The following is a 60,948-nucleotide window of genomic DNA, read 5'->3' as shown; positions in this document are numbered from 1 at the left end:
TGCTTCCAAAATTGAACAATTTGGAAAAAATCTAGCTTTAAACACTCGAAAGCAAAGCGACCTTGGGTTATTAATCATCCTCAAAATCTATTTTGCTGAGAGAGCGTCATTGAACTTTTCAATTTCTTTGAAGCCCATTCCACTCACCTCTTTCGCTTCACAAAGCTTTTCCCAACATACCCAATGCACCTTTCTTGAATCACCACTGTAACCCCACCAAAACTTTTGGATAAGGCTTTCAGGCTCCCTAACCAACCCCTTGGGAAGTTTAAAACAACTCATGGTGTAGGTTAGGATAGCTTGAATGACAACCTTGATGAGGACTTCCCTTCCCGCTTGAGACAATAACTTCTCTTTCCACTCCTGCAGTTTCTTCCAAACCCTCTCTTTTAGGAAGATAAAACTTTGTTTTTTGGTTCGGCCTACTAAAGTTGGTAACCCTAGATACTTTTCATATTGCAGGATTGTTGGGACACCTAAGAGCTGCTGGATTTGCTCCTGTAAGGGCAAAGGAGTGTTTGAACTGAAAAATAAGTTCGTTTTTTCTCTATTTATCTTTTGACCAGACCTTCTCTTATACACCTCCAAAATCTCCAATATTTTATTGCATTCAGCCTTTGTAGCTCTACAAAACAGCACACTATCATCTGCAAAGAATAAGTGGGAAACTTTAGGACCATTTCTACAGATAACCACACCTCGAATATGCCCATCCACTTCAGCCTGATGAATCAAGCTCTGTAGCCCCATAGCACACAACAAGAACAAGTATGGAAACAGGGGATCCCCTTGGCAAAGCCCCCTTGTGGGTTTTATATTGCCCACCGGCTGCTCATTGAGAAGAACTGCATAAGAAATAGATTGCACACAAGCCATAATAATTTTGATCAACCTATCCTCAATACCCAGGTGACGCATTATCCTTTCCAAAAAAACCTATTCCACCCTGTCATACGCTTTACTCATATCCAGTTTAAGTGCCATATACCCCAAATTCCCTTGAGTCTTCCTTTTCAAAAAGTGAAGGGTCTCGAAAGCCACTAAAATATTGTCAGTGATCAACCGCCCTGATAAGAATGCACTTTGGGAATCTGGAATCATTTTAGCTAGCAACTTTTTCTACCGGTTAGCCACCACTTTTGCAATTAATTTATAAACAACATTGCATAGACTTATCGGTCGAAATTCTGAAACTTTCTTAAGGCTTTTAACTTTGGGAATCAGAGAGATAAATGTGGAATTAAGGGATTCTGGGACAATACCTGAATTCAAGGCTTGGAGAACAATTGCAATTACATCCTCACCAACAATGTGCCAAAAAGATTTGTAGAAAATGGACGACATACCATCAAGGCCAGGGGCAGTATTTGGAGCCATTTGGTCGAGAGCTTACTTCACTTCAAAAGCTTGAAACTCACCCCCCACACACGGATCCACATCAACATTCACAGGGTACGGGATTCCATTTAAAATTCTATCCAATCCAGACGGGTTTGAGGTGGAAAAGATATTCTTAAAGTACCCCTCTACCACACCACCCAAATCGGCTTCATCCTCTACCCACACCCCATTGTCATCTTCTAATCCTAGAATCAAATTCCTCTTATTCTGTTGATTAGCTCTACAAGGAAAGTAAGCAGTATTACGATCACCTTCTTTAAGCCAAGTTTTTCTAGCCCTTTGCTTCCACATACATTCTTCCCTAGACTGGAGGCTACCAATTTCCTTTCTAAGCATCTGAATACGGCCTGGATTAGTTCTGTAACAGTCCCCTTCTTTAGCTTCCTTCAAGTCAGCCATCTTTCTCTTCAGAGCAGACCAGACATGACTAAATGTAGTTCGATTCCAAACTTTGAGGTTTTCTTGGCAAGCCATTATTTTTCTATTAAACCCCCAAACCAAATCAGATGGCTGTCTAGAATCCCAGGAATCCCAAATTACACCCTCACAAGAATTATCCTTCAACCACATAGCTTCAAAGCGGAAAGGCTTACCTTTTCTGTAGAACCTTTTAAATTCAGAGTCTGAACAAAGCAACAAGGGTTTGTGATCAGAGTGAAAAGCATCCAAGTGATGTATTCGAGCTGAAGGGAACCTCAAAATCCACTCAACTGAAGCCACCCCTTTATCCAACTGAATCCATACATTTTGACCACCCGGCCTTCTATTGCACCAAGTAAATGGGAACCCATTGAAGCCTAAATCCCTTAATTTACAATAGTCCAGAGCATCCCTAAACCCCTGCTTTTGTCTCTACGGTCTAATGAGCCAACCCTGTTTCTATTCAGCAAACAAAATCTCATTGAAATCCCCCATACAAACCCAAGGCAAATTGAACCACTGGCTAAGAAGTCTCAGTAATGACCAGGAGCTTTCCCAGTTGGCAGTTTCAGGGTCTCCGTAAAAACCTGTGAACTGCTAAGCATCATTCGCTCCAAGGTCAATGGTAGCATCAATATGTCTGGCTGAGAAAGTTTGAATATCCACATTCATATCTGCTGGCCAATACAAAGCCAACCCTCCCCCAATATTGTGACGGGGGACTACAAACAAATTACTAAACTGAATCTTACGGCCAATACGTTCTAAAACTACTTTTTCCACCTTTGTTTCCATCAAAAACACCAACTTGGGATCTTTGTTGTGCATCATCGCAACCAGTTCATCTTCTGTTTGTGGGTTCCCAAGCCCACGACAGTTCCAGCTCAAGCAACTCATAATGCCCGGTGGCGTTGGGACCCAACTGCCACCTCACCATTTTCTTTATTCAAATAGCTGCTGCCACTCAAACACTGTTTTTTACCAGCACTCCTATCAAAATCATCCAGCACAGGCCTCTTATTCACATTCATTGGTGAAGGAGACACCCCACACTGACCCACCTCCCTAGTAAGTTTTTTCCATTTTCTTGTGGACCCCACTGAATCAGAGTTAGTGATTTGGTTAGTGCAATCTTGCATGGGCCTCATGTCACCCTTCCTTACCTTAGCACCAAGACCCACGGACCTCTTCAAACCTTCCCCATTTGTCTCACCCACAAAACCATCCAACTTATCATTTAAATTTAACCCCACCGCTATCTCTTCTAATCTGTTGGTTGGCTTATTTGCATGCAAGCCGTGATTCACCTCATGGCTTTGTACCCCAAAGCCCCTTACATTATTCACGTTACTCCCATTTCCACACGTTGGCTTGGAAATCTCAACATAGTCCATAGCCATATTTGCCGCCGAGTGAGCAGATGACTGAGTCTCCTTAAAGTTGTCAGCATTCTCTTTTGATGGACCTTTATTGCTATCCCTCTTCCTCCACCATGGCGATTGGCTGCGTGAAGTACCCGAAACCACCACCACAGTTTTGCGAGTGCCTCTCAACGACTCCGCTCGAAGCCACTCACCATATTGTTGTTCTTCCTTCCTCAAGGACCCTTTACCTCGCAGCCAAACTTCATAGTCCCTCTCTCCATGAGCCACATGGCCACACCAGTAGTAGAAATTGGGTAACCGTTCATACTTCAACCCAACCCAGCCTACCTGTTTCCCTTCCGAACATAATTTAGAGCAACAGAGCAAGGGTTTGGATATGTCAATGTTTATTCTAACCCTCAAAAACTCACTACTAGTGCCGTCGTCTTCCGGGTCGGCAACTTGGATAACCCTACCAATGGTCTTACCTATCAACTCCCCTACTTCAACCTTTAAACTCCTCTCCGGAATATTGTGTATCTGAACCCAAAAGGTAGCGCGAGAGAAATCCAGGAATGGCACCGACTCGATGTCGAAAACACGTTCAAATGCCACAAGATGTTTATCATATGACCATGGTTCAAACTCCAACACTCGTTCAAGATCCAGTACATTCTCAAATTCAAACAACAATATATGCTCTCCAATATCTCTAATCTTAAGTTCACCGGCTGTTCTCCATAAGGGCTTAAACGTGTGAGCAACTGCATCCACATTAAGAACCCTCTTCGTATAAAACCAACCAGCTAAACGATATACACTCTCTTCCTCTTCCTTAGGGACCTTAGCACCCCCCCTCTTCTTCTTCCGTAAGCGAGAAACGTGCCCACATCTCGTCTAAAGAAGCCATGAGAATTACAGCCCTTGAAAACAAAGAAACTGAAAACGAAACAGGTACTGCACCACCGAGTACTCTAACAGAAAACTACACCCACTGAACGGACCGTCTTATCAACCCACAGAAGGTAAAAGGGAACAGATGCCTAAACTAGGTTAGGGACTTAATTCTACAGGCGGCTAAGTAAGAGATAAAACCCTAACCCTAGCGCACCAGAGAAACAAGCATTCCTCGTACCGTACTTGTTTTCGTATGTCTTGGAAGTTGGAATATAAATATGGTGTCAATCCCAGCACCTTTCGGGCCAGGTAATAACCAAAGGATTTTTTCCAGGCCCATTGGGCTTGGGCTCTATAAGAGTCCTTCAGAGTCCACATCGGGTTATCCCCATTATAGAGAAGTTTAAGAAAACCCATTTGGATCCCGATTCCAAAACTCCAAACGCACTTCAAAAATAACAGTGACTCTCTGACTAGGGTTGCTCTTCTCTCTGAATTTTTACTGCAATGAAGCTCGCTGGACTGAAATCCGTCGAGAACTCCCACGACGAGTCGGTATGGGCGGCCACGTGGGTCCCAGCCACCGAGACCCGACCCGCTTTGTTGATGACCGGGTCACTGGACGAGACCGTTAAGCTATGGGGCTCCGACGAGCTGGTCCTGGAGCGAACCAACACCGGGCACAGCCTGGGAGTGGCCAGCGTGGCAGCTCACCCCTCGGGACTCATCGGCGCGTCGGCCTCACTCGACAGCTTCGTGCGTGTCTTCGATGTCGACACCAACGCCACCATCGCCACTCTCGAATCTCCTCCCTCTGAAGTCTGGCAATTGCGCTTCAATCCTGAGGTTATTTTACCATTTTAACCTTTCATTCTTTTTTACTTTTTTACTTTTTTTTTTTAATGTTTGTTTGGTTGCTGAGAAAATTAGAGGAACGGTTAAAAGTAGCAAGTTCTTAATTTTAGTTTTTGGTAATTAGGAAAACGAAAAATTTAGAATCACAACTTGTTATGCTGTTAAAAAGGTTGTGACTCTTGATGTTGCGGTTGTTATGCTCAAAGGCGATATAATTGAGCTCAAGCTTGGTTCATAGGAAAGAATTCATGTATTTTGATGTACTCATTGCATACCATGTTTTCAAAATCCTCGCATCAATTAGCTAAGTACATGAAACTCTTCTACTTGTTACAATGATGTTTTGCTAATGGGTTTCAGTTATGATGTCGTGCTCATTGGAGTTCATGAACTAAATTTCAATCAGTTTGTCTGATATGGGGGAGTATAGCTTTTGTTGCTAACCTCAAGTAGTTCATGAGAGAGGCTTGAATGGTTGATTGGTGTCGTGTAGTTTGATGTCGTTCGTGCTTATTAGGTGCAATGGCTTTTCACTTACGTCTTGTGTTTGCTAAAACCTGTGAGGAATACATTTGCTTGTGCACCTTTTTAAATCTGCTTGTTGAGAGCCGCGGATTTTCCTTTTAGAGTTCTCCTTGACTGCTTCAACATGTTGAGGTACCATCTCCTGTGCCAGCTTCTTAAAATACCATTCTTTAACTAATGAAAATTTTTAAATTTGCCTAAAGAAATGAAATGAGCAGCCTAAACATTATATTTTGGAAGCGTTGGGCTCCATAATTGGCAATTTTAGAAGTTTAGTGTGACTGCAAGAGTTTCAATTCTCTTTAGTGCTTTTTAGTGGTGCTTGTTGTGTGATTAAGGTGTACCCACTTGTGGACAGTGGAATGTGTCTGTAAGTTGTCCTTTATATAGAAAAGCAACAAATTTTTAGTATGTTTATGTTTGTATTCTAGTTTGTCTTTTTGTGTTCTTGAGTGTATGTTCTTAAGATAACACATGCCAAAATAATTCTTTCTGTTTTCCCCCCCTTCAAAAAGAAATTTTTATCGAAGGATAACATAAATACTTATTTCCCCACCCCTCCCCCAACCCCCTCCTTTAAAAAGAACCTTTTATCAAAGGATACACAAATACTTAACAATGGTACAAGAATAATGAGCATTGATGGTTGTGTCATCTAGACACAAGAGACTTGTCTAGACTAGCCACTGGCACTTGTTTACTTGCACCACGCAGTTTTAGCACATAAGGGTTACACACTGGTTGATGCCATTCTTTCTTGTCTACAAATGTTGATGCTTTTTGTGCAGATAGCATATGCAAATTGTGCTTTAGATATGCATCCGTGTATTACAGGATGAAACAAGTGTGCCTCTTTTCCTTTCAAATAACACCTTAGAACCTATGTAAACTAGAAATCCATCCCCATCTATTTGAACATTGGCTCAAACTTATTCTGACTGTGGCTCCATTTCAGGGTTCTACTCTGGCAGTCGCTGGTGGGGGTAGTGCATCAATCACCCTTTGGGACACTGCCACATGGGGTCAGGTTGCCACTCTACCTATTCCTCGTCCAGAAGGTCCCAAGCCCTCTGATAAAAGCGGCAGCAAGAAGTTTGTCCTGTCTGTTGCCTGGAGTCCTGATGGGAGACGACTTGCTTGTGGCTCAATGGATGGCACCATCTCTGTTTTTGATGTAGCTCGTGCCAAATTTTTACACCACTTGGAAGGCCACTTCATGCCTGTGAGGTCTCTTGTGTACTCCCCTATTGAACCACGCCTACTCTTTTCCGCCTCAGATGATGCACATGTGCACATGTATGATTCTGAAAAGAAATCCCTGGTTGGAGCCATGTCAGGTCATGCTAGTTGGGTATTGAGCTTGGATGTAAGCCCAGACGGGCAAGCTCTTGCAACAGGTTCAAGTGATAGAACTGTGAGGCTCTGGGATCTTAACATGAGGGCAGCTGTGCAGACAATGAGCAATCATACAGACCAGGTCTGGGGAGTGGCATTTCGACCACCAGGAGGGACTGGTGTGCGGTCTGGTCGGCTTGCTAGTGTATCAGATGACAAGAGCATATCACTGTACGATTATTCCTGAAGTAGCAAGCCAAGTGTAGGGCGTTGACTTTGATTTGCGTTTGTTGTAAGATGTTACTAACTTCTTGTGCTATTGTTTATCACATTGATTTCAAGAAAATATTTGGTTTACTTCCTATTTGATATTCTGATTGAATTCACGTGTTGGGTATAGCCTAGTGTAGCCTGCTTGATTGCGCCTTCAGCCGATGATCAAAACATGGACCTTTTTGTAAAGGCCGGTGATCAAAACAAGGACTTTTTTGTTGGGTAGCCTAGAGTGGGTAAAATCACGTCAAATAATAATAATAAGAACAGAGAGATTGGCAAATAATATTGATAAGAAAAGAAAGATTGGTTAATATATTGTAGTTGAATTCAAATTCATAGGCTTAAGTTATAATAATGATAAAAAAAAAATTGGTTAATATAACATCGTTGAATTCAAACTCATAAGCTTAAGTTTTTAGATTAAGTTATATAGCTAAATGTTAAATTAAAAAAAAAAAAGAAAAAAAGAAAAAAAAGAGAGGTGTTACATTTACAATATTTTCATAATACTTTTACAATAAATCATAGATGGTAAGTTGTTATTAATTCTAATTTGAATCAACTATTGAAATTACTTTTTTACCCACCAATAACAACTAATAACAATTTATCACTTAAAATTTGTTGTAGAAATGTTACCGACATGGTATTTTTATAATAAAAAAAAATCAAAATTTTTTGTTGTTGTTTTTGATCAATAAACTTATATATGAATTAACTTAAAGGGTCCTGTTAATAAGTACTATTAAAATATTTGTTAATGGATCATTTTAGAAAAGTTTTAATAAATTTTTCATGAAAAAGTTGTCAAGAAAATCAATTGCCTTTTCCTTTTCCCTTAAAAAAAGCTTTTAAAAATATTTTTAAAATCAATGTATTTAGGGTATCTATTAACATTTCCTAAACTTAAATTAAACAACCAACTTTCTACTTTTTTTTTTTTTTTTTTTTTTTTTGAGAAATACCAACTTTCTACTTTGGCTGTATCAACATATGTACATTCATCAATTTAAAAGCAACTCAGTTGGAGACAACGTAGAAGCACTTGATTAGTCAAGGGCTTTTCACCTTAGCCTAAAGAACGACCAAATGATGATCTCTGTTAAATTTAGGGTGTAACGATAGTGTTTACACACTGTGTGCATTCATACACCGCTCAAAATGAACTAAACACGTGACTTTAAGCCATGATTTCAAGTTTAAAATTATGACTTAAAGTCTCGAGTTCATTCATTTTGGTCTTTGTGTGTAATAGAATTTTCCCTCGGAAGGGAGTTCCATTGAAATTCAGTACTTTCTAAAATAATTTCTTCCTTCAACCCTCTTTTACAACTTCCTCCCATGATGTCTTCTCTTTGTACTTCTTTTGAATTTTGATTTTTGATCATTGTAAACACTGAGCAGACTCTCTCTCTCTCTCTCTCATAGCCAACTACAAGAATGTATACACATGCATTATGATCATAGTTGCTATGGTCCCAAAGCGGAAAGTCAGGCAAAAGGAAAATGAATAGGGTCAAGATTCGTAGTTTTGTTGTGTTAGCTCTTCCACCCTTTTTTTTTTTTTTTTCCACACAAATTTTTTCGTAAAGAAAATTAACTTGTTAAGCATAACAAAAAGATTAATAAATGTAAAATAAAAACAATAATTAACATCCCTGGGATACCTTGAAAACAAAAAATAACTGTACACAACAGAAATAAGCATGTTCCATGGCCTGATTTTGCTGATCATCATCATCCCCACTACTTATTTAGCAAAAGCATGCAAAACTGTAGTGGAGAAAAATAACTTTGAGTTAACATATCTTCGAAGTCAGACTCACAGTACGGAATTTATTTGGACAAATATTCTCGGGATTTCACAAGTCAAAATTTAGGTATAAACCTTTTCCAAAAATAGAAACAAGAAAAACTTTGCCTGCTTCTTTACTGCAAAAGTTGCTGCTTTCCTCTGCAATTCAGGCCATATTTGTTTCACCTGAAACGTTTTCTGCATTTTTTTTTTTTTTTTTGGTGTTAGAGCAAAAACGCAAGTAAAAACAAAAACCTGGTAGCAAAAAAAGTTGCTGCGTTCTTTTACAGTGCATGTCTAAATCCAAAATTTGAAATCCAAGACTACAAAACTGAACAGAACTTCCTTTGTTCATAGATTATATTGTATAGTAACTGGTGATTGATAGGAATTTTTTTCAGGATATTCACACATTAAGTTACAAGAATTTTGGTATGAATTTAATATTAAAAAAAAAAAGCATTTTCCCTCTCATATGTCAAAAGAAAGAACAAAGGAAAATCATAAATCAAGGCATTCCTAAGCCTCAGCTGATAAAAATGCTTTCCATTTCTAAGTTCTGCCACGTCCTCATGTTCCATTCTAAGACACACTTTAACTACATGAAACGACACCACCACAACGGACAATAAAGTAAACCACGCCATACATATGGGAAAATGTTGGAGGAACTTCTAAAGGCAATGATGAAATGACACCACCACCTTAAGCATCACATTGTAGACCACCCCATGCATGTGGACGATTCTCAATGCAAAAGCACGGTCAAGAACACAAAGATTTTTCATAATAATTGATGTCACAATTTTATAATTAGAGCAATATTATTTTAAGACAAGTCCATTACCGATACAGCTTTTATTAGTATAAATCATAACATCCCACCTTAACAATTACGAAAATAAAATTATAAAATATACTGTGTCTCCAGAATTATAGGCACAGATCTTGTTAACTTTAGTAGTGTCTCAAAATCATAGATGTCAACTTATATACAGTTTTTTTTTTCAAAATATCAATTTCTAAATACAGTTATCCACTTTATCCTTTTGAAGCCAAATAAATCAATAAATGTAAGCTATCATAGAATTTTAGCACACAAAATTTTTAGCCAATCGTAGTATGATAGAATTTGATCCATAAACAGAGCAATTCTACTAACTCCAAAAAATGCATACGTGCCTCATGATTAAACACAAAACAAACACAAGTGCTAAAAAAAAAAAAAAAAACACTTACACTGCTCGCTCACTCTCATACTTTGGGACCTTTCTTCAAATACTGCTGCAGCAAGTCCATAACCGCTCCAAAATCATCCTTCACTTGCACGGGCGGGTTCGCGAACCGGCATTGCATACCGTCGATGGCCTTAGAATGGTAATCGACCTTCGATTGCGTAAACTTCAAGCCATGAGCAGTGCTAACCACCACAGTCCTATCACTAGCCCCAATCACGCCACTCTTCCTCAGCTTAATCAGAGCCGTCAATGCCACACCAGTATGAGGGCAGATGAACATGCCGGTCGAATCGGCCTGAGCCATCGCGTCCATCAGCTCCTCCTCCGTCGCCTCCTCCACGATCCCGTCCGAATTCTGGAGCGCGTACACTGCTCTCTCGATCGAAACCGGGTCTCCGATCTGTATCGCACTTGCAAACGTTGAATTCGCGGTTACAGGCTTGAAATTCTTCCACCCTGACTTGTAGTACAAGTAGAGAGGATTGGCGTTCGCCGATTGGGCGCACACGAGGCGAGGAATTCGATCGACGAGCCCTAATTCCTCGCACATTTTGAAGCCTTTGTAGAAAGCGTAGATATTACCGAGATTGCCACCCGGTACGATCACCCAATCGGGAACTTCCCAATCGAATTGCTGCAAAATCTCGATCGCCGCGGTTTTTTGACCCTCGAGTCGCAAGCTGTTCAGCGAGTTGGCCAGGTAAATCGGCAGCTCCGACGTGACCTCTCGGATCAGTTTCATACAGCCGTCGAAATCGGTGTCGATGCTGAGGACGAAGGCGCCGTTGGCGATCGGCTGAACCAATTGCGCGATGGAGATTTTGTTCGCCGGGAGGAAGACTATGGAGGGAATTCCCGCGGAGGCGCAGTACGCCGATAAAGCTGCCGACGTGTCGCCGGTGGAAGCGCAGCCGACTCCGACGACCGGTCGATTGAGTTTGCGGAGGCGGTTGACTTGGCTGACCAAGACGGTCATGCCTAAGTCTTTGAAGCTACCGGTGTGGCTGATTCCACAGTGCTTAACCCAAAGTTCGTTCATGTTCAAGAACTCTTTGCCGAAACGCTCGGCCCAGAAGAGGTTGGAGTTGCCTTCGAAGGCCGAAACGATGTCGTCCGGGTCGATCTCCGGTAGTACCCACTCCTTCTTGCTCCACACGCCGGAGCCGTACGGCCACGTGGTTTTCCCCACGCGCGAGTCAAACAGCGACCTCCAGTACGCGCCGTCGTACCTCTTCAGCGCGTCCATGTCGTGCTGGACGTCGAGGAGCCCGCCGGAGTTACTCCGGTACACGATCTCGTCGAGCGAGTACGACTCGGCCGAGTACTTCCCCGCGCCGAACGGGACGTACTTGGCGCTGAACTCAGAGGGGGATCCGCCGTCGATGAGTCGGTGCCGCCGCGCCTCCTCCCTGATGTTCTCGTCGGCGGGGCGGCGCTTTTTCAAAGCCGTCGGCGGAGCCGAGTTGTTGTCGTTGGTGGCGCTGGATACAATAAGTAGTGAAGGGCGGTGTTTGGGTACGGGGTTCTGGTAAACCAGTTTGGGTTTAGGAGTGAGAGAAGAGTAAAACAGTGAAGTAGCCGAAGCCATTTTCTGAGAGGGAGAGAGAGAGAGAGTGAATGGAGAGAAGTAGAGAGTGGCGGCGTGTGGATGGTATTGAGAGTGTTAGATCTCACAAAGGGCTAGATAGTGGGCCCCGGCTTTATACAACTGTCGCTAAATAGTAGGCACGTGTTTTATTTATTTTATTTTTAATTTTAATTTTTTGGGTATGGGGGATCTTCCAATGGGGATACAGAGATTCTGTCTGAATTTTGGAAGTATCCGATTTTTTAAATATTTATTATCGTAAATAACGGAACTGATAGTATCTGATTGTGAACCTGAATCACATTTCAGGGTGAATTCTATTTATTTTCTAAATCTAGAAATTCTATAGGCTGATTATTGATACATGTATATTTATGTCCTTAAATTCGTACAGCCATTTTCACTCGCTAAAATGGGTAACACTAAAAGCAATTTGTGGAAGGTACTAACGGTAACTAGCTGCACCAAATTTTGTTAATTTCGATTATCTTGATTCATGGAAGTTTAAGAGAAAATTTAAACAGTTTCTCGTAGTGAAATTAACAATTTCAACATAATTCTTTTGTTGAGACGGAAAATTCTCAACCTATTACAAACTGACACATTATATTACTAAGTTCACAAAGTATGATCAATTATAAAAAGCTACGTATTGCTACTAGGTTTTACTATTATTGTTCATAAACCAACAGAAATTTGTCAAGTATTGTTGAAATAAAGACACAAAAAGCATGCAAAAACCAATCATACATCGATGTGTGTAAGCAATAACATAAGCAGCCCAGTGCGTGTAAGTAATGACATTAGCAATCCAATCGGGTGTTGACATGTGTCATCTTGAAAATCAAGACATTTCGGCCAATCAAAAGATGCCACGTATCTTGGAGAAAAATTCTTAAAGCTCCTCCAATCAGACTATGACACATGTTACCAATCAAATTTCACCACGTGTCACTTACCACCCCCAAACTCCTATAAATAGAAGACTTCCTAAGGCATTTCAACACACCAACACATCTTGGAATACACATCAAGACATCTTGGGAGAGATCTTGGAAGACACCAAGACATCTAGAGCACATGCAGCATCAAAGAAGATTTAGAAATATAGAAGCTTTGTTGGAATCAAGCTCTAAAGTCTCTAAGAACTTCAACCTCGAACACAAAAAACATTCAAAACAAAATCGTCCAAACTACCTGCCTATCTTAAAGTTTGCTAAAATCAAGCTCAAAAACCTCCAAAAACTTCAAGAAACCAGAAATTGGTGAAACTCTATGAATTCAAGCCTCCAAAGCCTCAAAGAATTTCCGCCATAAACCTTTGTTGAGGAAAATTTTTTTACACCACATGACTTCATTTCATTGGCAACCTGCACCATGTCAACATTGTTGAGGGGAAAATTTTTGATGTTCCCAAATAGAATATGGGGTAGTCAAGCCGAAACTCAACGATGGGCCCTTGAAATAAAGCCCAAAGGCTATCGGTGTGGTGTAAGTCCACCCAAGCAAGAGATAGAGGCTGCACCCTAACAAGAAGACAACAATAAAGCCCAATAAACATGTTAGTATTGTTAGTTTGTTATATTACTAGTCTTTTTATGGCGTCATAGTTTAAATCAGTTCTCTAGCGGTATAATATTATCTCCAGCGGTAGGGGTGAAATTATACTTAGAGTCCAGCAGTCAATGATTAAATAAATTTTGGAAAATGTTCACTCCTGGGGGTCCTTGTGTGTCTTGGTAAAATGAATTTATAGTACTTTCAACCATCATTACATCAATTGTGAGGGAAAAATTCAATTGTTACAAATACATTATATTCTTCATCATAATAATAAACAATGATTAAAGGCTCCATAGTTACAAATAAAAGAGGAAAAATAGGATCGAATGAAGGAAGAGAAAGATCCCCAGCTCAGTGCAGCAAGTATTAAACTAAAATTTTGGTTAGTGTATAATTATAAGGCATGAATGAGGTGAATGTGGGCTATTTTTGAGTGAGTGAGATGGGATTAACATTGAGATTGAAGCTTTTTGTGAGTAATGGGCCATTTGTGTCTAGTTGGAGGACATTTTTGAGCTATGGTTGTGTAGAGGGGTGAGAAAAATATTTGAGATTAGATGAGTGTAAGCTAAAGATGATGAGTGGTGAGCTTAAGGAAAGCTAAATCATGAGCAAAGTAGTAAGTAAACCAAAGGTTTCAGAGAGAGTGGTTGTCCTGGTCAGTTATGGGACGTTTATGGAGTAGGAAGGTGTAAGCAAGGTAGTGAATGCTGGTGTTATGGTGACTATAGGCAGAGAAAGGTTGTGAGTGAGCTTAAGAGAGCTTAAGGAGCTTAAAGAAAGCTTAATAGGGGTTAAAATTGGGTTTTTGATATTGCCAATGAGAATTGGGTTTTTTTGCGATGTTTTATATCATAACTCAATTTAGATAATAAGATATAAAACATTTGTGATTAACATAATAATAGAACAAAAAAAATATTTGGGAAAACCCAATAACTTATTAGTGGTGTTTGAAGATAAATAGGTGGTACTCAAATAAAATTAGGTGTAAAAAAAAAAAACCCTAACAAACATTATCATGGATTTTGGAAAAACCTCTTTTAAAGCCCAAAAGAGCCTATATTTACACAAAAAAACGTCAAAACCCGTGTTCAAGCTCATGGCACATCATCTCATTTTTGGCTCATGATCTAAGCTCATGAGTCTTATTAGGGGAATTTTGGGAGTCGTGGTTTGGATGACCAAGAAGTATGTTCAGTAAAGCTCTAGTGGTTCAAAGTTGATAAAGGAAATCATGTTGCTTAGCGTGTCTTTCTCAATTCCCTGAACTCTGACGGGTCAGTATGTAATAGGTAATATTTGGGTAAACCTCTCATATCACATAATACTTAAAATGATAAAACTCTCCATACTCTTTATATAAAAATTAATGTTTATCATATAATATAAGTTTTAAAATATAATTATATCATATCATTATTTTCATATAAATCAATTCCAAGCACATGGCTAAATATATATTAATATCTCATATCTAGCATTAAAATGCTCTCCTTACTTTCCAAGATTTGGTTAAAATACAAAAAGACCATGATTACATTTCTAAAACTTCATCAAATATATTTTCCAAGAAAGAAAACTTAGTCGAAAACACCAAAAACAGCTCCAGCGGAAGTTGCAAACAGCTTCTGCAGAAACTGAAACAGTTCCAACACATTCTGCAGTAGCTCTAGCTATGGTACCAGAAAAATCTCATAAAACTTATCTCATCATCTTTAGTCAAATCATGAATTTAATGCTAAATACTTTCCTCCAAGCAAATGATGTCATTCGGATGACATCATCCAACTGTAATAGCTATGATTGACAGTTGTTACAGCTATAACTTCAGCCATTAAGTCTCAAACTTTCTTCTTCTGGCCAAAAAAACAAAAGACCACTTAGTTTGTCAAAGTTTTTTCCTGATTTGCTAAGCTTCCTTTCAACTAGTTCTGATTTAGTTACATAGCTTGGCTCTATAAAAAGAGGACTAAGCCACACACCAAGGGGGCCCTCTTTGATCTCTCTGATCCAACCCTCTCTCTCTAATCTATCCTCTTTGACCCCTCTCTTTGATCTCCCTCTCTGATCCATCTCACCCTCTTATGCAGAAACTTTACTCATTTTTGCTGCAAAATACACATTTTTACACCTCTCCATCTCCCTTATAAAAATATCTCTTCTTAGAACACAGCATTACACACTAGCCCTCTTTCATCTTCAATATTCTGAAACTCCATTCATTTTGCTACCATATCTCTTAAAGATCTCCATATCTTTCTTCATCCCTTTTACAAAATCTCTTTTCATAGATAACAACACAACACACATGTTACAACATACCATTATCCATTATCCATCTTTTCCACACTCCATTATTCTGAAACTTCATCATTTTTGCTGTCCAAAATACATCTCCATCTCATTCTTTATTTTTCATACAAAATCTTCATTCTTAGAAAGCAACATAACCAATGTCATAATGCAAAAAATAATCCCGGCAGCAGCCTTTACTACATTTAACATTCATTTATCTATCTCATACTTCAATTTATTTTACAAAACACATTCCTCACAAAATACCCATACATACTTCTCATATATCTCTAAGCTCCATGTCTTACAAAGTATACATATACAAGATCCATGTACAACAAAATATCTACATATAATTCCCATACATATTACAAATACCATATCTCACAATATATACATATTTCTTTCCATCTCCACATATCTTAAAACAACTCAAACACTCTTCCAAGAACTTATTAACAGAAGCCGTTTTCTTATGAAAGGCAAAAACTTATAAAATCAAAAGTCCTTCTTATGGAAGGCAATATCACTCATATTTGACTAAAAACTAAAAGAGTATTACATGAGGAAAATCATTTAAGTGTATGATGAAAGGGGATAAACTTAACCAACCTATGCACACAGCTGGACATACTCTCTCTCCCTCCAATTGCACTAATTTTTCCCCTTCAATCATGAAGTTGCCATGGAAGGACTCATGATATCCTATTGTACCGCTGGACTCATTATATCACACTGCTGAAATGTCTAAGTCCACTGTTGTCCTACGACTGAAGCTCCAAACTATGAAGATAAGTCATTATATTTTACCTTCAAACTAATATTATCAAGTATATTTTGTTCATTATTATCATACCATCAACTAATGTCATTATACTGCTGGAATCTTATTAGCTCATTAACGCTATAAGACTAGAGCCACAAATCACATGAAGAACAAAGTGATGCTACACGGCTAGAGTCAGAAACATAAAAGATAAGTCAATGTTTTCTCCATCTTTGAAATTACATTATTATATGTTAACTCATTATCATTTTACCATTTTCTCATCATTTAATAAACATGGTCTCACTAATAATAAACATACATATTAATAATTTGATATACCACCAATGGACATATATTACTTGGACATAAACCATTGTTGGACACATATTATTTGGACATGAATCACCCTTGGACATATATATTATTTGGACATGGACCATTGCCGGACATACCTTATCATGTTGAACATGAACCATGAACCATGAACCACAACTAAACATGGACTATTGGACTCATCCCATTGTTGGACATTGGACATCTAATTAAACACTTTCTAATATTAATTAAACATAACTTAATAAACATAATAATAACGTATCAACTCACCATTTAATCAAAACTATCATGTTAAACATATTATTTATTTATTTCAACTATTATCATGATTCTAAAACTTTGGGTTTTATCTATTTTGTAGGCTTAAAAATACACCGATAGCCATTGCCTGTGTGGCCCAATGTCGAGTTCCAGGTTGACCTCCCCAAAACAAATCCGGGCCTAGCAAAGCCACACCTCCAAAGGCACGTGGCTACACGCAAAAAACCGCCCCCGACAACCTTCAAAGAAGAAGAACACACGAAGAACACGAAGTACGAAGAATTTCCAACAAGCTTATAGCTAGAGATTCATTGTAATTCTATTTCAAAGATCTTTGATCCATTCTTCAGCCAAATTGAAGGATATTTTGTGTTTGAATCAAAATCACATTACCGCAATTCTAATAAAAAAATATTTCAAGGAGATCAAATCAGAGGATCACTCTTTTATAATCACAAAGAATTGTACCACATATTCATCAATACAAATACAAATTTGTGAAACTATTTTATTTGTTTGACTTTATTTCAAACTCGAAATTTAGTCGTCTTACATCTTTCTTTCTTTTTTTTTTAAGAAAAAAAAATCTTTAGAACATTCACGTCAACCTCTCTAGCATTTTAGCTAAACTAACCTCAAAAACTTCTCTTTTAACTATTTTAAAAAATAGACACATACATCAGTTTTAATATTTATTTCTCTACTCTAATTAAATATAATTTTCTCTCTCTTTGATAATTATTTTTTTCTCTCTTTTCCATCACAAAAACCATCAAGCCCCACCTTCAACACCACCATAGCCAATCACCATACCACTAATCACAACAAATAAAATCACAATCCCAAGCAACTCATACAACCAATTACCAACAACCACCAAAAATCATATGAAATAAAAAATAATTTATTAAGTGATGGATTTTTTCTTTTTTATTCTCTAGCGAGGACCAAAGCATCGCCAAGTCTGGTGAGGGTACTCTCCAATGTTAAAATTGTGGGACAAAATATTGAGACTGATGCCTGAGTTTGCGAAAATATTAAAATAGCTACATTGATGTGAATGTCTTATTACATAACTTTTATCTATGGACATGAGCACTATGCAGTACAAATGATTGAATCTTGACTTTGTTTATGCTTTTTATAAAGATATTTATATATATATATATATATATATATATATTTTTTTTTTTTTTTTAATATCTTTGGATAGACCGTTATGTCCGTTTGGAAATAGTTTATTTAGCTTTTTGCTGAAATAAAAAGTGAGATTTTAAAAAGTTATACATAAAAACTAAAAAGTAAAAAATAGCTTATAAGTTATACCCAAACACACAAGTATCTAGCAATGCTGAACTTTTTAATTGAAAGAATGGTGATTTTTTTTTTTTTTTTTTTGATGAACGAAAAATGGGTAGAGGGGGACGACCTAAGTTAACGTCTTCCACCTGGGCGTAACCATAATGACACTTTACTTACTGGGCCCAAGCCCGTGGGAGTAGAAGATCTGAATGAGCCATAATTGTCATCAAGGACGCTAGTGAGCATGAGCCGAGAGCATGAAGTAACTTCTCAGATGCTTCCCATTGCAGAATTTGAATGTGAGACTTTCACCTCCCAAACCCTTAGGAGTGAGCCCATGACCACTAGACCAACCACCCCTAGTGGTAAAAGAATGGTGATTTGAATCTGATAGAGGCATCCAAAAACAATCAAATACATGAATCATATAATAAGTTTGACTTAGTTTAGGTGTTTAAGGGGGGTGAGTAACTAACTATTCAGTGATTGATCAGAAAGTCGACAAGAACCCAAGAAGGCTTTAGTTTAAGTTAATAAATAGTCGGTAATCTATTAAATGCATGGAAAATTTAAACAATTTTAAAGGGTCTGTCTAATAGATGTCCTTAGGATATTTGTTAATAAACAATTTTAGAAAAGTTTTGATACCACTTTAATGAGAAATTATAAAAAAAAAAAAGTTGTCAAAAAATCAATTAATTTTTTCTTTTCCTTTAAAAACTTTTCTAAAATAGTTTACTAACAAATGTTCTTAGGGCATCCACTAACTTTTCTTCTTTAAAAAAAAAAAAAAAAAAAAAAAAAAAAAAAAAAAAAAAAAAAAAAAAAAAAAAAAAACAGAGATTTAGTTATATTCAAGTAACACCTGGTTTAACTCTAAACAATATTACACTACTTGATAACTTTTATTGGATTAATATTTCAAAAAAAATCTCACCTTTGAATTCTACAGGGAAAGATATAGATATAGTTCAAATCCTTCCCCACTTGTTTTCTGAATTTTTGCTGATCAACAATAGAAAAACCTGCTTATCCAGTGTTGGTCGAAATTGCAAATGGTGTGCAATGGGCAACAATATATAGTGTAGGAGAAGTTCAAATAGAACTGAGAAGCTTGAAAATGTGTGACAAAGTAGGCGAGAGAAGTTTTAATGAATCAGAATTTTATTTGAAATCCCGTTGATTTTTTTTTTTTTTTTTTGTTGATTATTTTAACCTTAATTATTAATAGACATTAAAAAAAAAAAAAAAAAAAAAAAAAAAAAAAAAAACCCTGAATTGCTAGTGTTTCAATGAGAGAAAGAATGAGAAAAGAACGTACATTTGAAAGAGGAGATTGGTGGTGATTGTTAAACAGGGTTTGAAATTGCTTCATTTCATGGTATCAGCATTGAGCTCAGGGATCCAAAACCACAAACAAAATCAAAATTAACAGCAAAATTGGTCTTCCAAATCAAAAGACCATAAATAAAAAAGCTATGAACTGTGGAATTAGAAAACAGAGAGGTATGAGTGAACAACAATTATGTGGTGAACAAAAGCATAATTAGAATAAACATCATATGTTAGAACAAAAAGCGTAATTAGAACAAACATAACCATCCATCTTTATGTGCTTTTGTTCGTTAAGCATAATTAGAACATACATAAGAACATTGTACGTTTTTAGGCTCCTTAAACGTAAACAGATTAACGTAGTTATTTAGCCAAGTGATTAACTTAGGTAAATTATGCAGATCTAGGTTAACACAGATAAATCATATCATTGAAATAGTGCAAAAAATAAAGAACACAACAACATGATAACCTAGGAAAACCAAACCGGTAAAAAACTTGGGGAGTATTTAACCTAACTATCCTCAAGGTAAAACAGATCCACTATGAAAGAATTGAAGTTTACACAATAGCAACTTAGACCACTAACATCCTAGTGCTACCTCGAGTAGAAAACTTACTATCATGACTACGTGATAGCTCCGAGTCTACAGACTACTTCTTTCTTGGATTCACAACAACCACAAGTACTCCCATTTGTGTTTCTCTTTAAGCTCTTTGTGTAGCAACTGAAACGATCTTCAAGCTCTTGACATGAATCTTGATTCTTGATAACTCTAAGTATGTATGAAGGCAAACTCTTCTAGATCTTACAAGAGATTCATACATACAGCATAAACAACAACAATAAAACGTGGCTAGGGTTTTTCCTTTTATACTTAAGCTAAAGCATAAAACCCTACATGTCATATGGGCTTGGGCTTAAGTTGAAAAATTCTATAGAAAAACAATCTGTACAAGCTTCGATCGATCAAGTCTAATTTTTGATCGATCGAGCTTTGCAGATTTACATAATAAATCCTGCAGTACACTCGATTCCAACTTTACACAAAAACACACTTTGAGTAGCCTAAATCTAGATTAAATGTTTTGATCATGGTTTGCCAACATTACACATTAAAGTTCTAATACATTAATTCTTAATTCCTTAGAACCTAACAAACATAATAGCCCATCCTTATGTGCTTTCGTTCCTTCTAGCTAGGACAAGCTGGCTGCTCCTTTAAACAAATACAAATTCACCTCACCATTAATTGCCTGTAAGACAAAATTTTATATATAAAATACAAATAAAAAAGTGATGCTCTTCTCAGTTTTATTAGAAAATTGATAATACTGTCTTTCATAGAAACCAAAAAAGAAAAGAAAAAGCATAAATCAACATAGAGAGAGAGAGAGAGAGAGAGAGAGAGAGAGAGAGGGAAGTACCATATTGATTTAGAAATAGAGGTTGGGGTTTTGTTTTTATTTTAGTTTATGGCGTGTACATTTGGGTTTGTGAATATTTCAAATTTTTTGAGCCTTTTAAACTAAATAATAAAGAGAATAAAAAATTTTAAATAATAATAACGATGGTGGTTTTGGTGGCTTCCTGAGTTGCAGTTGGCTTTCAACTCTACTTTGGGTTGACGTATTAGCTTATGACTCCCTTTGGTTTGCAACTCTCTTTGGGCAAATTAGTAAAATTATGGGACTCTCAAAATGTATGTGGCTAAATATTAGAAGGTCAACTAATAGTTAAACATTTTCGGCTATTATATATTATATAGATTTACACTACAAGAAAATGTATTTTTAGTGACGAAAAAATTCGTCACTAAAAGTCCTGTTTTTCGTCACTAAGAACGTTTAGTGACGAAATTGGACTTTTAGTGACGAAATTCGTTTCGTCGCTGTAGCCCCGTCGCTAAAAGTCATGGCGACGAAAAATTTCGTCACTAAAAGTCCGATTTGTTTTTAAAAAAAAAAACTTTTAGCGACGAAAACGTTTCGTCGCTAAATGTTTTCCTCACTAAAAACAGTATTTAGTGACGAAAATATTTCGTCACTAAAACCATTTCAGTTTATTAAATCATATTTAGTGACGAAAATATTCGTCACTAAAACTTTTTTTTGGGTACATATAGTGACGAAAATATTCGTCACTAAAACTATTTTTAGGAAAATTCATACACATATAGCGACGAAAATTTTCGTCACTAAAACCATTTCTTACAAAATTCCCCTACATTTAGTGACGAAATATTTTGTCACTAAAAAAATTTTTTGTTGCTATATTTGTGACGAAAAATTCGTCACTAAAACTAATTTTTGTTTTTATTATTTTCATGGAATTGATATTAACCTGTAACCTGTCATTACATTATTAAAACCTCACATTTGATTTACACATTTATTCCAACAACACATTTATAAAAAATTGATCCATACATTCCACAAGTTAAAATTAAAATAAGTATCCAATTTAAACTTCTTCCATACAATAATTGTTTGCAACACATACAATAATTGTTTGCAACACATACAATAACTTAAGATGTTTATAACAATACAAAAAATGTTGCATAATATAATTAAAACCAACGGAAGATATCCTCATATATCTTCAAATAATGCCTGAAGGAAATCCCCTAAAGCCACCAATAAGATATCTGCACAAATATAAATCTTTAGTCAAATATAATTCTACTAAAGATTGAATAACCTATCACGTGACAAATATTAGTTTCAAATGATACATAAAAAATAAAGTGTTTTAACTTAAAGATAAAGTACTAACCAATAAGTGATTTAGCTTGAAGATGAACCACCTCCATAGGTAAAAGCGTCATCATAACCCTTGCTCCTCAAAAAATTAAGAATATTCTTTTGGACCTCATCTTGCTTAGCTCGCGCCTCTTGCTCCTTAGCTCGCTCCTCTTCATCCCTAGCTCTTGCCTCTTTGAGCTCAATTATCTCACTTTCTAACCGATGAATATACTCCACCGAACTAGATGAGGCAGTGGTTACTAGAGAAGAGGAAGGTCTCATGCCAAGTCCTTTTACAATACCGGATTTCTTCTTAAAAACCAAGTTTGAGATCTCCTCTTGTGTAAGGGGAATTGCATTAGGATCTTGACAATGATCCTCTTGCACTTTGAGAATAGTTTCCTACCATTTGAAAGATAAAAAAACAAGCAATCACAACATTAATAATACATATGTTATAACTTTACAAACATGATAAAGATAGAATAATAGAGATGGAATGATACACATACATATGTCGCTTCATCCTCAGGCTGTATCCACCTATTTGTATTTGGATTGAAATGAACATCTTTGTAAATTTTTGCCAATTCAGGAACTTGACCACCATTATTATTTGTCTAATTAATTAACATTCAAGTGTTAGTTATTTATAGTTAATTAATCATAACATGTAATACACTAAGGTTTAAGAAAATGAAAAAACACACACCTCCTCATCAACCCTAACAGCAAGTGCCTTTGACCCGCATCTATGTTTGCCTGAAGTTTTGCTCCTATTTTCAGAGTTAATTCTTGATTTTTCCTAATAAAGAACATTCAAGATATTTATTAGTTCATGAATAAAACAGTATACATTTACTTCATCTAAGTATTAATCTAATCATTTGACAACATAATATAGTAAATATTGGATAAATAATTTACCAGCCAGTCCTTATTGGTCCATCTCCCTTCAATGAGTTCAGTCCACTGCTTAAGTGTGGCATTCTTTGGCGGGTGGCTTTTTGCATAGTCAGCACCATGAGATTGTACGAGTTTTTTATAAGTCTGATACAACTTGTTAGAGCTGCAACTCAATAATCTTCCACATTTTGTATTTATTGTTTTGTCCACCAAGTTAGAATCTCCTTCTAGCTCAAACTGATCCTGTAAAATGAAGTGTATATGTATTATAAAAATATTATTATATGTACTTAATATGCTTAATGACAACAAAGACAAGTTAGACGCTATCAATGTAAATTTACCGCTATACTTTGAAGCACCACATCTCTAGTAGCAGCATCAACACTTTTCCAATTTTTCACATTGTAACTGGACAAATTACTTCGCACTTGTACACCAATTTGATTGACAAGTTTGCATGCATTAGTCCCAACAGGAGCATCATACTCTGCAGCTATACGTACTGGCAACTTACCACTTTTTTCAACAAGTGCCCGTACTGCTATACCACGTGTTGTTCCACGAGTATTTCTGCTAGTAGATCCTATTTAAACATTATCAATGTTAAAAAATTATACATTCCATGTACATTAAGTATAATATCAATAGTAAAGATAGGGTGTAGTTGTAATTAAGTATGTTTTATGTAATTACCAGTCGTGTTAGTTAATGCGTCGGTAGCCTCCGCACTAGAAGAACTTTGGACGAGAGGATTTACTTCAAGAGATGTTTCCGTAGATTGAACCGTAGATTGGACCACCGGGATAGATGCCTCACCTCGTGAGCGTGTAAGTCGTCCTGGTGCCATTTGTAACTAACAAACATATATATAATTTAACAACAAAGTCATTACAAATAATGGAACAACAAAGTTATTATCTATTGTACCCTATGAAACATCTATTGTACCTTATTGATTAAAGAATTAGATGACTCATCATCATTCTCATCGTCACCAATAGGTGGTACATAATCATCATCTACCACAACACTAGCTCTACTTCTTTTCCTTTTTGCACAATTGGACTGAGCAGAATCCTTTAGAGAAGTTGAGATGTGCTTCAATCCCAAAGCATCAATTTTCTCTTGGTTTTGCCTCATTCTATCCAATCTTGCCATCTCATAACTCGGTATATTATGAGTGTATTTGGCCTTTTTGGGCATTTTTTGAAACTATGTATTGACATGAAAGATAAGTACAATTGCTACTAACTTAACGTCATAATCCATACCAAGCAATTCAAAAATGCAAAATTTGAACGCAATTGCTACTAACTCAACACAACAAATAACCACATCAATATTCATATCAAGTTCAAGATAAGCACAAAACATCTCAATAACAATTACTACTAACTTTACATATCATAGTTCACACCATTCTCCATATCAAGCAATTCACAAGTGCTAAATTTGAACACAATTGCTACTAACTCAACACAACAAATGACCACATCAATATCCATATCAAGTTCAAGATAAGTACAAAACATCTCAATAACAATTACTACTAACTTTACATATCATAGTTCACACCATTCTCCATATCAAGCAATTCACAAGTAGATAAGCATAAAACTTTAAGACAAGCAAACAACATTTAAGACAATTGTTATGCACTTTACATATCATAATCTATATCAAGATCGACATCAGGTATGTCATGCTCTTCATTTTGATTAACGTCTCTTGAAGTTCCACCTTCAGGAACAACCTCAGTTTCAACATCACCCATACAATACTCAATAATATTGTCATCAACATTGATAGTGACAACATCAACAATTGCTTCTTGTTGGAATGCGTCACTATCTTCTGTATTATCATTGGATTCTCCACCCCCGACTTTCGGGACATCAAACACTCCCCTATGTTGGATGCATTGCACAATTTTCCAAGGGTCACGCAATTTGGTATCTTGAAGGTAGAAAACTTGTTTCGCTTGACTAGGAAGTATAAAGGGGTCATTTTGATACCACTGACTTGTAACATCAATGCTCGTGCAGTGTGCATCGGTTCTTATCGTTCTCCTTCGACCCTTGGTACCAGTATTGTACCATTCACACTGGAACAAAACAACTTTATGGCGAAACATATACTCTAATTCCCAAATTTTGCACACATGACCAAAGAAGTTGTGCGTTTCTCCCTCATGGTCCCCTTCGGTACATACACCACTGTTTTGGGTTACACGACGATTGTCTAGGTCCTTTGTATGGAACTTTACACCATTGACCATACAAACTGTGTACTCCTTCACATGCGGTTTAGGACCATTTGCTAATGACCATAACTGTTTAATAGCTTCTGATGACTCGTTAACTTTCAATCTATTCATCTATAATGACACACAAGTGATATTAATTAGTAATAAGCAATGACGAATAAATTTAATCTCATAAATTTATTAGTGTGATTAAATTTCAAATATCTTACACGTTCTCTGAACCACTTAGGAAACTCTTGTCGTTGGATTTGAGTTATGGCTTCTCCAGTAGGATTATGCAATGTACTTTTATGTTCGCTGTTAAAAATAAGGTGATTTACTTTCAGCTAAGCATTGTAGATAATATTCAAAACTTGATCAAACAATATATGCATATGAAATCACATACTTTAAATAAGGCTCTAGTTCAGGACTATTGTACAACAAGTACCAATGAGCAGTGTCAAGCAATGCACGAGACAAGTCGCCATCATTCCGCCTACCACCTGTAGGTCGGGCAGTCTGTGAAAAAACTACCAATCCTTCGCTAGATTCACCAAAATCTTCATTTCTTTCTCTTCGGTTATGTACAGTTTCGATCCCATCAATATACAAAGACCAGTTATTAATACATTCTTTAAGAATGTAAGCCTCTGCAATCGAACCTTCTGGTCGAGCTCGGTTGGAAACGTATCTTTTCAATTTTCCAAGGTACCTACGAGGAAAAAATACGCACAATATGTGATTTTATACCACGTGGGAAAGATACAATTGTTGAATGCATCAAATGATCTAATTACCTTTCAATTGGATACATCCACCGATATTGTACCGGGCCTCCTAGAATTGCTTCTCGAGGCAAATGAACAGCAAGGTGGACCATAACATCAAAGAATGCTGGAGGAAAGAACCTCTCAAGCTTGCATAGTATAAGAACTATACGTTCTTCTAGTTTCTCTAATTCACTCCGTTTTAGGGTCCTTGAGCATAAGTCTTGGAAGAAGTTGCCCAACTCAAACAATACAATACTAATGTCCTTATCTGCAAACCCTCGCAACCCAATTGGAAGAATTCGTTGTAGTAGCACATGACAGTCGTGGCTTTTCAAACCAGATAATCTACCATTTTTTGCATTCACTGACCTTGATATGTTGGCTGCATAGCCATCTGGATACTTGACTGATTTCAAAAAGTCATAAAAACCATCCCTTTCATTGGGGCTTAATGAAAAGAAAGCCCGAGGCTTGTCATATGATCCATCAGGACGTTGTTTCAAATGCAACGTGTGCCTGAAGTTCATATTTTGCAAGTCTATCCGTGCCTTGTCAGTGTCCTTGTTTTTCCCCTCAATGCCCAACAAAGTACCATAAGTATTCTCACTAATGTTCTTCTCCACATGCATAACATCAATGTTGTGCTTAAGCTTCTTATTTTTCCAATATGGAAGCTTATACAAAATACTTACCTTTGACCAATTTGGCTCCCCAATGAGTTGTCTCTTCTTGTTACTTGGATGCTTTCCTAAAATTATATTTGGCATTCTATCTAGCTGCTCTTGTATCTTTCCCACTTGTAACTCTAAAGATCTCTTCCGTTTCTCTGGTAAACCATTATGCAATCGACTATGTCTCCAACGATGTTCCATAGGCAAATAAGCTCGATGGTTAATGAATCCAATTTTACTTTCCAAACCTTCTGAATATGGTTCATCATTGCAAGTGTAACAAGAATGATAACCCTTTGTCCTCCACCCGGACACGTTACCAAATCCAGGATAATCATGTATTGTCCACAACAAAGTTGCACGCATCTGGAAATGCTCTTTACTATAAGCATCATACGTTTCTACACCTTCTTCCCACAACTCCTTCAACTCATCAACCAATGGTTTCAAGTAAATATCAATTTCATTTCCCGGTTGATGAGGACCAGGAATAAGCAAAGACAACATAAAATATGGCTCTTTCATAACCAGCCAAGGCGGTAGGTTATAGGGGATAAGTATGACAGGCCACATACTATAGTTGTTGTTCATATTCCCAAAAGGATTAAATCCATCTGTAGCCAACCCCAACCTTACATTGCGAGGTTCGAGGGCAAAATCAGGATATTGCAAATCAAACTCCTTCCACTCCTCACTATCAGCTGGATGCCTCATTATCCCATCATCCACACGTTTGTCTATATACCATCTCATGTCCTTAGCTCTTTGGCTTGACATGTACAATCTCCTCAGTCTCGGTGTTAACGGGAAGTAACGCAATACCTTATGAGAAATCTTCTTACCTTGGGCACGTGTATCCTTGTACCTAGGCGCCTCACACACCGGGCATTTATCAAGGTTTTCATTTTCCTTCCAAAATAGTGCACAATCATTTTTGCATGCATCTATATGCTCGTATGACATGCCCAAGTCACGTAATATCTTCTTTGCTTCATAAGTTGACCTTGGAACCAAGTTACCTTTCGGTAGAACCTTTGTCAACAATTCTAGCATCATATCAAGTCCCTTATTACTCAAGTTGGTCATTACCTTTACATTCAACATCTCAATAACAAACTTCAAGATACTATAATCAGTGCAACCCGGATACAACTCACGCTTTGCATCTTCCTCAAGTTTGTCAAAATGATGCACCTCCTCATCTTCGATTACATTCCTCGGTTCCCCTCTAATTCGATCACCTACCAAGGCATCGATACCATCCATATGATCACCATCCGACATTTCATTATCATGAATGTTCTCGTTCAATACACGAGATTCTCCATGATTATGCCAATTAATGTAAGATTGCATAATCCCACGATGAAGCAAATGGATACGCACAGTATGAAGAGATTGTCGATAGCAATTCACACAGTGAATACACGGACACGGAATATTACCACTCAAGTCCACAACCGTCTTTGCAAAATTAATAAATGCATTGACCCCTTCAATATATGGACGACTTAATCTGCCATCAGGTGTCTTACCCATTGTCATCCAACTTTTATCCATGTTTGACTACAATTGCAAGATGAATGCTATTTTAGCAAAATAAGGACAACTCATGCATAATGTATTCTAACATCTAAGTCTATAAGCTACTTAGGTAAAATAAGAATAACAAACCAACAATTCACAATAAAACCAAACACAAACATCACAACTATAATGCTTATAAGTATTGAAATCTACTATTCATTACATCTAATCAACAATACCCAATCATAATTCAAAAGAATGTAAAACACTCCCAATATGTATTTAAACCACCTTATAACACCATGCAAGCCACCCGCTTGCTCCAACACAACATACCACCACAAATCCAATTTCCAACATCACAAATATAAAATTTTATAGGTATTTAAATCAAATAAAATACTATTCATCACATCTAATCAACAATACTCATTCAAACCAATAATCCACAAGAAAACCAAATACAAACATCACAACTATAATGCTTACAAGTATTAAATTCTACTATTCATTACATCTAATCAACAATACCCAATCATAATTCAAAAGAATGTAAAACACTCCCAATATATATTTAAACCACCTTATAACACCATGCAAGCCACCCGCTTGCTCCAACACAACAAACCACCACAAATCCAATTTCCAACATCACAAATATAAAATTTTATAGGTATTTAAATCAAATAAAATACTATTCATCACATCTAATCAACAATACTCATTCAAACCAATAATCCACAAGAAAACCAAATACAAACATCACAACTATAATGCTTACAAGTATTAAATTCTACTATTCATTACATCTAATCAACAATACCCAATCATAATTCAAAAGAATGTAAAACACTCCCAATATGTATTTAAACCACCTTATAACACCATGCAAGCCACCCGCTTGCTCCAACACAACATACCACCACAAATCCAATTTCCAACATCACAAATATAAAATTTTATAAGTTTTTAACTAGAATTTACTTACTTTGCTCAAGCTAAGCTTACAACTTTCAGAAAAAGAAATCCAAAGTTATTGCAAATAATGTGTATTTAGCCTGCAAAAGAAAACTTAAATTTATAAGTCCTTCAATCTTGAAAATGATACAACTACTAGAAACAATAAGAAAGAAAAAATTATACCTGTGAAAAGAACATAACAAATCACAAGCATCCACATAATAAAAAAGAACCTAACCAAAGAGGCACACACAAGCAAATCTACTGCCTAGCCCTCTATTTGGTTGAGATGAAAGCCTTCCCAATGGCCAAACAATGACTTTAGAGCATTCCCAATGGCTTATGCATAAACCTTAAAAATGCATAATAGGTCATCCAAATGCACAAAAAATCCCTTGCATCGGCTTATTCACTTTGCCTCTAAAATTTATAACTTGCTACAGCATTTCAATGGCTTATGCAAAATGCCTTTTCTTTTTCTTTTTTGGTGCATAAGCCGATGGGAGTGCTCTTGTAATCCCATCATTTAAAAATTCCACTGTTTGGCTCTAATCTTTATTTGTTCTTAAAATTTGGCTTTTGAAAGTTTCACCACTGACCCATTACAATATAACCTCAAGAAAACACAGTGCCTACACAAACCAATATAGAAACAATAAGAAAAAAAAAATCCACAAACAACCCAGAAAACAAACTCTCAAATGAAACATATCTACATAGATTAATTAAACACACAAAAACCACCAAATCATGATCATCTATCTGCAACAGAGTAATACAGGAAATGATGTTCTTTAATCAAAAGGCTTCCTGCAGTACCTATTCATCAAAAAAAAATCCTACAATACTTTTCCTGCATACCCATAAGAATCAAACAGATCATAGCTTTCATGGACTTGAGTTGAAGAATTGAATTCATTATAGAAGGGTGTGTTTAGTTCATCAAATTCATTTTACACTAACAGGACGCAATAGGAATGAAAACAACACATATGTCATCAATTAAATAACACCAAAAACATGTCCATATAGCAGGTAATGAGGTTGACTAAATTTCAGGTTTAAAAATTAAAAATTGTAGCTCATGAATGCAGCAAAACAGACTAAGTGAATAAGTTTCCCAGAAAAAAAGATAAGAATTAAGTAATTAGGATAAGTTAACTGAATGGTACCGAATATAATATAATTTCCAGGTAATACAGTGGCAGGAACTCCAGGTCTCAGCCGCTTGTCATCAATGAATGTACCATTGGTGCTATCCAAATCTGTGACCAAGAGATTTCCATCTTTCTTCTGAATGCGGGCATGAAGACCAGATACTGCTAGAACTCAATTTTTAGCTTCAGTTTATGAGTAACATGATAACTGTCTGTCTGTTGGAATCCAAACATAAAGGTTTCCTGATGACAGATAATACTCTAAAAAAATACTAATAAAACAACATAAATAAACAATAATTTGATTAAATATTTTTTTTAAAAGTAAATGGCTTTAATTAAAATTAAATTTTGTTTATAAATCAGCTAGACTAATAAATTCATCTTTAGAAAATATCCAAAGATTTAATTCAGTGGTGCTTGTTGGCGCAAAAATCAGGTTTAGAATTTTTGCAATCCACAGCATACTCCATTAGGGGTATATATCACACATGAAAATTAGGATTAGAAACCTTGTATATTTGACTAGGATTAGGATCGGTTGATCCTAAACCATGATTAAAAAAAAAGATAGAGAAAAAGAAACTCACCTCTCTGCCGGAGTGATGATTTTTCTATCAAAAAAAGAAAAACAAAAGGGTACCTGAAAAGTGAGACTCGGCGATGGGAGGCGAAAGGTCGCCGATGCGAAGGGAGGCGAAAGGTCGCCGATGCGAAGGGAGGCGGTCGCCGATGCAAAGGGAGGCGGTCGCCGATGCAAAGGGAGGCGGTCGCCGGTGCGAAGGGAGACGAAGGGTCGCCGATTCGAAGGAAGGCGAAGGGTCGCCGGTTCGAAGGAATGCGAAGGGTCGCCGGGAATGCGGAAAGTCGTCGGCGATTTGGAGTGGGTATCGGGAAGGCGAAGGGTCGCCGGGAATGTGAAGAGTCGTCGGCGATTTGGAGTGGAAGGCGAAGGGTCACCGGGAATGCGAAGAGTCGTCGGCGATTAGGAGTGGGTATCGGAAAGGCGAAGGGTCGCCGGGAATGCGAAGAGTCGTCGGCGATTTGGAGTGGGTATCGAGAAGGCGAAGGGTCGCCGGGAATGTGAAGAGCCGTCGGCGATTTGGAGTGGAAGGCGAAGGGTCGCCTGGAAGGCGAAGGGTCGATTTGGGATTTGGGTATCGGTGTGAGGGAGAGAGTGTCGACTTGGGTTTTGAGGGAAAAAAATAAAAAAATGAGGTGAGTAAAATATATATATATAGAAAATCTATAGTGACGACCTGGGTTTCGTCACTATTCCTTGTCTTTAGCAACGAATCTGAGTTCGTCGCAAATACTTACTTTTAATTTTTGTTTTTCTTTTCAGCGACGACATATTTTCGTCGCTAATTGTCTCCTTCAGCGACGAAAAGGGATTTCGTCACTAATAACGTTCTCACTAACACCTTTAGCGACGAAAATTTTCGTCGCAAAAAATTAAACTTTTAGCAACGAAAAGGTTCGTCGCTGTAGCTGAATTTAGTTTGGCACCAATATTTTTCGCTTGGCGCCTGAGTTCAAATTAGTATAAAACTTTTAGTGACGAACTTGGATTCGTCGCTATTGGCTACTTATAGTGACGAACTTGGATTCGTCGCTAATAATGTACTGATATTTATGATTTTATTTTTAGCGACGACTTATTTTCGTCACTATATGTTATATTCAGCGACGAAATAGTTTTCGTCACTAATAGTGTTCTCACTAACACCTTTAGCGACGGAAGTTTTCGTCGCAAAAAACTAAAACTTTTAGCGACGAAAATTTTCGTCACTGTAGCTGAATTTAGTTTGGCGCCAACATTTTTCGCTTGGCGCCTGAGTTCAACATAACATATAGCGACGAAATCTAATTTTCGTCGCTAAATATTACTAATTTTTTTATGTATAGCGACGAAATATAAATTTCGTCACTATATAGTACTTTTTTGTGAGGAAAAAATTTTCCTCACTAAAATTCGTCACTGAAACTACATTTTGTTGTAGTGTTATTATAATTATATTTATATATGAAATTATTACTATTTTAATGGAGGGTGTAAATATATGAGATTTTATAGGGACTATTTAATATTAATAGAATTTAAATTCAAATAAAGAATATATATTCAAACAATATCATGGAAAAATGTAGGTTTTCAAAAGCTTAGTTTTGATGGTTTTGAAGTCGAAGGTTTGTGAGAAATTTTGCAGAGTTCTAATTAATAAAACTAACAATTTAAAGACAACTATTATTACAATATTACATTCATGACTTTTTTTTTTTTTTCCTTCATGAAAAAAAAATGGTTATAAGCTCCCAAACCCAAAAAAAAGACCATAAGATGTGTGTGTGTATAATTGTAAGGGTGGGCTTTGGTTCTTGGGCCCAAAAAATGAATATATTAAGGACCAAAGAGCCCAATACAATGAATTTGTAGAGAATAAGCTTAAAAGCTAGACTTCAATGGATCAAACAACACACACAATAAATCAAAGATAGTAAGAAAGTGAAGTAAAATAAGCTCTGTGCTAAGAAAAACTTCCTCGGCTAAATCTGAGGAGAGTTGTCCATATGTATATCTCTCTTAAACTTGAATACAATTTTAGTTCTTGTTGCTACAGTGTTTCTTTACTGATTTTCCATCCCCATCCTTGGAGGGTCTCTCACATTAAATATATCTCCCTTCAGGCGATCTTGGCTCTTCATTTGTTGATCGTCCAGGCCACCACTTGAGTACTTGTCCCATTAGACACCTTCCCAAACCCCTTATGAGTTGCGGTAGCCAAGACAACACTGTTCAGGGGTCTTCTTCACATAAATGTAGCCAAAAAGTTTGGTGGGACACATTAAATGTAGGGGCAGCCACCATCACTTTAGTCATGTCAGGCCTAACCCCATCTCCGAAACTCTTTCTCAACAGTAGGACCTCCCCAAGCAACGTGCCACTGACGTGGCCTTATCGTCTAAGGGGGTGATCTCCTCGGAATGGCATGGCCTCCTCGGCCCTAGTTATGACACGTGACAACATTACTTTATCAAATTTCTATACCCCACAATAATTTTATATATATATATATATATATATTTTTTTTTTTAATTACACATTTGGTCCTCAATAGTTGACTTATATTTTGAAATGGTCCTAACATTTTAAATATTTAAGTCTGGTTCTTAACTTTTGAAGAACTATGCACAATTCAATGAATAGTCATCCTGATCCTACCTTTGTGTCTCATAAAGGTATTTATATGTTAAAACCAAAAAAAAAAAAAAAACTATAGTAATCCTTCAAATTTTTAATTAAATGAAAAATTGGTTTGAGAGGATGGGGATATGACTTGGATAAAAAGACATCCAAAAGGGAAGGAAAAAGGAAAGGGGCGCTTCAGTTGACATAGAGATCATATAAAATACTACTTTAGCCAGAGTTCTTGTGATGTGACTAAAGTAGTATTTTGCTTTCTCTATTCCTCTCTATCTACAACAAAATGTGGCCGATAGAAAAAGAAAAAAAAAAAAAAAAAAGAGAAAAGATAAGAGCATTTGTATTATGCAAAAACTTATATCTATTTTAATATAAGAATCTACTTTTTATTTTCTTTTATATATTTTTTTTAAAAAGCATTCTATATTAGATTATTTACTTTATATTACATTTCATTAAAATATCAAAATTTTTATTTATATTTTTATCTTTCTTCACATTCAATAACTATTATCCACTTTTTTCCTTCATCCTTTGGAAGCGTAAAAAATAATAAAAAATTAAATGTAAAATGAATAATATCAGTGCAAATTTACAATATAATTACTGTAACAAAATGTATTTTTATACAACTTTTTGCATGGACTGATGTGGATGATGAGTGAGTTTTGGATTTGGATGGATAAAATGTTGTACCTTTTTTATTATATAAGCATTGACATGAGTGGTCTAAGGTAATTAATGAAAACTTAAAATGAAAGATCTTAGGGGTAAATTTTGCAGGGAAATTATAGTTTAATTTATCTATCTTTACAAGATAATCAACCTCCCTCAGTTTTCCTCCAATCCTAGACAGTGAAAGAGAGCATTTGTGGGCCTCATCCCCCATTTGAAACACTCTTCACGCGATGCTCGCAACTTCTTCCATCCTTCCCTCCAAGTTTTCAACCCTCCAAACTCGTCCCATTGTTGGAATAAGAAAATATAGTGTGGAACGGGTCTCATTATTACATTACATTTCCTTTTCTCCTCTCAATGCAAACATGTTAGTTCGATGGATATAATATGTGTGTGTATATATATATATATAGGCCCTCTCATATGATATCGAGTAGACTAGTAGGCCAGGAGTACTACTACATTACGTATATACAATGAAATCTATTTGAAATATCGCTTGTGTGAGACACGTGGGATACAACGACGTTGTATATATAAAACTTGGATACAGTCCACTCGTTTCTTGTCTTTCGTCTTTTCCTACCTCTTTCCTAGCTGAAGTAGTAGTGATGACCATGACTGTTGCGCGAATTAAAAAAGTGCGGACCCGACTATTTATATATCCCAAACTTGAAATTTGTATAGAACAAGTTAAACAAGAAGAGGAGGTGGTGGTGAAGAGAAGAGAGGATCGATGATGAGGAAGCAGAACCCAGGTGAATCGGTGGTATACACCAAGACCAAGATAGAGCTAGAGAGAGTGGTGAAGCTGAGCTCATCAAGTGAAGAACTTACTGCCCAACTCCAATTCAGGCACAACAAACTAGAACACGCAAGTGTCATTCCAGCAAAGAGGAGAACTGTGAAGCGAATGATGTTTGATGACTTTGTCCAATTCATTGCCCATGTTCTCTCTCCTCGTAATAAGCCCAATTCTAGTTCCTTCAAGAAGATTGAGACTAAGACTATATACCCACACAACCCATAGCAGCTTGGAATATTGTCCATGTTTTCTCTTGGGCAATTTGTGTTTTCGAGGTCCCCCATATATATGTAAAGGTATAAATAAAGTTTGTGGTTGGATATGATTAGTAGTTACTACTCAATCGGTATTCTTCTGTGCCTTTCTAATAATATAGTATACAAGATTTATGGCATTTGCATGAATTGAATGATCTATGGGGCACGCTGCTCACCTTTCAATTTTGAATTTTGCCTTGATTCGTTGAAGTTCTTAACTGGGTCATTTGTAAGTTCACGTTTACAAAGCTGTCTATGGATGCGAGTTATTGCTGTTGGTGAATGAGGTGCACGACACAATAGGTGAGGGACCTGGGTTTTGTACAAAGGTTGAGTATACCATTTTTACACAGAGAGAGAGAGAGAGAGAGAGCCGTAGTGACCAGCAGCCATGGCCTTTTGAGAGTTTTTGAAGGGTTAGTGGGTAGAACTTCTATACATCTGTCTAGCTAGCAGTCTAGGCAGGCATGTTTTTCATCTGTCAATAATTACGAAATTACATTTTCTTTTGGGTACGTGATATTCTTATGGTGTTGGAGACTGGAGAGGCTCTATTTGAATTTGGAATGATTCAAACTTATTAGTTATTACTTTGAATTAGCATACTATTTAGTACTTGATTCTGATTCTGGAGTTGTATTGTTTAATTTCCAAAATTATTAACAAATACTACCATTATCATTTTAACTAGAACCAATGTTAAGGCATAGTAAGTTAGTAATGATGCAGCGAAGGTGGATGCAGCTATGCTTGTAATTGTAATGGTGAAAGTAATGATTGATGCATTAGAGGTTTCTGTGATTGGCTGGTTGCAGAAGTAGTTTGCGTATGCTAAAAAAGTTCATCAAAACTAAAATCAAAGTCAACAACACTTTTTATTTCTTTGACAGGAAAAAACTAACACTTAAATTCTCTTCAAAAGACTCAAAACGTATACATCACATGCGGCTGTGGTCGTTAAAGAGAATTTTTCAGAAGTAATTATTGAAGGCGATGCCAAACAAGTTATATATTAGATTAGGTGGGAGATAAATAAAGCAAATAGTTGATGATAACGTGTATTAGTCGACCCTCACAATACTATCAGTTTTTTTTTTTTTTTGGCTTGAGTATAGGGATAAGAATAAGGTATCAGCTTTGTAATTAACTTGACCTTGTAATCAAGTGAGGTATTAAGATGATTGAAAATATGGTGAATTTGGCTTGGTTGGGATTGTGTGATCTACCAGTCTAAAGTCAACCTTAACATGCCCTCTCTTGTCCTTGGCCCTAGTGTTGATAGGTGAATACTTATAACCAAAATAATAATAATAAAAAATATTTTTAACAAAAGAATAAGAAAAAGAATAAGGTTTCTCACCTTTTAGTAGGTGAGCTTTTGATTGTAAATTTGTGATGTTGATGGTTCAGTTTGGCCTCTGCTTTTTCCTCTGAAGGTGGTGAAGAAGTCCATCCCTAAAAATCAATCTTGTTTTACTTGTATGCTCTCTATCTACGGTTAATGGAATTTTTCTTCAGAAACATTAAAAAAAAAAAAAAATTAATCTATATGATATACCCTCAAAAAGGGCTATAAGGTATACATATATTTTTAAAATTACACATTTGGTCCTCAATCGATACCTTATATTTTGAAATGGTCTTAACTTTTTAAATGTGGTTAAAAAGAGTCACTCCTATTCATAGTTGTCAATATCGTATGATATGTATCATATTGTACGTAAAAAGTTACACATTTCAAGGGCATATCAGAAGTGTTCGTGAATTGTATGATATAGTATACGTATTGTATGAATCGTATCGTATCGTATCGTAAGATACATATACATATACTTTAAATAGATTTTTTTTAATTAAAATTTGTACTTTGATTTGAATCTAAAAAGTTGTTAGACTTGTTTTTGACACAAAATTATTAAGTGACTTAATTTGACCTAATAAAATAACACGTCCATAAATTATTTTTTTTTCTCTTTTCCCTACAAAATTTGGACTACACACTTACACTTCACTTTTGTATTTATACATTTCTTTTCTATACTATGAATAAGGTATTATTTTACAATATAATTATTTTTAATTTTTTCCATTATTGTTATAAGTCTAAAAAACTAGAATGTCAAGAAGAATTTTTTTTAAAAAAAAATTATTAAATGAACAAGAAGAGAGAGTAAATGTTGATGATGATAAAGAAAATTTCAATGAAGAAATAAGTTTGCAAAATGATGAACATGATAATAACATTGATGAATATGATGACAATAAATTATTATTTTAGGTCATTTTTAATGTATTATCACTTTTAAGTTTAATCAATTTGAATGTGTATGTTATAAACACATGCTAGTTTGATTTATTTAGTCAGCTTGTTAAATATTATTACATAAGTAATGAATAAATTGGTAATTAGTTGAATATATTTAAAATCTATAATTTTTTATAAATTATATAAGCGTTTATGTATCTTACGATATACGATACATGATACAGAAAAATAAAAAATCAATCCACGATACGATTTACGTTTTGACAACTATGAAAAAGTGTGACGTGACAAATAAAAACACTTAATCAAGCATAGATATTGAGGAGTCCATGATGGTAGGAATGTCTTTAAAAAAAAAAAAAAAAAACTCAATGCTAATATAAAAAAGGTCTCTACATATCTTTTCTTTTCTTTTTTTTCCTATTTATTTATTTATTTTTTTCCTATCACTCAGGCTTCATGTTAGCATCATCAGTGGCGGAGCAAGAAGATCTTTTGGGGGGAGGGTGTATTGATAGATGTGTGTTGATTATATATGAACTAAATATGTAATTACTCCAACTCTAAATGACACATAACTACAAGCTTAAAAAAATTAACACTATCATTTAAATGTAGAATAGTTTGAAGACTTCTTTTACATTTTATATATTGATTATATATTGATTGGAAGGATTATAACTTACACTAAAGTTTAAACATTAAAAAAAAAAAATTTGAGGAGTCAAGCAAGGCCGGCCCAACATAATTTGGAACCTAAGGTGAAAATTTTATATGGAGCCTTTTATATGTAAGCATTAATTATAAAAATTATATTACTAATTAAATTAAGACTAATTTGATGTAAATGCATAAATTGATGAATAATACTAACTAAAATAATATTAATTTCATATAGAGGATTGAATATCATAGTTGAACTATAAATTTATACAAAAAGAACTAAAAAAATATTATGAAAAAAAAAAATTAATTTGGATATATGACTATGCATAGTTAAGTAAAGTTGTAATCTAAATTTTAATTTTATATCTTCTTTTTAAGTGGAAAAGATAGACAGATATTATTTGGTGTATGAGTTTTTAGAAGATTAGTTTACAAAAATTAAAGTCTCAAATTATTAGGAGAGATTAGTCATCATTGATGATCTGTCACATTTGCAGCATTTTTTTTTTTTTTTTTGGGAAACATTTTAGGGTTTCAATTGGGTTAAGATAACATCTTTTTTGGTTGTAGGGCCTTAGGCTAGCCCTGGGGGCAAGAAGTATTTTTTGATAGGCTATAACTAAATGAATTTTAAAAAGTTTGGCGAGCCATGCTCCCCCCTCCCCGACCCAATCTACATGTGGCTTCGCCACTGAGCATCATTGCTTGATTTCTAGTATTTTTTTTTTTTTGGCACACCATATTTTTCCATCTACCAATTGACAGCAGGGACCATTTTTTACCCACATTTAAAAGGTAAATGATTAAACTGAAATATTTGAATGGTTGAATTGGAGCAGAGCTGCAAAGGTTGGGGATGAATCTTGAAACATTTAATTGAATATTTTTTTCGAAAGTAAAATTTAATTTTGAAGAACCATGCACGATTGACAATTCAATGAAGCCATCATGTTCCTGCCTATTTGTTTTATATAAAGATATTTATATGTTTTTTTAGAACTATGCACGATTGACAATTCAATGAATTCATCATTTTGCTGTCTTTGTGTTTTATATTGAGGAATTTATATGTATTTTTTTTAAACTATAGTAATCCTTCATTTTTTTTTAAAAATTTTTTTTTACAAGATAGAAATTTTAATATAGTCTAATCTAAATTTATTTATATGTGAAGTTATTTTCTGGAGACTTGACCTCCAGTTTTTGCCTTGCACAATCTACAAACATTTGTACTTGTGGAGTAACCATTACGTTAAAAGTGCGTGGTAGTTCAATTTATTTAATTAAAAGAAGAATGAGTTTGAGAGGATGGGGATATGACTCAGATTTAAAATAAAAAAAAAAAAAAAAAAAAATCCAAAAGGGAAGGAAAAAGGAAGGGGGGCTTCAGTTGACATAAACATCATGTAAAATACTCGGTTCTATATTTCTATTCTAGAATTCCAATTTATAGGGGTTGTTCTTGTGATGCGATTGGACAAAGGAAAGGATTACATTTTGCTTCTAAATTAAGTCCTCTCTATTATGCTATTTGCAACAAAATGTGACAGATGGAAAAAAAAAAATATTGAAACATAAAAATGAAAGATATTAGGGTTAAAAACTAAAATTTGTAAATCTAGTTTATATCTATCAAGTACAGAATCAACCGCCCTCTCAGTTTTGCTGCAATCGGAAAGCATTTGTGGTCCTCACTCCTCATCTCATTTTGAAACACTCTTCAGTCTTCACGCCACGCCCCGCAACTTCTTCCATCCTTCCCTCCAAGTCTCCAAACCTCCAAACTCGTCACACTGTTGGATTAAGAAAATATAGTGTGAACTGGTCTAACTTCACTACATTGCTTGTTGGACAAACTTTGCCGACATTCTAATTTATAGGTAACAATTACAAATTTTCACTAAAAAAATTAATATGTCTAATATTTTGAAAATCTAACCGTTAAACTACATGTTATTTATGTTCTTAGCATACATATCAAATTTTATTCAAATAAAATATTATTTACTATTTGATTTATATATTTATTTTTTATGCATAATTTAAAATTACAAAAACTTAAAATTTAAACATATATTTGATTAATGACATAACTATTGATTTTTGACATTTTTAAAATTTTGTAAACATGAATGATAGAATAAGAAAATGCAATCTAACGATGAATTTAAATTCACATCTAGTAAAAAAAAAGTAATGCTATAGGCATAAACTATTATACAACATTTTTACAAACTGCTGATGTGGCAAATTCTTACTAGTTCTAATATAGATCCATTACTAACTTTACTTTTTTATTTGCAATAACAATTTGGAAAATACTAAAGCCATATCAGCAGTTTGTAAAAATGTTGTAAAATAATTTGTGTCTGTAGCATTATTCGTAAAAAAAATATAGGAGTGAAGTTTGTAAACTATTGCCAAACTTTGTTCTTGCTTATTTACAATGAAATCAATTGAAATATCTGTGAATTATAATTAGCTCAATTGGTACATGTACACATAAGCTAACTGGTACATGTACACATAGGTCAGTATATGTACCGACTATATGCTTGCTGCTTCTCTCTCTTTCCTCTTTTCCTTGCTCTTTCCTAATTTCTACTAAGCTGCTATGTGACTGTTACGCGAATTAAAAGAAAGAGTGGACCCGGCTCTTTATATACCCCCAAATTGAAAGGGTTCTCTTTGTATTTGTATAGGGCAAATTAAACAAGAAGAGCATGGTGGTGAAGAGAAGAGAGGTGAGGATGATGAGGAAGCAGAAGCCAGGTGAACCGGTTGCGTACACCATCACCATGACCAAGACCAAGACCAAGATAGAGCTAGAGAAAGTGGTGAAGCTGAGCTCAAGCGAAGAACTTTCCTCACTCCAATTCTGCAGGTTCAACGAACTAAAACATGCAAGTGTCATTCCAGCAAAGAGGAGGACTGTGAAGCGAATGATGTTTGATGACTTTGTACAATTCATTGCCCATGTTCTCTCTCCTCGCAATAAGCCTAGCTCCTTCAAGATACACCCACATAACCCATAGCAGCTAGGATAGGATTGTCCATGGATTCTCTTTTTTGTACCTGGGCAATTTGTGTTTTTGAGGCCCCAGTCCTCACATATAAATAAAGCTTTTGTGGTTGGATATGATTAGTACGTAGTTAGTCCTCGGTACTCTTTTATGTATTTCTAATAATATACTATACAAGATTTGTGCCATTTATTTGCCCTTTAAATGAATTGAATGATCTTTGGGGCCACACTGCTTACCTTTCGATTTTGAAATTTGCCTTGATTAGTTAAGTACTTAAAGTGAGTGGCTCATTTGTAAGTTCCCGTTTTCAAAGCTATCTATGGATGCGAGTTGTTGTTGATAAATGAGTGTGCACGACACAATAGGTGAGGGACCTGGATTTTGGTAAAACGGTTAAGTATACCACTAAGAGAGAGAGAGAGAGAGAGAGAGAGAGAGAGAGAGAGAGAGAGAGAGAGAGAGAGAGAGAGAGAGAGCCGTAGAGATCAGCAGCCATGGCCTTTTGAGAGTTTTTTTAGGGCTAGTGGGTAGAACTTCTATACATCTGTCTAGCAGTCTAGACAGGCATGTTTATTTTTATTTATTTATTTATTTTTATATAAGATAAAAATTTTACTATAACCTAAATTAAATATATATATATATATATGTGTGTGTGAAATTCCATTCTAAAGACTTCAACCATGGCATTTACCCTCCACACCTCACAAATACTTATAATAGTATAGGCATACATGTTTTTCAATTGTCAATAATTAGGAAATTACATTTTCTTGTGGGTGATCTTCTTATGGTGTTGGAGAGGTTCTGTTTGAATTTGGAATGATTCAAATTTCAAAGTTATCTACCAATATCTTTGATTTTTTGTTCACCTCATGCAAGCTTGCCACATAAGCTTTGGAGGCCTAACAATTTAGTTTATATATATTTATTTAATTTTTTAAAAATTCTAAAATCCATATTACAAACGTGAAATCCAAAACCTTAAAAACCTAAACCTACAAACATTAAACAAAGGTATGACTTATGAGGACGGAGGCAAAGTCTACTCTCACAAGCCTCCTGTTCATGTCTAATCAAATCCATAGCTGCAGCAAGACTCATATACTTCATGTCCTCCCTAGGGTATCCAAAAACAGTTTGTTCAAAGATAGATGCACTCCTTAGAGAATTTTGGTGGGGAAAAGAGACAGCAACAGGACAATATATTACATATCTAAAGGCGTGGGATACCATTTGCTAAACAAGAGAAGTACTGGTGCACTTGGCAAAGATGTAAACATAGTCTTGCTTACTAAAAAATAAACCAGAAAATAGTCGCTACATCTTCTCTCCCGCTATTACCTAGCCACTCATGTCTGAGCCACACTAACATCGAGTTTTGCAATATCTGAACTTGTTTAACCAATTTCAATGGCTATGAAATGGATTATTCTTTGAAGATAATCTATTTTTCTCTTATATTTCTCTTTTGTGAAGTCATATATATTTAGTTTTGTTTCAATAATCTAACATCTGAAGTTTGAAGTTATTTTTTTGCGATATTTGAAACTTTCTGAAAAATTTCAACGACTAGAGATATGAATTATTTTTTGAGAGTAACAATTTTTCTTTTATATTTTTCTACTGTGAAGTCATATATATATATATATATATATATATATATATTGTTTTGTTTCAATAATTTCTAGGTAGATTCTTTAATATTTTTTGACCTTTCAAAAATTTTAACATCTAAATTTTTGAGTTAGTTTTTTAAATATCTAAAACTGTTTGGAAAATTTTTTGCAAGCTATTTCACCTTCAATAGCTTGCAACATCTGAAATTATTATTTTGTTTTAATAATTTATAGGCAATGAATCTACTAATTATTAAATATTTTTGGACTTTTCGAAAATTTTAACATCCTAATAGAATTTAATAGTGTAAAAATGGTTGAGATTAATTTCAATTATTGGATCAAAATTCTTTTCACTTTTTAACTTTTAACTTTTCTTACACCTTTCAAACTCTTACATCATACAATTATTGCATGGAATCCAAATCCATTCCAAATAGATTGGAGCTAAGACCATGCTGCAAAGGGCTGGGATAAATGGATCATTTTAGCCACTTACCTTTTCATCATGGTTAGTTCCTCTCCACACATACACACAAAAACCTTTTAATAGTTAATTAGTAGAGGCATGTTTGGCAAGGAGAAAAAGAAAAAAAAAGGATAGTGAAGCAGGTTAGCCCAGGTCAGTGTGTGCAAGTTGTAATTGATCCATCAATCAACCCCAAGTGCACGTGTGTTTGTGTGCTGAAAGAGAAGAAGAAAACAACATTTTCATCACTTTCCTGGAAAATAAAGAGCCTTCACCCCCCATTGATATAATCTGACTGCACCATCTATAAAAGGGTCAAATGCTTTGACGGTCACAAAATGGCCCAAAGTGAGAAACCACCCAAGGCGGTAACCCTTGTTTATATATCCCCCAAATGGACCAGACCAGCAGAAGCAGTCAATTCTAAATTATTGTATAATCCACTAGATAGAACGAAATTAAATTCAAACCCGTTAACCTGTTTGAACCAGAAGGATAAAGACGGAAATGAGTAAGAGGTTTTTGAATGTGTAGGGGTCAATTCAAAACCAGCACACAAAAAAGGAGGGTTGGGTCGGGTTGACTTGTTACTTTAAATTAGCACTATTTACTTGATTCTGATTCTGGAGTTGTATACTTTAGTTTCCAAAATTATTAACAAATACTACCGTTAATTATCATTTTAACTAGAACCAATGTTAAGGCATAGCAAGTTAGTAATGATGCAGCGAAGGTGGATGCAGCTATGCCTGTAATTGTAATGGTGAAAGTTAGTAATGGTTGATGTATTAGAGGTTTCTGTGATTGGCTGTTTGCGGAAGTAGTTTGCGTATGCTAAAAATGTTAATCAATACTAAAATAAAAATTGACCCCACTTTTTATTTCTTTGAGAATAAAAAATTAACAACACTTAAAATCTCTTCAAAACGTATGCATCACATGCAGCTGGGAGATAAATAAAGCAAATAGTTGATGATAATATGAATTAGTCAATACTATACTATCAGTTTTTATTTTTATTTTTTTGGAGTTAAGAATAGGGTATCGAGCTTAGTAACATGAGCTTGTAACTAAGGGTCTGTTTGAATACCGCTTATTACTGAAAACTGAAAACACCGTAGCAAAATAATTTTTAAATGTGTGAATAGTGCCATAGGACTCAGTTTTAATGAAAATTTTGCTGAAAAAAGTACTTGTGAGTCCCGCGAACAATGCATGGGACCCATTGATTTTGACACAAACGCAGTTGAAAGTGAGTTTCAACTATATCCAAACTCACGCTAAATGGGACATTAAAATGGTTGAAAATATGGTGAATTTGGCTTGGTTGGGACTGTGTGATCTACGTATAAAGTCAACCTTAACATGTTTGTTGGAGCATTTTTATATTATATAATTAAAATTGATTTATATTACAATATAAATATTAAGATGTGGCAGTTAATATGGAAGATGATGAGTTAGTAAAAATGTATAATCTCACATTAAAAATAAGAGAGACTATTTTATTTTTTTTAATTATGGTGATTAATGGGCTAATATATATTAATTTAGATATTGTGTTAGATATATGCGCAAGGAGGAGGTGAAGGAAGGAGGTGTCAAAAATGAAAATGAATTAGCCTCTTAGATCTTCCTACTTGACAACCCATTCAGAATAATTACCATATCCGTTGATGAATAAATGGCCCAAATTAATACTCCATTTTTATTATGGAAAATGAAGAGCCATTAAGGGCCCAAATTAATACTCCATTTTTATTATGGAAAATGAAGAGTCATTAACCCACTTAATGGACTAGCCGTTTGAGCCTTTTCATTCTTTAGAAACCCTTTATCTCATTCATTAATTGTGTAACTTCAGCCCATCAGATTAATATCCAACAATTAATCTTGTAACATCCACTACATTAGAATAATAGACCTAATTAATCAGATTAATTTGGGTAGTAAATTCGTGAGGCCTGTTGAGCCTATAAATAGACTCATTCAAACCCAATACCTATTACAACATTAGCACACCAAAAAATCCAGCAAATGCAAGGATTCTTATACACTAAAAAATAGAGAGGTTCTAGTCAAAGAAGGGTACTCTTTCTGGTGGAGCTTTGGGCCTTTTCATTTTTCAGAAACTCTATATCCCATCCATTAATTGTGTAACTACAGCCCATCAGATTAATATCCAGCAATTAATCTTGTAACATCCACTACATTAGAATAATGGACCTAATTAATCAAATTAATTTGGGTAGTAAATTTGTGAGGCCCATTAAGCCTATAAATAGACTCATTCAGACCCAATAACTATTACAACATTAGCACACCAAAAAATCCAGCAAATGCAAGCATTCTTATACACTAAAAAATGGAAAGGTTCTAGTCAAAGAAGGGTACTCTTTCTGTTGGAGCTTTGGGCTTGAATACTTTGTGCAGATGTTTTAGCCATACAACACTTGTTGGGCTATTGTATCCTAGGGGAGACAAGTCAGAAAAGGTCTGCACCGGTTATAAAGTTTAGCCAACTAAGGGCTTAAATCTCCTTAAAGAGAGAGAGAGTGTGTCGTGTCTCAGTACAAATAGTATTGTATATTCTCTAATCTCATATTAATAATATTCAGAAGTATTATTCAGTTTCTCTTTGTGTTATTTCCATTATTATTGTGTTTGCACCAATAGTGTCTTCTCTCCTTATTCTTGGGTTGATAGGTGAATACTTATATCCAAAATAATAAATGATGATGCCATGATCATTAGTCGAGATGGTCGTCCAGTAGGAGAGCTGACCAAGATCGCCTAAGAGCCCTGCAAGAACGAACGAAAAGAAAGAACACTGGTATAGTGCCTGCCATAGAGCCTCCGATAGTCAAGTTAGATAACTGAAAGAGAAAGGAGAGCTTCAATACTTAAATATCAGAGTTTCTATATCAGAATTCCATACCTCCTTAGGTCCTAAGATGCTTGTATATATACCTGCTTCCTTTTCCTAGCTGTTGGAGGTGTTTTAATGGTGGTTTGAATGTGGTATCTGTAATGCCACCTTGAGGTGTTAATGAGAGGATCTTCGTCTCTCTAACAATAAGGAGACTTATTACAATTGTGTGACGTATTGCTATTATTTATCAACTGATAGCACTTCATTCGTCCAATGGATATGGATAATGATGAAGACTGATGGGATGGTTCCTTTGTCTACTAGCACCTTTTATGGATGAGGAGGCTACCCAAGGGAGTTGTGTCGGGTTCATCAGCTGCCCCCTATTCCGAGGTCATTCCATTTGGAGACGGCCATGGGAATATGAGGGGCCCACCTTTTTTTTTTTTTTTGGGTGGTTATTGCGCTTGGGGTTCTGCCCCTCCGCAGTTATTACTTAGTGGCGACGTGGCCTGTGTCGTGGCCATATGTCACGCCAAGATTAGCTAAGGGGTTCTTGGTTCCGGTGAAACCTTTCAATTTTCCCACATTTTTTGAGGCGCTTCCTTTTTAAACCCTTTGGGCTTTCTTTCTACGCCTACTTTTTCAATATCTTAACTCCTTCTGTGTTTGTTGCTTCGATTTCCCAGCTCCTTTTGCGCTCATCCCTTTGTTTTTCTGTTCTTTCTTTCATTTTAAAGTTTTATTTGCTCCATTTCTCTATGCTTTTTTCCCTTTTAGAGCTTTGCTTTTCCTTTTCCTTAATGGTGGATTATTTTGATATTAGGTGCACTTTCCTTTCAGTTGCCTTCTTTTTTGCTCGTTTGGGTGCGTTTATAGGCTCTTCCAGTGGACATTGCCCACAGGTTGGGGATTTCGCCCTAAGTGACAGTAGCCTAAGTCTAGTGTTAGGTGATCTATACCCATTGTTGTGTCAATCCTTGGGTTGGTTTGAGTCAATGCGAGGGGTTCTAAGGAGGGAAAATATGGGTTCTGAAGTTAGACCTAGTGATTTAGAGGCCAGTCTGTCTTCTAGCACTGGTACAGGTGGGGTTGAGACGGATACAGCTGTTTCTGTACCTTCAACTTCCCTTCCTTCCATCTCTGCTTCACCCCGTTCATTCCATGCCTTTAAGGAAGAATGCTCTTTAAGGGAGGATACCTTCATTAGATTCAAGGATAGGTTCTAGTTTCCCGAGGAGACTAGGGTCCGTCTTCCTAAAAAAGGCGAGAAGTCTTATGTTTTTGCCCGCGAGGAGGTTTGTTTCTATGAGGCTGCTTTCCTGTGTGGCCTTAGATTTCCTATCCACCCGTTTATAATTGAGCTCCTTCATTATCTGAATATAGCCCTAGGAAAACTTATGCCAAATTCGTGGAAAATCGTCATAAGTTGTATGGTAATCTGGACGATCATAGCTGACGGTGATATGATCACATTAAACAAGTTCGTCCATCTTTACTGTCTGAAAGAGTCCAAATAATTTGGTTATTACGAGCTTGTGCCTTGAGATAGAAGGTCTTGGCTCATCGTCGATCTACCTTCGTCCTTCCGTTATTGGAAGTCTAGGTACTTCTTTGTGTCAGGTGATGGTTGGGAGACCCTTTCTGACGACTTCTGAGGGGATGTCCCTAGGTTGTTGCGTTGGTGGGAGACCACTCAACATGGTATGTTTGCCTTGCATTTTTTTTTTTTTGATCGTCCCTTTCGACCTTGTGTGTGTGTGTGTGTGTTTTTTTTAGTCAAAGATTGTCCAGAATTGGAGGGTAGTTTTGAAGAGCGTGTTCGAGCAACTGTCCAATATGCGAGCACCATTGATGATTCTGACGATCTAGTTGACCTCTCGACCTTAGCTCGTCACTATTTGGGACCAGAGCCTTCCCACTACGTCCTTCGTGCCATCAATCGAGAAGAAAAAAGTAAGTCACTTTAGGACGGAAGTAGATCATCTATCCTTCCTTTTCTTTTCTCTTTTTCCTCTCTTCTTTCTTTTTTTTGACTTTCCTGTTGTTTCTCTTCTTTTTTACAGAAATGACAACTAAGTTTAATGAATTTTATGCTCGGATTAAGGTAAAGAAAAGCGAACCCCTCTCTAGCATTGGTCAATGGAGGTTGAGGGTCGTTGAGAAAGAAAATGAGAAAGAGGTGACATAAAAGGGTTCATCCACCCTTGCCCTGGACGAGGGACGTGTTACTTCCCCGGCCCTTTCTATCGAGGAGATAACTCCTCGCACTAAGAAACGCAAAACGGGCGACAAAGGCAAAAAGAAGGTGGGGGCCAATGTCTAGGCGGACGCTGAGACGGCTTTGGCCCAAGCTAATGAAATTGTGACGCCTGAGGAGCTGAAATAAATCTTAGGCATTCCTTCTCACAAGATGGTGAATTGCCATATTCATAAGCTCGTCCAGGTAATTTTCCTTCGTTTCCCCTCTCTTTTTTTATTTTTATACAAGCACGAATTATATCAGTTGTTCATTGCATGACTTTGGATGTCAGGTGTTAGGGGAGGCGATACACATCACTTCCCAGTACTTGGCAAGTGAAGAGAAGGCCGTGATGGTCATTTCCAAGGTGGAGGCACTGGAAGCTGAAGCCTCAAGTTTGAGAAAAATTTAATAATGGTAATGGACGTCAATAACTCGTCCAAGGAAAAAATAAAAGCTTTAACTGAGGAATTGAATGTCGAGAATCAGTTAGTGAGGCAAAGGGACGAGCAATTGGTGACGGCTAACTAGAAAATGAAGAGCGCTATGGCCAAGGCTGTCCATGCTTTTCAACTCATGGAGGAGTACAAACCCATCTTGTTTAGCTAGTATTTTAAGGGATTTGAGCTGTTGAGAAGATACTTAGTAAAGCACGGCCCAAAGACAAATTAGGAGGACTTGGATTTTGAGGCAATTAACAAGGAGATTGAGGCAGATAAGGCGGCGCAGGTTGCTCAAGCTACTGCATCTGCTGGCAAGGATCCTCCAATGCCTGAAAAGGGTGGAAATGATGCTCCTGAAGCTTAATTCCCTTGTACTATTTGCCTGCCTCTTTTTTTTTTTTTTTTGGGTGCCCTGCCTGTTTTGGGGCTTTTGAACAATTTACAACTCTAATATATAAATATGCTTATTTCCCTTGTGTTTATGTTGCTTATGAGTACTTTCTGTTTGCACCTTTTGTTTATGCTTTTCGTCATCCAGTAAGGACTTAGAGAAATTTTTGCCCAATCATGAATCCTGCCAATTTAACTCAGTGGATGACCTTCCTTCGTCCTTGGGATCTATTTTTGGCAAGGAGACTTACATCTCGTTGTCTTGGCTTTTATCAGGATGATTTACATCCCCTTGGGGAATCTTACCATCTTTTATTAGGACGATGTACATTCATTTAAGGAATCTTATCATCTTTGATTTGGATGATGTACATCCTTTTAAGGAATCTTATCGTCTTTCATTTGGACAATGTACATCATTTTTAGGAATCTTATCGTCTTTTATTTGGACGATGTACATCTTTTTAAGGAATTTTATCGTCTTTTCTAGTTAAATGATTTACATCCTTTGGAGGAATATTATCATTTTAACTTGGTTGGAGTTTTTGCATCCAAATGGTGATTTTAGTTCGAATGTGAAAAAGATAGTCAAAATATGTTAATTACTAAATAATACGTTTATTTGATTTACATAAAAAAGTATAAGACAATGCTGACTGCTTACAAACAGACTACAGTTCCTACTCGTAATACCTCTTTAGATGCTCAACATTCCAAGGATGAGGTAACTTGTTCCCTTCCAGATCTTCTAGGTGATAGCTTCCTTGCCGAGAATAGTGGACGACTTTGCAGGGTCCTTCCCATGTTGGCCCTAACTTGCCTTGTGTTGGATCCTTCGTTGCAGGTGTTACCTTTCGTAAGACGAGGTCTCCGATGTGGAACCTTTTGAGCTTTACTCTCTGGTTGTAGTACTCCGCTATCTTCCACTGATAATTGGCCATTCTTTGAGAAGCTTGGTCTCTGACTTTGTCCAAACAATCTAGGTTCAACTTCAATTGTTCGTCGTTGCTGTGTTCGTTAAAGAATTCTGTCTTGGGGCTAGTGAGCCCTATTTCGACAGGGATGACTGCTTCTGTGCCATATGTCAAGTTGAAAGGTGTTTCTCCTGTAGGGGTTCTTGTTGTAGTTCTATAAGCCCATAAAACGCTTGGTAACTCCTCAAGCCATGCTCCCTTTGCCCTCACTAATCGAGCCTTGATGATCTTCAACAATGTTCGATTCATTACTTCAGTCTGTCCATTGCCCTGAGGATGCCCCAGGGATGAATATTTGTTCTTGATGCCAAGGCTTGAGCAAAATGATCTGAATCCTTGATTCTCGAACTGACGACCACTATCCGAGATGATTGTTTGTGGGATCCTAAACCTACACACAATATTTTTCCATACAAAACTTCATACCTTTGCTTCTGTGATCATGGCTAGTGCTTCTGCCTCCATTTATTTTGTAAAGTAGTCAATAACAACGAGTAGGAACTTTACTTGCTTCTTTTCTTATGGCAGAGGCCCCATGATGTCAATCCCCCACTGTGCAAATGGTCAGGGGGAAGTGATGGCCGTCATCTTCTCTCCTGGGACTCGCTGGACATTCCCATACTTTTGGCAGTTGTCACACTTCTTTACGAAATCTACTGTGCCTTGCTGCATTGTGGGCCAGAAATAGCCTGCCTTTATGATCTTTCTTACGAGGGACTTTGCTCCCATGTGGTCACCGCAAATGCCCCTATGAACCACTTCCAGAACATATTTGGCTTCTTCTTCTTCAACACACCTCAAGTAGGGCTATGAGAAGCCTCTTTTGTAAAGCTCGTCATTCAACACCGTGAATCGAGCAGCCCATTTCTTGATCTTCTTGGCTTCGTCAGAATTCGGTGGTAATCGTCCATCCTTAAGATAGGATAGGATTGGGCTCGTCCATCCTGCGAAGGTGTGCACCGAGAAGGTTTGAAATTCTTCGATGCTGGGAGAGTTCTGTTCTTCCAATCTCCAATCAATCACCTTCGCCTAATCATCTAATGACGCATTCCTTGCTACTTCGTTAGCTTTTGCATTTTGATCCCGTGGGATTTTAGCAAACTCTACCCGATCAAACTTGCTTACTAATTGGTTCGTCAACTTGAGGTATCTCTGCATCATTGTCTCCTTTGCTTCAAAATTTCCCTTGACTTGCCCTATGACGAGTTATGAATCACTTCTTAGTAAAGCGTTTTTAGCTCCAAGCACCTGGGCTATTCTCAGCCTTATTAGTATAGCCTCATACTATGCTTTGTTGTTGGTTAAAGGGAATTTAAGTTGAACTCCATACTTCAAAATGTCCCCCTAGGAGAAGTGATGATGACGCCTGCTTCGCCTCTCTTCTGCGTGGATGACCTGTCCATATGGATCGTTCAGAGTTCTTCCTAGTTGTCTTCGTGTTCGAGGGAGGTGAATTCTACTATGAAATCCATCGACGTATGGGCTTTTATGGCCATTCGAGGTTGATATTCTATATCGAACTGACTAAGCTTGATGGCCCACTGTACCATTCGTCCAATAGCCTCAGGTTTATTCATTACTTTCTTAATGGGATGGTCCGTCATTACTACGATTGGGTTAGCCTGAAAGTATGGACGAAGCTTTCTGGAAGCCACTGTTAGGGTGAAGGTGATCTTCTCTATTCGTGGGTATCAGGCTTTAGCTTCTTGGAAGGCCTGGCTGATGTAATACACTAGGTGTTGTATCTTATTTTCTTTCCTGATTAAGGCTACACTCACCGCAGTTGTGGACACTCACCGCAGTTGTGGACACAGCTAAGTATAAGAACATGTTTTCTCCCTCTTTGGATGGGCTCAGGAGTAGGGGTTGCTCAGGTAATGCTTTAGCTCCTGAAATGCTGCTTCACACTTGTCTATTCAGACGAAAGCCTATTTTAAGGTCTTGAAGAAAGGAAGGCATTTTTCTGTTGCTTTGGAAACGAATTTGTTGAGGGCTGCCGCCTTTCCCGTGAGGGATTGCACTTCTTTAATTGTCTTCGAGGAGGACATCTCGAGGATGGCTCTCACCTTTTCTAGATTTACTTCTATTCCTCTCTGTGATACCATGAAGCTGAGAAATTTTCTAGAGGAGACCCCAAAGGCGCATTTGGCCAGGTTCAACTTCATGCTATATTGCCTGAGTGTGCTGAACGTCTCCTTGAGATCGTCTAGATGATCCTCCTCTTCTTTACTCTTGACAAGCATGTCAACCACATATACTTCTACATTCCTCTCAATCTGCTTATTGAACATTTGGTTTACCAATCTCTGGTATGTGGCTCCTGCATTCTTCAAACCGAAAGGCATGACCCTGTAGCAATAGAGCCCCTGGTTGGTGATGAAGGCGGTCTTCTCTTGATCCTCCTCTGCCATCTATATTTGGTTGTATCCTAAGAAGACACCCATAAAGGTAAGAAGCTTGTGCCTGGCCATCGAGTCCATAAGCTGGTCAATCCTAGGCAGAGGGAAGCTATCCTCCGGGCAGGTGCTATTCAAATCTGTGAAGTCGACGCACATTCTCCATTTCCCGTTTGTCTTTTTGACCATGACGACATTGGCCAACCACTCGGGATAGTAGACTTCCCTGATGAAGTTAGCAGCAAGCAATTTGTTCACCTCGTCCATGACTGCTTCGTTTCATTCAGGAGTGAAAACTCTTCTTCTTTGCTGGACAGGTTTCTTCTCAGGATCCACATTTAGGTGGTGTTGAATGATGTTTGTTGGTATGCTAGACATATCTTCATAACTCTAGGCAAACACGTCTAGGTTATCCTTCAGAAATTTGATGATTTCTTTCTTTTTCTGGAGATTCAGACTCGTCCCTACTTGGGTCGTCTTTATAGGATCTCCCTCGACCAACTCAACCGTCTCCAATTTCTCGGCAGTTTCCGGCATCTTTTCTTCAATTATTCATGTATGGTTTTCTTTTGATGCCAAGACTGCCTGGTAACATTCTCACGCCAACACCTGGTCTCCTCTTATTTCCCCAATTACCTGTTCTATTGGAAACTTACGTGAAAGTGACTGCTTTCCAAAGATTGAGGGTAGGCCTTCCTATGATCACATTGTAGGATGAAGGTGAGTCTACTACTAAAAGTTATGTTTATTGGTTACCTGGAGGGTGTATGAGCCAGCCGTGACCGTCAGCATTACTATTCCCCATGGGTACACTTTGTCTTCACTGAAACTGACGAGGGGGGATTCGAATAAACGAAGTCTCTTCGGGTCTACTTTTAACTACTAGAAGGCAGAGAGGTAAATGATATCTGCTAAGCTCCCATTGTCTACCAAAACCCTTCTAGTGTTGAATCCTTCGATCATGAGTATAATAACCAACAAGTCGTCATGAGGCTGTTTCACTCCTCTGGCATCTTCTTCCGAGAATAAAATATCTTGGTCCATCCGCCTTTGCTTCAGAGGTGGCATCCTATGAACGATGTTCACCTGCCTCTGGTATGACATCCTGAAGGACTTGAATGATCACCCTGTAGATGGTCCTCCTATGATAGTCTTTATCTCTCCTGTGGCACTTGGTGGACGGAGGGATATGTGATCTTCGTCCCTCTTAAAGGATTCGCATTGACCCTTGTTATCATCCCTGGATCTGTTGGAATCTCTCTTCTTTACAAATTTCTGCAACTTACCTTTTTGTATTAGTTCTTCTATCTGCACTTTCAGGTCTCTATAGTCCTTTGTGTAACGTCCATGATCCTTATGGAAACAATAGTATTTTCTCTTGTCATGCACGTTGGCTGACAAGTGTAACGACCTAGGTCATTTGAAGTAGCGTTCATCCTTAATCTGTGCCAAAATTTGGTCAACGAGCATAACTAAAGGAGTAAATTTTACCATCTGAGGGTAAAATTTGGTTATCTTTCCATCTGTTCCCTTCAATATTTTGTCGATCTGCCCATTCTCTTTTTCATCCTCCTTAGTCGTCCTCCTTCTCTTTCCACTTCTCCTTGGGCTTCTCTACCCCTTCTATTGCTACCAGGGTGTCCTCAGCATTCATGTACTTTTGTGCCTTCAAGAGCATTTTTGCCATCATCTTAGGAGGATTCCTCGCTAAAGAGACCATGAACTCCTTGGACTTCAATCCAGCTTTGAAGTTTGTCAACTGTACTTTATCATCTGCTTCATCCACCTCTAATGTTTCTCAAGTGAAACGCGTTTCATACGACCTCATGGTATCTTTTTCTCCTTGCCTAATGGTAAACAAATGGTCTGCTGGCTTTTTTGGACGCTGCCCACAGACAAAGTGACGGAGGAAAGAATTTCCCAGTTGCTTGAAGTTGTCAATGGACGACGTTGGTAGCTTAATGAACCACTCCCTAGCTTCTCCTTTGAGAGTGGTGGGGAAAGAACGGCATAGGATCTCGTCAGGGGGCTGCTGAAGGCCCAAATTCGTCTTGAAGGTGTTGAGGTGATCCAGAGGATCCTTCAGCCCGTCAAATGGCTCGAGCTGCGACAGATGAAACTTCGAGGGAACTGGGAAGTCTAGGACCGTTGAGGTGAAGGGCGAGTCTGTCGTCCTGACCATTCTATCTAGACTCCAATTTGTTTTCTCCTTGATCGCGTTCCTCAACTCGTCCATCTCTCTTCTCATTTCCCTGAGAAGGTCCGAGCTCGGTCCTTCTGGAGTAACCAGTCATCGACAGTCATCCCTCCTTTGGCTGTCTTTGTCATCGTCTCGGTTGGTCCTCAAGCGATTGTCTTCTTGTTGCAGTCGTAGCTTGATCTCTTGGTTCTGTTTGGTAAGCTCCTCCATGCTGGCTGTGAGCGTTTGAATTTGCAAAGCTAATGTTGTAGGATCTTGGTTAGCGTTGGATTCCATCTGGACTTATGAGTTGAATGGAACTACGCTCTCGAACCTAGGTGTGAAGAAAGTCGTTCCCCACAAATGGCGCCAAACTGATGATGCCAAGATCTTCAATCGAGATGGTCGTCTAGTAGGAGAGCTGACCAAGATTGCCTAAGAGCCTTGCAAGAACGAACGAAAAGAAAGAACACTGATGTGGTGCCTGCCACAAAGCCTCTGATGGTCAAGTTAGATAATTGAAAGAGAAAAGAGAGCTTTAATACTTAAATATCAGAGTTTTTGTATCAGAATTCCGTACCTCCTTAGGTCCTGAGATGCTTGTATATATACCTGCTTCCTTTTCCTAGCCGTTGGAGGTGTTTTAATGGTGGTTTGAATGTGGTATCTGTAACGCCTCCTTGAGGTGTTAATGAGAGGATATTCGTCTCTCTAACGATAAGGAGACTTATTACAGTTATGTAACGTATTGCTATTATTTATGAACTGATGGCACTTCCTTCGTCCAATGGATATGGGTAAGGATAAAGACTGATGGGATGGTTCCTTCATCTACTAGCTCCTCTTATGGATGAGGAGGCTGCTCAAGGGAGTTATGCCGGGTCCATCAATAATAAAATATACTTGATAAATAAAAAGAAAAAGAAAAAGAAAAGAATAAGGTGTCTCACCTTTTAGTTAGGTGGTCCTTTTGATTACAAATTTACAATCTTGATAGTTCAGTTTGGCTTCAGCTTTTTCCTTTGAAGGTGGGGAAGAAGGTCATCCCTAAAAATCAATCCTATTTGACTTCCATGCTTTCTCTATTTTAGGTTAATGGAAATTTTCTTCATAAACATTTTCTTCACAACCTGCACCTTCTTCCGTCCTTCCTTGTCTCCTCATCGTCTGATTGTTAAATGGATAAGATGTTGTGTAACACCTCATCCCCTCTTCCAACATTTCCATTCCTTTTCTCCTCTTAATGTTGAAAAAAAAATCATGCATATGCTAAGCTTATTTTTGTCAGTTTATTTTATTGGACAAAATTTAGATGCAGATTTTTAAATGTTATATGTTAGACCTCCTAATTAAATTCAACTATGTTGTTGTGAAGCATGTAATACCAAAAAATAATAAATAAATAATTTTAAAAAATAATTATATTTAATTATGTGATTTTTTAAATCTAATTATGTGATTCATTTATCAATACAATTGCATAATTAAATATAATTTAAACACCTAAAGACTTAAAAGAGTTGTATCTCTGTCATATATGGATCATATAGCCTTATGAGCTCCACACCACATATATGACAGAAAATATGAATACATCTAATATAGGAGATATCTTCTTCATATCGAGGGTATTAGATTTAGAATGCCCAATGAAATTGGTTTATAATATGACACTTTTTTTTTTATGTTTTTCTTTTTGGTTTGGGATCTTCCATTGATGGTGGAAAAATTTTGTTTGGATTTGGAAAGATTGGAGATTTTATTCTAGAATGTGTTTTGTAAGAAGAAAAAAAAAAAGTCAACATTTTTGCTTATTTTGGTAGTTTCCACACAAAAAAAAAAAAAAAAAAAAAAAAAAAAAAAAAAAAAGCTTATCCCCCACTCCCCTCTTTTCTTATTCTACAATTGTAACAATAATTAAGCAAATCAGCTAAGCTCACATAATTGTTACTACTTTTTGGATTTTGAATCTGAATCATATTTAAGGGTGAAGGTTTTAGGTTTTAAAGTTTGAAAAAAAAATTATATATGATAAAATTTAATTAATAAGTATTAATAAATAAAATTTCAATTTAGGAAAATTGTTAAAAAAAAAAAAAACATAAATAATGTAAATAAAATTTATTCAAAGAAAATTTAACATAAATTAATTAGAATTACATCCTACTATACATGACATTTGAGATAAAATCCACTAAAAAATGCTAAAAACTCTTTTCTGTTTTTTTGGATAACTCAATAATTACAGTAGGAATGTGATTTTAATCTTGAATTTTTGTTGAAAACACACATACCAAAACAAAACAAAAAAATCAATTAAACCATCTCTTGGCCATGCCAACAATTCTACTAATAGGAAAAACCTAACAATTGAGCTATCATAGAGATTCTTATCTATATCTATCTATCTATATCTATATATAATGTAAAAGTAAAATGTTTGACTATTTATTGACCACCCTTATTGCATCTTGTGGCAATAGAAATTTATACTACATATACATTTAAAAACATTGAACAGTCATGCCTTTTTTATTTTGCCTATCAAGTTTCAATGTTTTTTTTTTAGAAACTATTAAGGACACATTTGGTAGACTGTAATAGACACTGTAATGTAATAGATATTCCTATGGCATAACTATTTGGTTGTCTGGTTATATTTTTATTACAATGAATAGTTATTCCTTATGAATAGCTATTCCTCATCAAAAGTACTGAATATCTATTCATTCACCTTATGTAATAACTTAAAAAAAAAAATTCCTAAAAAGCTATTAGTTGCCATATCTTCAAAAGGAAAGAAAATAAATATTTCTTGTTGTTAATTATCAGCTCTATTTTAAATACCCTAGAATAAGTGTATTTTAGGAAATTTGACTTAAAAATGATTTAATTACACATTCCTTTTATACTCTACTAAATTGTGGATGCATATTCAGGATTCTATTTCTAAATAGTTATCAAACTAATGAATAATAATACTTATTACATTCCAACTTAATGTATTCCTTGTAATACTTATTCTTATTCCCATGTAATAATTATTACAGTGTACCAAACGTGCCCTAAGTTTTAATATCTACTCACCATTTCACGTAAGATGTATATATTATAAAATAATAAGGGCAAAAATTCAAAACTGACTCTCTAACTTTTAGCTTTTATCATTTTAGTCCTTTAGCTTTCAGTTTTGTCATTTCAGTCCTCTAAGTTTCAATTTTTGTCAATGTAGTATTCTGTTAGATGTTTTTAAGTCTTTTTTTTTTGGTAATTAAAAGAAAATAAAATTTGTTATTAAAAAAAAAAAAAAATATATATATATATATATATGAGATGGGTTCAAGTTACACCTGGTGTAACTCTTGTAAAGTTATACATTTTTTACACCGTAGATTTCTAAAAAATCTAACAATTAAAAAAGACACCATTAAATGCTATTACTTTCCACCTTATTACCTAATTAATACTAGCATTCTCTCTCTCTCCTTATTTATTGTTTTCCACCAAATTATATTTTCTTCAACACAATTTAACAAATATATATATATATATATGAGATGTGTTTAAGTTACACCTGGTGTAACTCTTGTAAAGTTACACATTTTTTACACCGTAGATTTCTAAAAGATCTAACTGTTAAAAAAGAGACCATTTAATGCTAATACTTTCCACCTTATTACCTAATTAATACTAGCATTCTCTCTCTCTCTCTCTCTCTCTCTCTCTCTCTCTCTCTCTCTCTCTCTCTCTCTCTCCTTATTTATTGTTTTCCACCAAATTATATTTTCTTCAACACAATTTAACAAATATATATATATATATATATATATATATGCTTTCCACCAAATAATATATGTAGCAATATATGCTACGTTAAAATTTTTTTTCCTCTCTCTTTCAAATCTCTTGAAATGTATTTAAAATTGTTCCAAATGGCAAAGCACAAACAAAACTTAGCCAAGTTTCCTTGCACGACTTGGCTAGCTTAAATAATAAATATAGTGAAAATGGGAAACCAATTTTCTTTTTTTTTCCCCCCCAAACCCCACTACGAAGGAAGATAATCATTTCTTAAAATTCCATATCCATATGCAACTCAAAATACCATATCCATATGCAACTCGGAACAAAATACATATGCTATGTTAAATATTTGAAACTTCCAGGTTCCAATTTGTTTCAAGTGATTGAGTTTTATGGAAAGTTCCAATTTGTGCTTTGCCATTTGGAACAATTTTAAATACATTTCAGGAGATTCGAAAGAGAGAGGAAAAATAATAATAATAATTACCCGAAATTTCTAGCCTAATTTTATTGAAAAGTTGAATGAAATTTATTTACTTGAAACAAGTTGGAACTTTGGAAGTTTGAAAATGTTTAACGTAGCATATATATATTATTTGGTGGAAAGCATATATATATATATATATATATTGGTAGATTGTGTTGAAGAAAATATTATTTGGTGGAAAGCAATAAATAAGGAGAGAGAAAATGCTAGTATTAATTAGGTAATAAGGTGGAAAGCAATAGCATTTAATGGTGTTTTTTTTAACCGTCAGATCTTTTAAAAATCTACGGTGTAAAAAAGTTATAACTTGAACCCATCTATATATATATATATATATATATATATATATATTGAAGAGGAATGAGGAACGTGCTTTTCGGCATCATCTCCTCTGCCGACAGTCTTATCACTTGGCATCTGGCCTGAAACAAAAAAAAAATGCGAAAATTCAGAGAATTAAATTTACACATTGCTAGCTGAGATTCAAAGTAACTAAAATCTAAATATTTCCAAAGGTGAATTTTCAGCAACTGAAATTTACACATAGCTTACTACGTAGAGGCTAGCTAAGGCAAATCAAGGTTCTCGAAGTAGCTAAATCTAAATATTTCAAAATTTTAGAACATAAATAAAACAACAATAATATACAATAATTATTGTGGGGCCAGAGAATTCGCGGCCCCGGCCCACTTTACATTAGGGCCCAAGGCCCAAGCCGAGGAGAGCATTTGTCAAGGACGCATAATGAAATCCCAAAAGGAGCATGAGGATATTGCTGAGGACGACCTCATGCTGAGCACCTCACGAAGTGCCTAAAGAAAGGGGCAAACTCAGTGTTGGAGCAGGGCAAGAGAAAAGCTGCCAACATCATAATACAAAACCCTGTATCTGACAAGCCCATACTTTAAACCATGCCCTTTAACTTTCCCAACGACCCCTAACCACTCTAGGTATGGGTTGACAGGATAGGTCTGCACCCCAGAAAGTAAAACTTACACGTGGACTCTAAAGGGGGAAACGAATACTAGTATAAAAGGGTAAACCCCCCAGAAGAAAGGGGACCCCGGCAAAAAAGGGAAAAAAGGAAGGATACAAGGCTCCTCGGACGCCGTCCGAGGACTTGAGTCCTACAACCCGTACTAATGAAGGGCTTAGCTAGTCAAGCCAAGCCCGCCCGTATAATAGCTTTCATAGAAGCCACGATTAAACCGCCCACCTGTGCCCAAGGTCATGCCTTTCAAGCCCACTCTCTACAAATCATATTGTTGGGGCCCTTTGCATACGAGCCCAACGTTATTCAAGGGTCGTTACAAATCGAGTCCCTACAATTATTATCTACCACAATATACAACGAGATCTAGCCATTCTATGAAAAACTGAACTCGTTTCGAATCGGATCTAACGAATCGCATAACAGAAAAGAAAAATTATTACAATGCGAGAGGCAAAAATGAGAAAGCAAACCTGAATGCCATGCTTGACGCAGTAAAGTTCCCAGCAAGCATTGCCGACCTGAATACTAGCCTGACCGATGTGGATCAAAATGCACTCTCTCATTTCAGGGGAAGGGGACAACGTCAATCCCTTCAATGTTTTCCTTTTTTTTTTTTTTTTTAATAACA

The 60,948-nt window shown here is 36.3% G+C and overlaps 4 protein-coding genes and 1 non-coding gene across 9 annotated transcripts; 1 reads left to right on the top strand and 4 right to left on the bottom strand.

The window, feature by feature from the left end:
• Positions 1 to 1,389: 1,389 nt before the first annotated feature.
• LOC126701152 (uncharacterized) lies at positions 1,390 to 2,718 on the bottom strand. The gene is made up of 2 exons (XM_050399278.1): positions 2,574 to 2,718; positions 1,390 to 2,024 (listed from the first exon to the last, which is right to left on the bottom strand). The coding sequence occupies exons 1-2, from the start codon at positions 2,716 to 2,718 to the stop codon at positions 1,390 to 1,392; spliced, it is 780 nt and encodes a 259-aa protein (XP_050255235.1).
• A 1,768-nt stretch (positions 2,719 to 4,486) lies between these two features.
• LOC126714178 (WD repeat-containing protein VIP3) lies at positions 4,487 to 7,161 on the top strand. Its single transcript, XM_050414205.1, has 2 exons — positions 4,487 to 4,928; positions 6,418 to 7,161. Exons 1-2 carry the CDS (start codon positions 4,590 to 4,592, stop codon positions 7,042 to 7,044), a joined length of 966 nt encoding a protein of 321 aa, XP_050270162.1. The 5' UTR covers positions 4,487 to 4,589; the 3' UTR covers positions 7,045 to 7,161.
• Positions 7,162 to 7,280: 119 nt separating this feature from the next.
• On the bottom strand, positions 7,281 to 11,769 carry LOC126714176 (threonine synthase 1, chloroplastic). 5 transcript variants are annotated; one of them, XR_007651562.1, is made up of 3 exons: positions 10,108 to 11,769; positions 8,962 to 9,066; positions 8,696 to 8,846 (listed from the first exon to the last, which is right to left on the bottom strand). XR_007651562.1 is itself a non-coding variant. In XM_050414203.1 (2 exons), the coding sequence occupies exon 1, from the start codon at positions 11,692 to 11,694 to the stop codon at positions 10,123 to 10,125; it is 1,572 nt and encodes a 523-aa protein (XP_050270160.1). In that variant the 5' UTR covers positions 11,695 to 11,769; the 3' UTR covers positions 7,281 to 7,297; positions 10,108 to 10,122. The 5 variants fall into 5 exon arrangements, 3 of the variants coding, with proteins under 3 accessions (XP_050270160.1, XP_050270161.1, XP_050270159.1); XR_007651563.1 differs by having other exon boundaries at positions 8,962 to 9,054; XM_050414203.1 differs by lacking the exons at positions 8,696 to 8,846; positions 8,962 to 9,066 and adding an exon at positions 7,281 to 7,297.
• A 9,704-nt stretch (positions 11,770 to 21,473) lies between these two features.
• On the bottom strand, positions 21,474 to 21,618 carry LOC126716248 (small nucleolar RNA snoR111). Its single transcript, XR_007652060.1, has one exon. It is a non-coding gene; the product is annotated as a small nucleolar RNA snoR111 (small nucleolar RNA).
• A 3,257-nt stretch (positions 21,619 to 24,875) lies between these two features.
• Positions 24,876 to 28,464, bottom strand: LOC126701142 (uncharacterized). The gene is made up of 4 exons (XM_050399271.1): positions 26,261 to 28,464; positions 25,870 to 26,175; positions 25,691 to 25,778; positions 24,876 to 25,592 (listed from the first exon to the last, which is right to left on the bottom strand). The coding sequence occupies exons 1-4, from the start codon at positions 28,462 to 28,464 to the stop codon at positions 24,876 to 24,878; spliced, it is 3,315 nt and encodes a 1,104-aa protein (XP_050255228.1).
• Positions 28,465 to 60,948: the final 32,484 nt, after the last annotated feature.

This window comes from Quercus robur, chromosome 2 (assembly GCF_932294415.1).
Source record: "Quercus robur chromosome 2, dhQueRobu3.1, whole genome shotgun sequence".
Taxonomy (NCBI): domain Eukaryota; kingdom Viridiplantae; phylum Streptophyta; class Magnoliopsida; order Fagales; family Fagaceae; genus Quercus; species Quercus robur.
The sequence above is the reverse complement of the archived record's forward strand: the minus strand, read 5'-3'. Positions and strand labels throughout refer to the sequence as shown.

What these genes read in the sequence shown, in the direction of transcription:
- LOC126701152 (XM_050399278.1), bottom strand. Translation starts at nt 2,718, where the DNA reads ATGAGTTGCTTGAGCTGGAACTGTCGTGGGCTTGGGAACCCACAAACA. An exon ending in AGTTTTAGAACGTATTGGCC is followed by an intron (nt 2,025 to 2,573) that starts GTAAGATTCAGT and finishes TGCTTTGTTCAG; the next exon opens with ACTCTGAATTTAAAAGGTTC.
- LOC126714178 (XM_050414205.1), top strand. Translation starts at nt 4,590, where the DNA reads ATGAAGCTCGCTGGACTGAAATCCGTCGAGAACTCCCACGACGAGTCG. An exon ending in AATTGCGCTTCAATCCTGAG is followed by an intron (nt 4,929 to 6,417) that starts GTTATTTTACCA and finishes GCTCCATTTCAG; the next exon opens with GGTTCTACTCTGGCAGTCGC.
- LOC126714176 (XM_050414203.1), bottom strand. Translation starts at nt 11,694, where the DNA reads ATGGCTTCGGCTACTTCACTGTTTTACTCTTCTCTCACTCCTAAACCC.
- LOC126701142 (XM_050399271.1), bottom strand. Translation starts at nt 28,464, where the DNA reads ATGGATAAAAGTTGGATGACAATGGGTAAGACACCTGATGGCAGATTA. An exon ending in TGGATGTATCCAATTGAAAG is followed by an intron (nt 26,176 to 26,260) that starts GTAATTAGATCA and finishes TTTTCCTCGTAG; the next exon opens with GTACCTTGGAAAATTGAAAA. An exon ending in CTAAGTGGTTCAGAGAACGT is followed by an intron (nt 25,593 to 25,690) that starts GTAAGATATTTG and finishes GTGTCATTATAG; the next exon opens with ATGAATAGATTGAAAGTTAA.